Source organism: Notolepis coatsorum (assembly GCF_963971535.1).
Source record: "Notolepis coatsorum genome assembly, chromosome: 1".
In the NCBI taxonomy this organism is placed as follows: domain Eukaryota; kingdom Metazoa; phylum Chordata; class Actinopteri; order Aulopiformes; family Paralepididae; genus Notolepis; species Notolepis coatsorum.
The window spans coordinates 92,783,377-92,855,465 of NC_140165.1; the positions used below are offsets into that span (position 1 = coordinate 92,783,377).

The following is a 72,089-nucleotide window of genomic DNA, read 5'->3' on the forward strand; positions in this document are numbered from 1 at the left end:
CGGTATGATGGTCCACCATGAATGCATGAAAGGGGGGGGGGGGGTGGGGGGGGGACATTGTTTCTGATTATTGATTACCAATAAACCCGGTTAGCCTCATTAGCCTCATTCGCTGATCGGATGGATGGCTATCATAACAAGCCCTGATCAGCATGTAATTTACATGAAAAATATCTTACCGTGGGCCGGTTGGATCCCCCAAAGCATTTCCCAGTTATCGATCGCCATCTGGTAGATCCTTATGTCCATTGGCTGATGATATATTCCTTTACTGCATAGTGAATTCGGCGTCGCAAAAGGTATTCCAAACTACTAGGCTGCACATCCAGAATCCAGCTAACTGGAAACTACATTGAAAGTCAAAAAAAATAGTGCACCGTTCTGCCACAGGGCACACTGCATTATCGAGACAGCGCCCCTAAGAGGATCTGGCCGGTAATGCACTTTTCAGAATTCGAAGAGGAGGGTAGATCTGCAGTGCAGCTCGGTGACATTGAGTAGGTTATTACAATGGAATAAAAGCCAAAACAACCTTGCCACGGATGTCCGTGGTTGGTCCTCAACCGTTGGATTCGAAACACGGATTTATCTGTGGTTGGCCCCGAAACGGTTAACACAACAATGTATGAATGAAAAAATATAACGTTCCCACATCCTGAACGATAGATAATCGATGTTGAATGGGCCATAGTAATGTCAATATAGCAATCAAATTTAAAAAGTTATAGCCCTGCAAAGAAGGTAAACATCTCCATAGGCTTTCAACGGTGGCAGACTGGGTACTTTGATGGGCACAACCCCCGGCGCCCAATGTGTTAATGCACTCGGACATAAATAAACAAACATCCCTGACATTTTTCTTCTCTCCTCCTTCCAGAAACATTACCAGAAGCTTCAAGAACACACAGGAAGTTCCAGTCAGGGCTCCGCCTCCAAATTACCACTGACTCCGCCCACTCAGTCTTGTACTGGTGTCTTTATGTAACAGTTTGCAGGGGAAAAAACTAAACTTGGCACACATGAAATACTGTGAGGGATATCATGTATGGATGAGCTTTAGAGCTAATGCTGAGATTCATTTGATCAGGAATTGGAATTAGCACTAGCAAAACATTGAGTTTTGGTTATGTCTGGAAAGTCTGTCAATTCTACTACTAGCCACTTTGGCAGGTGATCGATTGAACCGGTGTTCAATCAATCTTTTCTGTTGTGAACAAGGACACAGTTTCATAGATGCAAAGTGCAGTTCCTGTGTCGCTCGGGGCAGAGCGGCTAACTATGGTTCTGTCAATATTCCAATGTACAGTTTTGCTTGTACAGTTGTACAGTGTCCCCCACCCACCCCTCCTACCCAACCACCTCCAATGTACAGTCCCCCCCCCACCCACCCAACCCCACCCCACCTACCCAACCTCCAATGTACAGTTTCTACGTCAAATGTATATACTCTCTTTTCTGGACTCTTTTTGTATCACAAACAGTACTGTATTTGCAAATCTGGTATGTCATAAATGTATAGATGTAGCAGTACTGTCTATCTGTATGTCATGTGTGTCATATATGTTATGATGAATTGAAAATGGGGGACCCTGATGTAAACAAGACGAAAGTCTTTCTCTGGTCTGCATCCCCTTAACAATTGTATGTATTGAGCTGTCCTGTACCCATTCTGCAATCTGTTAATAAAGTGTTCAATCAGTAACTGAGTGAGTTACTGATGAGTGTGTTAGTGACATCGGCGGTCAGGGCCATACATATTTGGACATCAACAACAATAAGGATATTTACATCCACATCAAGTGAACGGCGTAGGAATTAACGGTGTAGGAATACCAGGCAAACATGGGGGTGGAGGACGCCATCATCTATATGCTCCACAGAGTTTACGCGCACCTGGAGAAGCCGCGCAGCTCAGTGAGGATTATGTTCTTCGACTTCTCCAAGCTGGTGAGGAAAGATAGCTCCGTGGTGAGAGTCGAGCTGGTCAGACTAGAGGTGATGGCAGAGAGGGGGATGAGAAGGAAGCTGGCTGCTGTCCTGGAGAATCCCTCCCACCCCCTCAACGACGAGCTAGTCAAGATGAGAAGCACGTTCAGTCACAGACTCACAGACTCAACTAACCGCCTCGGCCAGTCCTTCATACCTGCTGCTAAGGGGATCAATAAAGGAATATTTTATCTTATCTTATTACAGCTTTCTACATGTGCCTCCTCCTTTTTAAGGGACCAAAAGTAATTGGGACAAATGGTTGCTCAGCTGTTCCATGACCAGGTGTGTGTTATTCCCTCATTATTTCATTTACAAGGAAAAGATAAAAGGTCTAGAGTTTATTTCAAGTGTGGTATTTGCATTTGGAATCCCAGTGTCTGGTGATGTCTATGGGTTCCAGACTTCAGGCTGTCATCGACTGCAAAGAATTAAAATGATTAAAAGTTTAGTTTGTCCAATTACTTTTGGTCCCTCTATAAAGGGGGTACACGTGTACTGTTGTAATCCCTACACTGTTCACTTATTTGGATGTACAGTAAATACCCTCAAATTAAAGCTGAAAGTCTGCACTTAAAGCACATCTTGATCTTGATTGATGTGTACAGAGCAAGAATTGTGTGATTGATTGATTGATTGAAAACTTTATTAACAGATTGCAGAATGGGTACAATACAGTACAGCTCAATACACACAATTGTTAAGGGGATGCAGACCAGAGAAAGACTTTCGTCTTGTTTACATCAGGGTCCCCCATTTTCAATTCATCAGGTGTCAATGTCCAAATATGACTGTAGATGCTGCTTTGCATCTAGAAATATGTTGGCTGTCGAGAGGTTATCCACCAGCCACTACAGAGGAATGAAATAAAGAATATAGAGCAACCAGCCAAAAAGCTGCAGGTCATCAGGTCCAGAGGAACAAGGTGAAATGTGTCCACATTATTCTCTGCTGCAGGTGACAAGATGTTACTGGACTATATGTTACCTCCAGTGTGTTTAGGCCTCCGTCAGGGGTGTGATGCTGGGTCAGATGTTTATGTCCTGAATGGAGGTCGTCAACCGTGACAGTCGGTATGGATAACATACATTAAGTATTATTGGTCAAAATCAGATGTGTGGAATAAATGTTCCCTCGTTTTTCTGCAATTAACCTGCTCACATCCCTAGTGGTATTGGCTTGGGGTGTCGGATGCCATTTTGTTTAAATGAACATTGACTGTTTATGTTGCTCAGTCTTGTTGAAATATTGAACTATGTTTATGATCTAATCTGTAATTATAGAGATAATGTACACAGAAATAAATTTGAGTTTTTATTCATGTACATGTGATTGTATTTTGGATGGATGGATGACTGGACTATTAACACATTCTGGGCCTTTCGATTTCAGCATCTAGCTATAGCATGGCCAGGTTTTCATTACATAGTTTCACTGTGCGTCACGTTGTTTGTAGAGCTAAATCTATATTTTATATTATAGCTGTGGATACAATACCATGGTCATTTGACAGTAACTATCTTCCGCTCAAGATGCAAAAAATAATAAATGTTTTCATGAATACGTTCATGTTTTATTCCGTGGTGAATATGAGTATAATTTCGGAATGATCCAGGCTAATTCCTGGGAGGCTGGCTATAGGGCGCAATGTGAATTCTACTAAATCCATTGGCGTTTCGTCCCTGTACACTACTATTTTCAAATCAAATGAATATGATAGGTATTATGTTTCATCATGAATGCATGAAAGGGGGGGGGGGGTCGTTTCTGATTAATTGATTGCCAATAACGGCATTCGTTATTACCACAACACACGCCGATCAGGTGGATGGGTATGAAAACCATGCACGATCAAGCTGAAATTGACGTCAGATTGTCCTTACCTGTGGTGGTATTCCAAAAATAATATTCCAATTATTTGATCGCCATCTGGTCCATCCTATGCCCATCTGGTCCATGACATAACCCACCACAACATATGGATCGGGAGTCCCGAAAACGATTCAATGCCCTGGACGCCACCTTGAGGACCAATGTTTTACATGACTGACACTGAGATTGTGAATTGCCCAAGGCATAGCTACACCTGAGCGGGGCAGAGTCTCGAATTTTAAGACAAATATGACTGTGTTGTCATAGTAACCAATTCAAATGGTTTCCCCTTATAGAGGGTGTATGTATGGTTGTAACTGACTGTAATTGCTCTCTCTACTGCCCTCATGACTGCATGTATATCTGTGTCCACTGGAGGGCGCTGTAGGCGGAGCGTCTACTGTCTACACCAGGTTGCGACTATATAAACCTTGGTTCCCTCCTACTGTTCCTTCTTCTCAATGTGCTGCTGTATTATGAGACTACATGATAAATAAATCGCTGGCAGCAGAGCAAGGCCAAAGATAGAATACCATGCCTCTTGTATACATTATTGTCGCCCCATTGCCAAATCTGTTAACAGGTTATGGGCCCAGATCTCGCAGGGGCGAAATAATAAAGGTAGTTAGCTTAGCTGACGTGTAGGCCAGAGCAGCACAGGGAGTAACGCGTGGCTAGATACTAGGCCAACGGAGCTTAAGCTACACCAACCACAACCACCTACCACCAAGAAAGAGGATGGCGACCAAGGGAAGAAGCAAGTGGCTGATAGATTAGTTCATTGATTCCTGGTAATATTTGATGTCTGTGCTTAGGCTGCACACTGCTCTCTGTGTCTCTCTCCCCCTGCATGTGGCGTGACCTGATGACCTCTGGCTGAAGGCCCCTTCCACACACAGGGCCGGCTCCCTCCTCACACACATGCACGCGCACATGCACACACATGCACGCGCACACGCACACTCACGTGCACACGCACACACACTCACGTACACACGCGCACACCCAGCTGTCGCCCATGAGGAGTTATGGAGATGTTGTTCAAGAATAGGGGTCTTCTACATCTGGAAGCAATTAGCCCCCCTTCTTCTGACCAAGCACACACACACAAGCACACACCACACAAACACCCATACATACACACACAGAGACATACACACACACCCCCCTCCCCTTTCTCAAGAGTGTATAAAGTGACATGTAATATGGACATTCTGCCTTCCTCCTTCTTCTGGTGATGTGCCCGCGCGGGGTGACTGTGACTGTCTTCTTCTCTGATGAATAAAAGCTCCGTTTGAGAAATACTCTGTCTTCCGCTTTGTCTTTCGGCCGACTGGTCCACAACTAAATCAATTAAGAACTCACGACCAGGGATAGGCTAATCCCTAACAAATGGAGGTTCCGGAGTGAGAATTGATGTGGGCCAGCCCCGAGGACGGAGGAATGGAGACACGCGGAGGAGGAGAAGACGATGCAGAAGATCCAGCCAGACATTCACTACCAGCTGTCTGCAGCGCGTCTGAACCAGGGGTGAGATACCAGCAGCCCCTCAGACGTCCGTGACCAGACCACCAGACGACCGGATGACAGGCAGGAGGAGACGAAGGACAGACGGGCCAGGATGAGAGGCGACCGGAGGAGATGGCAGCTGTGCGAGAGGCCGGAGATGACCACCGCAGCACCGGAGAGGAACACCGCAGCCAGGCACCGCGGAGACCGCAGATCAATCACCGCTGATCGTCGTCTACGACACGCAGTTCATCCACGACTAGAACGGGGGAAGCCACAGCAGGAGTGACACTGAGCTGAGTTGGAGTGATGGTGGGCCGGCCGGCGAGAGGTGGAGGGGACAGTCTGAGACACTGGGAAGGCGGCGGACCAGGGGAGACACGTTTGTCTAGGGGACCGCACCCTGGAACGGGAACCAGCTCAGGAGGAGACCCACATCCCCTAGAAGACGGGACCAGGGGTGCACTGTAAATAGAGGGGGGGTTCCTCTGGGTTAGGTGAATGAGTAAGGGGGGTCCAACGGGGTTACTGTATCTTCTGTTAGGTTGCCAGAATTGTGTTTCTCTCTTTCTTCTCTCTCTCTCTCCCGCTCTCCCCCCCTCCCTCTATCTCTCTCTGCTCTCCTGATGTTGATTATCCCATCTGGTATTGGATGTGATGCATGTAATGAGGTGACAATCGACGGATACAGATCAATGAACTGTGTGTTGACGTTTTAGTTAACGTCAAAAGGGGGAATTGATAGATTAGTTCATTGATTCCTGGTAATATTTGATGTCTGTGCTTAGGCTGCACACTGCTCTCTGTGTCTCTCTCCCCCTGCATGTGGCGTGACCTGATGACCTCTGGCTGAAGGCCCCTTCCACACACAGGGCCGGCTCCCTCCTCACACACATGCACGCGCACATGCACACACATGCACACGCACGCACACTCACGTGCACACGCACACACACTCACGTACACACGCGCACACCCAGCTGTCGCCCATGAGGAGTTATGGAGATGTTGTTCAAGAATAGGGGTCTTCTACATCTGGAAGCAATTAGCCCCCCTTCTTCTGACCAAGCACACACACACACAAGCACACACCACACAAACACCCATACATACACACACAGAGACATACACACACACCCCCCTCCCCTTTTTCAAGAGTGTATAAAGTGACATGTAATATGGACATTCTGCCTTCCTCCTTCCTGGTGATGTGCCCGCGCGGGGTGACTGTGACTGTCTTCTTCTCTGATGAATAAAAGCTCCGTTTGAGAAATACTCTGTCTTCCGCTTCGTCTTTCGGCCGACTGGTCCACAACTAAATCAATTAAGAACTCACGACCAGGGATAGGCTAATCCCTAACATGGCCCACATTTAACGGGAAAGCGGAAGGATATGAGCTCTGGGAAGAGCGCATGCTATGTTGCATGCACGGCGCGGACTCAAGGCGGTGATCCTGGCGGCCCCCGCGGGGCCACTGACGGCGGAGGACTAAGCACAAGACGACAAACAAATGCGGACGCATACTGTGAGTTGGCGCCGCTGCTCGACGATACGAGCTTGGGACTAATATTCCGCGACACGAAGGACAAAGGCCGAGAAACAGTCTGGGCGAAATTGGAACGAGATGCTCCACACATGCCTCATCGAGGATCACTTCCTACAGAATCCAGTAGACCCCTGTGTTTACTCAAGGGAGTCAAAAGAGTCAGGGAAAGTGACAATCGTCATTTGGGTGGATGATTTGATCATCGCAGCAGAAAACACCAGGAACCTAGATCAGGTGAAAGGTATGCTCTCCACCAGATTAAAAATGAAAGACCTTGGCAGTTTAAAGCATTTCCTAGGTATGGACTTTGAGCAGTCGGAAAATTGTGTAACAGTATCCCAGAAGACATATGTGGAAAAGATCCTGAAACGTTTTGACATGCAAGAATGTAGAACAAGGGAAACACCATGTGATCAGAAACTTGATTACCAAGAGGATGCTCAGAAACTGACAGATGTAAAAATGTACAGGGAAGCCGTGGGTAGCCTCATCTACTTAACAACATGTACCCGCCCTGACCTGTGTTTTGTAGTGAGTAAGTTGTCACAGCATTTCGCTGATCCCACAGAGGAACACTGGATCACAGTAAAACATGTTTTTCGTTATCTAAAAGGTACAGTAGATAAACTACTTTGTTTCAGAAAGAGCAGCGAAGGCCTAGGGCTTAAAGCCTACAGTGATGCAGATTGGGCTGCTGACACAACAGATAGAAGGAGTACAACTGGATACTGTGTTAGTTTAAACACAAACAGCTCACTGGTTTCATGGAAAACAAAGAAGCAGCCCACAGTAGCACTGTCAACTTGTGAAGCCGAGTACATGGCTCTGGCCATGACGATACAGGAGTGTATTTACCTAGAACAACTGCTCGGAGGGATGGATAACTATGTATATAAGAAAACTGTTGTTTATGAGGACAACCAAGGTACTATTGCCATTGCGAGAAACCCTGTGTGCCGACAGAGGTGTAAGCATATGGACATAAAGTACCATTTCATCAGATCTGTCATCAGAGAAGAAAGAATGACACTGATTTATTGTCCAACAGATGACATGGTAGCAGACACTATGACGAAACCTGCTTCCAAACTGAAATTGAAAAGATTTGCAGAGGTTATGTTTGGTGTGTAAATATTGAATGCCATACTCTTTTTGATGTTCTAAGACTGTGTTATTTCCTTTGTAAATTGTTTTGAAGAGTCCATACAGAATGTTAAGCAACCATAAGTGGGAGTGTTGAATATAGAGGGTGTATGTATGGTTGTAACTGACTGTAATTGCTCTCTCTACTGCCCTCATGACTGCATGTATATCTGTGTCCACTGGAGGGCACTGTAGGCGGAGCGTCTACTGTCTACACCAGGTTGGGACTATATAAACCTTGATTCCCTCCTACTGTTCCTTCTTCTCACTTCTGCCCCTCCCGGAGAGGAGATCATATGTGCTGCTGTATTATGAGACTACATGATAAATAAATCGCTGCCAGCAGAGCAAGGCCAAAGATAGAATACCATGCCTCTTGTATACATTATTGTCGCCCCATTGCCAAATCTGTTAACACAGATCACGCAGATCCCAGTGCTAAACTTTTGCCGTTAGAACGTTGTGGCTGCATCCCATCCTCATCGTATCATTCTAGGGTGGGGGCCCAGTGCGTGCTGTCTGATGAAGGATGGAGGAAGATGAACCCTGTGACTATGTGCAAGCGTCTGGTAGCAACACCTCAGCACATACTCATGAGGCAGATTACATGAGTGGTACACGCACACATGGGAACACACATACTCTCTCACACACACAGACACTCTCTCACACACACACACACACACACACACACACACACACACACACACACACACACACACACACACTCACACACACTCACACACACACATTCATACCCACACACACACATTCACCCCCCCCCCCCCACACACACACACAGACTCACAGGAATGGAACAAATTTCAGCTGTCACTCCTTTTATAAGAATCTCTCCATCAAACATCTGCTCTCATGTCTGTTTCACGCCTAATTTATTATTTATTATTTATAATTATTAGTGTGTAATTGGATGATTTATTGATTGTTTTAAGGACACATTTTTGTTAACTTTTCTATAACAGGAATGTCGATATTTTATACCGAGGAAGACGAGTATTTCGAAGCAAAAACGTGATAATTTTTGTACAAAAACATGGTTTCATATGAATGTGTAGAATGAATGTCATATCTCCCTTATTTCTACTGTCTTCAATAGGGGAATACGAGGTGCTGGTAGGGACTGGGGAGCTAGCAGTGAGGCGTTGAGGACAGTGTATGTAGCTTTGGTGAGGTCCATGATAGACTACGGGTGCATGGCTTATGGGTCGGCGGCCCAGTCGCATCTGAGTAAGGTGGATGTGCTTCAGGCTCGGGCTTTGAGGATATGTAGTGGGGCCGTCAAGTCTACTCCAGTGCAGGCACTTCAGGTGGCGATGGGGGAGATGCCCCTGGAGATAAGGAGAGGGCAGTTAACGGCTAATTACTGGGCGAGTCTGCAGGGACATGGTGACTCTCACCCGACTAAGGGGGTTCTTAGGGACTGCTGCGAGAATGGGAAGGGTAAAAAGAATAACTTTGGCCGGGTGGGGCAGGAAGTGGCGGTAGAGTTTGGAGTGGGGGGTCTAAGTATAAGCCCCTCGGTGGTGTATCCAGCCGTGGCTCCTTGGATCTTAGAGTGGCCTGTGGTGGATTGGCGGCTGCTGGAATTGAAGAGGTCAGAGGAGAGGGTGGATTTGGTGAGTGCCTGTGAGGGACCCATGCGTGAGTCTTATGGGGACTATACGGCGGTCTATACATGTAGATGGGTCGAAGGATCCGGAGACTAGGGTGACAGGGTTTGGAGTGGTGGTCCCAGGGAGGGGCGTGGCGGTCAGCAGGAGGACTACGAACGGTCTGGGTGTATACACTGTTGAGATGGTGGCTGTGCTGGTGGCGCTGAGGTGGAGCATGCTCGGGTGGGGAGGGTGGTGATTTGTTGTGACTCATCGTCAGTGTTGGCTAGCCTGAGGTCTTTTCGCTCCAGTAGCCGTCAGGATTTGCTGTATGAGGTCCTGATGAGTGTGACTAGGTGTGTGAGCCAGGCCAGCGAGGTGAGGTTTTCTTGGGTCCCGGCGCACGTATAGGAGTGAGGGGGAATGAGGTTGCGGATAACTTGGCTAAGGGGGCCTTGAGGAAGGGGACGGTGGAAATGCAGGTCAGGGTTAGTAAGGCCGAGGCGAAGGGGTTGATTTGGGAGAGGGCAGTTCAGGTGTGTCAGGAGAGGTGGGAGGGGGCTTTGAAAGGGTGTCACTTCCTGCAGCGTAGTGTTAGGGGTATAGGAAATAGTGTGGATGAGGTTGAGGCTGGGGCACTGTGGGTTTAATAAAACACTGAAGCTGGTGCGGAAACATCAGAGTGGGCTCTGTGAGGGGTGTGAGGAGGAGGAATCAGTGGGGCATGTAGGCCTACTGATGGAGTGTAGGGCTTATGCGGTGCAGAGGAGGGTGATGGAGGGAAGGTTGAGGGAGATGGGGGGTTAGGGGGTTGGCGATGAGGGAAATACTGAGTGGGGGAGGGGGAGATAAGGCGAAGGTGGTGATAGGGTTTTTGAGAAGTGTGGAGGTGTATGACAGGGTGTGAGGGACATGGGGGTTAGGGATGGAATCTAGGTAGAATAGCTGAAATACACGTGATGCATAGAGTGTGGGGTATATAGCATAGTGTAGATCAGGGGTAGGCAACCCTAGGCACGTGTGCCTGCATAGGCACAGGGGGCAGCAGTAAAAAATATATATATATAATATTTTTTTTCTTTTTTTTTTTGCTTTGAAATATTATAGTGAAATATTTTGCACTGTTGTCGCATTTATCTTGTTGAAATCCTCCCACAGGTTATTTTTACTAGCACATATTTAATTGAGACCCTTTATTTGTTTATTATTTCAATTTAGCTGGAAATACATTGCTACATCATTCAGTAACATTTGCAGAGCCTTATAACAAAAACATTATTACGGTCACCATTGTGACCAGTGGGATTAATCAACAAATTGTATTATTTATTTTTCTATTTCATTGAACATTGCACATGTTAAAAGCCATTTCTTTTACTCAAAATGTGAGTATTACCAAGTCAACTTGTGTTCTTAAAACAATGACAATAAACATAGTTTTATTAGGTTGAAATAATGTGGTTGTGTACTTATTTTTCTGTTAACTTATTATGGATTGAAAACTGAAAACCTTAATGCACAGTAACTGAACTCAATCTTTTTAAGTTCTGGTAACTTTTTACAGTGTAGTCTTGCGATCAATCAAAACTTATTTACACGATATACCTCATATTCACCCTCCATTCACATCCTGGTGTTCTCCTGGTGTTCTCCATTAGGCCTGTAGGTGGAGCTATGACAGCACACGTACAGTACACACACCGATGGTGTGTGATGTGTCCAAAAATGAATGGGCAAATTTGAGTGAAATGGTCGCACTGTATGCAGCTGTTTGTCTGCATTGCACTGCCCCCCCCCCCCCCCCAACTCAGATTTAGGGTTGATACAACCATCATAATAATATTGTTAATAATAACAATAATGATGTAATAATGTAAAAATTATCATTAAAAATACCTGATTATGAGAAGAAAGAAATTACGATGCATGGACTATTGTTGCGGCACACTAGTTACAACTATATTTCAAACAGGCACTCCATGTCAAAAAGGTTGCTGACCCCTGGTGTAGATGGAGGATGATGGGGATGGGGAATAGTGTGATTGTAGGAAGTTGTTTTGTAGGTTAGTTAGTTAGCTTCGGGGTTAGAGAGGGGAGCCTGGAGGCGTGAATATTAAAGAGAAACGCTGAACGAAAATCTGAACACAAGTTGGTTGCCTTTAATATTCAGTAAGGAATAGGCAGCCTGCGTCTGCGGCTCTGCAGATACCCCCTACTCGACAGGGGGAGTAGGGAAGTACATACACCGGAAATGCTACCCCACACACACTTCCGGCCGTAGTTCTTTACCAGGCTTTATCTCAAACTGGGAAGGGAACGAGGTTAGTATTTCTATCGTGTCTGTGACCCGTGTTCCTGCCTGGTGTGTAGTGTCAGTGAAGCCATTCGAAAGGCACGCCGAAACAACACATAACAGAAGGTATGTTGTGGGCAAACATATGTTCGAAACAATGTGTAGTTACTTATATTAATCTGATTGATTGATTGATTGATTGAAAAGTTTATTAACAGATTGCAGAATGGGTACAGTACAGTACAGCTCAATACATACAATTGTTAAGGGGATGCAGACCAGAGAAAGACTTTCGTCTTGTTTACATCAGGGTCCCCCATTTTCAATTCATCATAACATATATATATGACATACATGACATACAGATAGACAGTACTGCTACATCTATACATTTATGACATATCAGATTTCCAAATACAGTACTGTTTGTGATATAAAAGTGTCCAGAAAAGGAGTGTATATACATTTGGCGTAGACACTGTACATCTCTGTTTATGTTGATAAAGTATCCGTTCGCTAACTTGGCTATCATCACAAGCTGGTGCTCCCGCAGCATGAAACCCATAATGGGTTAGCTTGAGGTTTATAGCAGGTTTTACAGCATTGTTGTGATGGTGTGCCTGGACAGACAATCACTTGCAAATAAACAAACAGTGCGGACAGTTAATGGTCTGATTTGAGAAGATTTGCCTGGAGGCTCGACGGTCAAAACCAGATGTACAATAATAACATGACACCACGAGTCTTCTGTAAACCACAACACGTAGCCTGCAAGCTAAACCTGGTTTTGACCGTCTAGCCTCCAGGCAAATCTTCTCAAATCAGACCATTATTACTGTCCGCACTGTTTATTTGCAAGTGATTGTCTGTCCATACATCACTGCATGGGTTGCTGTGGTAACGTTAGCTACACTTAACGCTAGTTGACCCATATGACGATAGTCAACACTATGTAACGTTAGCCTACTTGTTGCCGAGTTTGTAACGTTATGTAACGAAAGCTTATTGTTACGTTGTCAGCTTGTGACTGCAACTTGTTCCTGTTCGCGGACGATTCAGTCCTGCTGGTCTCTGACAAGAACAAGTTGCAGGTTAAAAAAAACCTTAGCTCGGAACTCGGCAGAATCTGCACCTGGCTCGCTGATAACAAACTATCATTACACCTGGGTAAACAACAGAGTCCATTCTCTTTGGATCAAATAACAAACTCAGCCAGGCCAACGGCTTCTCTGTTACAGTGGGTGACAATATTGTCACAAGGAAAGATGGGTTCCATCCTAGAGGCAAATCTTTCCTGTGACAAAATGGCATCCAATGTAATAAAAAAGGTCAACAAACTAACTAGATTCCTGTACCGGATCTTCTCTCTGGTAAACAAGAATACCCTGAAGACTCTGGCAGGAGCACTCATTCAAGGGTACTACGACTATGCTTGCACCTCATGGTACCAAAGCACATCAAAGGCGCTAAAAACAAGATTACAAACATCACAAAACAAACTGGTCAGACTACTACTTGACCTTACTCCTAGAACCCACCTCACCCCTGCCCACTTTGACAACCTAGGATGGCTTAGAGTAGACGACAGAGTACAGCAACTTGCAATGGGCCTGGTCTACAAGATACACTACACCACTAAGGTACCCATGTACATGTCAAAATACTTCCCAAAGGTCAGTGAATACCACGACCATAACACCAGAGGGAGCTCCACAAATCATGTTAAACCCAGATTCGGCTCAAACAAGGGACTAAACACGTTTCGCAATTATGCCACATCAATGTGGAACGCCCTACCCACAGCTGTAAAGGAATGTGAATCACTACCCACCTTCAAAGAGCACCTACGGGAGACTGCAATTCGAAACTGTCTCCTATAAATGTCCAAACCCAACCCCCTCCAATGTACAGTTTCCATATAAACAGCGCGACTCCCAAGAGGAGTTATCACAGTCTATAGGGCAGGGCTGAAGAGCTGCCAAGCTGCTTCTAAACTGTAATGTGTGTGTATCAGCCAGGCTCAACCCCTCGCTTCCAGCTGGAGCGAAACATGGAAGTTATGTGACTGTCTAGTCATGGCTCTAGGCAGAATCACGAATAGTGGTCTAAGAAGTTAATTCTATTTTGAACGTGATTCACTGCGCATTAGTTAGATTACACATTGCGCTTGTTATGCCTTTGAACGTCTGCCACCGCAAAAGGTACTTGTCAACGAATTGTGACAGCCCTATTGTTTACTGTTATTGACCTTGTATGTATGATGGTGTCATTTTAAGTGTTGAGCTGGATATTTAATCTAATGTTTAACTCCCTTTGTTTTTAAAATGGTCTAAACTTAAATTGTGAAATGTGTGATGTTTTGAACCTGAACAGTTGAGATATATTTAATCTTGATTCTCAAAATCTTGTGTGTTGTTGTTATCATTCATTCTATCTTACTATTTGAAATAAATAAGATTGTGCCACAATGACCTTGTTTTCTCTCCCTGTATCTATGCTCTGTTGCTTTCGTCTGCTGTGTTTTCTCTTTCCCCAGTGAAAACTGCTGATGTAAAAGTGTGTGAATCTGGGGAGACCAGACCAATCTACCAGAGAACTCTGTAGATGATGATGGTGATAAAGGAAACTACTCCAGTTCAATAACCCCCTTTTTTCTTTTTCTTGTCTGCTAAATATTTCAGCTTTGCGTTGGTGTTGGAGTGTTGTGCCCCTGCCCCTGGGCCCCTAACAAGTCCCCTGATTGGAGGGCTTACAGGGAGCTCCCTTCTGATTGGCCAGCACGCTGCCTCCTTTCAGCTGGCTCAGATCAAAGCCCAGCTTGCCCTGACGCAAATAAGCAACACTATGGCAACCAAGGTGTTTCCTTGAAAACCAGCACCCCAACCCACCATCTCCCTACAAATCCCCATTCCCCTGCAGCTGCAGCCCTCAATCTCCTCAACCTTCTCAAGGCTGTTAACACCATGTCCAATCCCCTGTACAACCCCTATGCCCCTGGAGCTCAGAGATCCACACGGGGGCAGTATGGACTCACTGGTACCCAGGCAGGGATGGACCCTCTTGGGGCTTCTTCTCACCTGGACTCTGGGTCTGGCCTCGGATCCTCTGTGTCCTCTGGGCTTTCTACAAACCCTGGGGGGATGATCTCGTCGATGCATCCTCAGACTATGAGCTATGAAACAGGGCAGAGAACATCTGCTCACACGGCTGGCGAGGAGAGCACCATAGACAGGAATATCAGAGAAGCTAGAGAGGAGCTAAGGCTACTGGACCAGATGATGCAGCAGAAACCGCAGCAACCGCAACAGGCCACAGCCTGGGACCGAGAGCCTCCCCTGACCAAGAACCCCAGAGAGGAGATGCCTTCTATGGGTGCAGGTTTGACCAGTTACCCCTCATCTTCTTCCTCTGCATCATTTGGGCGATCTGTTGGACACTCAGACATGCAGCGCAGTGGTGGTAGCTCCATGGACAGGTTGTCTAACTACCAGATGCCCTCTGCTGCCTCCTCATCTAATTTCTACTCCTCCCCCTCCTCATACTCCTTTTCCATGGCTCAAAACGTACCTATATCCCACTCGCAGACCAGCAGCGGTGTTAGTGGATCAGACCACTTTGGAGCTTCTGGAGTGGGGCTGAGGCGGTCAGAGGAATTGACACCCATCCTCCGCCAGCCAAGTAAAGTGATTGACTGTGGACATTCCAGTAAATATACCGGAGGATTTGTTGATGAGATTGCTGGAGGAAGTAGTGGTCTCAGCAGTAGCAGTGGAGGGAGTGAAAGCATGTCGATGGACAGTTATCGTAGTAGCAGTCATCGTAGAGAACCTCCACCCAAAGATTTTGATACAGTGAAATATAGTGGTGCCAGTTCTTCCTGTGACCAGATTAGCTCTGTTTCTGGTTCCAGCTCTCCTTATGGATCAATGTGTGACTTTGTGACTCCACCAAACCTAGACCCTCCCAAACTATCCCAGAGGCCAGAGCAGACCAACCAGTCAACACTGAAGCTGAACCAGAGCCATGTTTCTCTTCCAAAGAAAGACATGAACGACAGGATCCCGGAGTTCAAAACTCCCAAACCCATCGCTAAAAGGCTGCCGACACCAACGATGATGAGGGACTACTCTGCGACCCTGCCCAGAATCTTTCCTCATACCTGTTCTCTATGTAACATAGAATGTATACAGATGAAGGTGAGTAGAGAGTCACACTGTGTCTCTCCAGGATTTACTGTTCCTGTAATAATCTGTAATTATATATATTTAAATTATATATTTGTCATCATCTGCTGTAAAAGTCCTGGATTATTTCTGTTTTAGAAATTGCAATTAGAGGACAAAGTTAGCTATGATTTGATTGTGATAAGTGTTCTGCTTAGACTAATCATGTACAATTGCAATGATTCAGGGAAATTGCAATACTTAATTTTAACAGTGGACATTTGTTATTTTGTAAAGTATTGCACTTGCAATATTTGTAGTTTAATAGATTTTTTTTGTCTCCTGGAGGGACTCTTATCTAAAGGTTTTATGTAACTCGGAAATCAGTTACATATTATATACTGGGAATGTTTGTATAAAGCCATTATCACATAATATTTCTGAAGAGTTCGAATTGATTAATTCCTGCCGCTAAGATGTCGGATTCATGTTGAAATCAGGAATTCGGATCAATCAGTTGCTCTAGATCAGCGGTTCCCAAACTTTTTTGGCCGTGCACCCCCTGTCACCTTCCGACCTAGCTCGCGCACCCCCCAATGGGTTTCTGTTAGAAAAAATTGTTGCTGGTCTCCGTGCACAGATTCAATTTTTTATTTTATCTCTTCCCACGGCGACTATGGATAGGGAATTTCTTTATTTAATTAAAATGTTCACGACAATACTCTGCCAGCATGTTTAATATCCATAATACTAAAGGTTTGACTAAGATTTGTATGACATTTTATTGTAAAAAATGTTTACCACCATTAGCCTTTTCATGTCACGCACCACCTAGAGGGCGCTCGCACACCACAAGGGGTGCGCGCACCACAGTTTGGGAACCACTGCTCTAGATGAGTGATGTGCTGAATATTAAATTGAATAAAAGGACAAAAAAGTTATACACTTGTGAAAGTGCCTCACAGATCCTGAAGACTGAAGATGATAAATATTGAAGAACAAAATATTGTTTTCAACTAAATATTGTTTTCAACTTTCTTTTCTTTAACTCATTGGACGCCACGTATTATCCTCATCCTGTAGTATCTACCGCCACCGCTGTAAACTGTGGGAGTCGCTCACCTTGTTTGCAGGGCTATAACTATTTAAATATTATAGCTATATATGCAATACTATGGCCCATTTTACATCGAGTATATATCGTTCAAGATGTGAAAAAGGAATATTTTTTCCATCCATACATTCTCGTTTTATACCGTGGTGAATATAAGTATCGTTTTAGAGTGGTCTAGGGTAATTCCTGGGAGGCTAGTAATAGCCTGTGACGCATATTATACTTAATCCATTGGCATTTCGTCCCTATACATGCTACAATTAAAAATTCAAATGCATATGATCGCTATATTATGTTCCATCATGCATGCATGAAAGGGGGGGGGGGTAGTTTCTGATTAATTGTCAATAACGGCATTCGTTAGTACAACAGCATACGCTGATCAGGGCGATGGCTATGAAAACAAACCTGTGGCCGATGAGACTCTAAAAAGAATATTCTAATTATTTGATTGCCATCTGCTAGATCGTATGTCCATTTGGCCCACGCCATAACCCCCAACAGCATTATGAATCTGGCGTCCCGAAAGCGATTCAATGCGATTGGGTATACCCCTCGGTCCACGTTACTCAAAAACTCCGCCCCGGAGGAATTTCAATGATACACTGAGTCATACACGGAGTCAGAAAGGAAGTGAGACATCGGCCGCAATATTTAAATGTATTGCCTTTTTTAAATGACTCCGAAGAGGAGAAGCTATGGATGCGGAAAAACATGCATTGTGTTTGTAACCTACTTGGTTTCAAACCTGGGTCCCCCACATGGGAAAACAAGCATCTACTATTCAGCCAAAGATGATCTCCTCTGGCCAAGGGAGATATTAGACTTCAGGCAGGGCCACTCTGCTACACCCCTCCCCTCTCTGACTAAGGAAGATATTGGGCTTACTAGGCTTCGGGAATGGCTACCCACTCTGGCCAAGGGATATATTAGGCTTATCCGAGGTCAGACAGGGTGTTACTACACAGACCTAGGGTTGGCCAATATACATATTCTGTGTTATTGTATGGTGTAGGGATGGGCATTTTAAAGAAAAATTCAGATCAATTGATCACATGCTATACTCGAGTGGTTGTGTATTACTCGTAAAGGGTAATCGTAAATATTTATTTACATTTTTTTTAACTTAATTTAGTTCATTCACATATATGTTTAAGGAAACCAACAAACAAGGGGCGGCTAAGTGGCGCAGTGGGCAAGGCGCTCGCCACTAATGCAGGAGATGCTGGGTTCGAGCCCAGCTCTCGGCATTGCTACCAGCTTGGCTGGTCGTTCATACTAACGCAAATGGCAGTGTTAGGGGTGGGAAGCTGGTGGGTGGGGATCGGACGTTGTGGACAGCGACTCCTACAGGTCGGTTGGTGCGCCTGCGCAGCAGAATCAGGAAGCAACGGGGCGGCGTGACCCTCCCTCGCCGCTGAGAGATCGCGCTGTGCAGGTGAAAAGATGCGACGGCTGCCTCCTCGTGTACCGGAGGGGACACGTGATGCAAGGCTTCGTCCACATTGCAGCCGGCCAGTGGGAGCCATGGCCTAACAGCGTTCGAGACAGGGGAGGGTAGAATTGGACAATACGAAATTGGGATGGGAGAAAAATAGAAAATGGGAGAAAAAGTTGAAAAAAAGGAAACCAACAAACAGTTATAATCTTACACATAGCCTACATGTGAAACAAATATGTAAATTTTTTAAATTTTCTTTCCATAAAAACTATTCATAATTTAAGAGATTTTTCTCATAGCTGCGAGTAATCGATTACTCACGCCCATCAGTATGGTGGGATGTTTTAATATCTGGAATCATGACACAATTTCGTTGTCTAAATCAATTAAGATTCATCTAACAAATTATTCAGTATGTCAAGTGAAAAGTATTGTAGTTTTATCTTGATAATAGTACAGTCGGGTCCATAAATATTTGGACATTGACACAACTTGCAAATGTTTGGCTCTGTACACCACCACAATGTACTTGAAATTAAACTTTCTTTAATTTGAGGGTATTTACATCCAAATCAGGTGAATCAGATCTTTAATCTTTCAAAATGTTCAGTTGCTATTGCATGCACTCATCTGTGTTTCACTTCACACTTGAGTGCATGCTTACCAACTGTAAGTCTGCAACACTACTATCACCGACATCTAAGAAGGGAGATCCCCCCTTGAATGGCCCTTCTAAGGTTTCTCTCCTCCACACTGCCTGTGGAGCATTTTTCCCTATTGTTAGGTTTTAGTGAGTTTTTCCTTACCTTCGCGTGGGGTATGTCTGGGAGTGCTTGCATTCTTTCTTTCATTTATTTGCATTTATCTAAAAATTTTTGGACCTTATGGTGTTCTTGTTCTGTTCTTGACTTATTGTTATGTTTTCTTCTTGACTTGTTTAAAGAAGACCTGTACGGCCCATGGGGACATTAACGTGTGTTGTCAGGCCTTATAAATAAATTTGATTTGATTTGATTTGAACAGTGTAGGAATTACAAAAGTTTCCTTTTTACAAGGGACCAAACGTCCAACGGACGAACTAACAGACCATAAATAAAATAGTCACTTTTAATACTTGGTTGCAAATCCTTTGCAGTCGATGACGGCCTGATGTCTGGAACCCATACACATCACCAGACACTGGGTTTCATCCTGCTTCTTCTTGGGGCATTTTTGTCTTCAGCAAGTGAAATGCATGCTCAATTGAATTCAGGTCAGGTGATTGACTTGGCCATTGCACAACATTCCTCTTCTTTGTCTTTGTTTTTTTGTCAAAAAACTTTTGTTGCTTTCGCAGTATACTTCAGGTCATTGGCCATCTGCATTGTGAAGTGCTTTCCAATGAGTTCTGACACATTTGGCTGAATATGAGCCGTCACAACATCAATAAATACAAGGGAACCAAGGCTTTTTTTTTTTTTTAAACGTTTTTCTATCAGGTCTGTTTTTGAGGCTCACCAATGGTTTACATATTGTAGTGAACTCTCTGTATTCACTCTGGTGAATTCTTCTCTTGATTGTTGACCTTGATACAGATATGCCTACCTCCTGGAGAGTGTTCTTGATCTGGCCAACTGTTGTGAAGGGGTTTTTCTTCACCAGGGAAAGAATTCTGTCATCCACCACAGTTGTTTTCCATGGTCTTCCGGGTCCTTTGGTTTTGCCGAGCTCACCAGTGCAGTTTATATTTTAAAGAATGTACCAGACAGTTTACTTGACCAGACTTAATGTTTTTGCCATCTCTCTGGTGGGTTTGATATTTTTTTTCAGCCTAATGATGGCTTGCTTCACTGATAGTGACAGCTCTTTGGACCTCATATTGAGAGTTGACAGCAACATATTCCAAATGCAAATACCACGCTCTAGTCTAGACCTCTTATCAGCTCCTTGTAAATTAAATAATGAGGGAATAACACGCACATGGCCATGGAACAGCTGATTATTATCGATATTGTTATAAGTATAAAAAAATCATTTTTTTATTTAATTTAAAATCTTTTTATTAAAATTTCTTTTAACAGATTTATGTTTATTTTGCAGCAATTCTTTGTCGTTACCACCATCTTTAGTGTTACAGCCTCTCACACTCCAGTTCTCAGGCTGCAGCTGGTTTGAAAGCGAAAGTAAACAGGCTTCTCTGCTGGCTGTGGCTCCAGGGGAGTTGAATAGTTCTGGCTCTGCTAGTGTCTTTTCTATCTTTTGGCTCTTTTTTGGTGGACAAACCACTGCACATGTGCACCGTGACTCGTAACTGGAGACTAGCTCTGCTAGCACACATAGCCTACTGTGTACAGACGGTTTCAAACTGTATTTTAAATTAGAAAGCAAACAAAATAAATGGACGAGAAAAATAAATCTCAATTTTGGTCAGTATTGTCATTTGGACAAGCAAAGCCATTACTTTATGTTGCAGACAAGAAATACAAGTCTGCCCTGTTGGAGGTCACAAAAAAAAAGTATATATATATTTTTTATTGATAAAAAAAAGATTATCTATAGATTATTAAAATATATCGCGATAGTTATAGTTTATCGCCCAGCCCACTCTTCCCTTTACCAGTGCAGTCTGATATGATCAACTGACATGATCCTGTAAAAACAAGATGGTGAAGCTTGAAGCTGTTTTGTAGTAGTGGTGAGGAGGATAACGGTTACATTGAAGGCTTGTCTAACTGCTGTTTTGTTGTGTTCTGTTTTGATCATCAGGATTGGATCGCTCACCAGAACTGCCTTCATCACATCGATAGCTGCAGACTACTACGCAACAAGTCAGTCTGTTTCTGTCTTTCCTTTTCATCTGATCTAAAGCCTGGACCTATTTATCAAACTAGGACTACGAATACTGACCTATGCTTCATGGGGTGAATGCACAAACCTTCTAGTAGAGCCATATGAAATCCGTTTTATTTTTTTCCAAATTCCATTTTATTTTTTTCCAAATTCCATTTTTTTCCGTTTTAATATTTCAGAATTCTGTATTTTGCTTTGTACGCTCATTTTACCATCAGAAATAGTGTCTAATAAGTGGGAATTAATAAATGTCCACAATTTAATAAGATATAACAGTCCATTTAATAGGGCTGTCTTAAATACTTCGAAGCTTCGAAGCTTCGCATGGGATTCGAATATGAAAATAAAATTGTATTATTAGAAAATATAAAAATATAAATGATATATATATTTTTTTTTGCAAAATCAACTCTGCCTCTCTTTGTTAATTACAACAAGCAATGCTGTTTGTTATTTAAGATGAGGTCGGACTCGGCACTGACAGATTTGTGTTCATTGTGCTGCTTTTATAAAGCCTCAAATGACGGCTTACAATATTTCATCAAAGCAAAGTGTTTTGTTTGTCTAAGATTTAAAAAGGTTTAAACTTTACAGCACTGACAAAGTTGAACAAAGTGCTGTACAAGTCCCACGATTTTTTTTTTTTTTTATTATTATTTACAGTTGATTCCATTTTTATTGCTCAATTCCGCGATTCCGTCCGCGATTCCGTGATCGCGGATTTCATATGGCTCTACCTTCTAGTAATGTTATTTAGACCAGTTGTTTTCAACCCAATAAACGCTGTGGCACACCTAAATAAGTTTCCAAGGAAAACACCATGAATTTGATCTTACAAGGGATATGCCGATATTGGTATCAGATATTGGGCCGATACTGGGCTAAAACGGGGTATCAGCATCTTGAGTTTACCCAATACTAAAATCTGATGCAAAGTGTAACATGAAAAAGTGACTTGATTTAATGCATTTCTTTTACTAATAGAGGCACGTTAGAGCTCCATAAATGAGAAAAGCTTCTTGGAATATATATATATTTTTTTAAACTTTATTTTTTAGCGTTTGTCGCTTTTCTGGTCAAGCATGACCGACAGAAACAGGTTGAAATGGGATGTAGAGCAGGGGAAGACATTCTGAGAAATGACGGCGGGTCCGGGAATCGAACTCGTGTCCCCCAGATCCGTGATGAGCACGGTTTTCCCCGACGCAGAAATAGCGCTGAGATATGCGGTGAGCTACGGGATCTCCCCTTGGAATATTTTTTTTGTCCAATTTTTTGTATTTATTTATTTTTTACCCAGGGACAGTGCACATTAATGAACATCTTCAGTTTCCACATCAATGTAAATGTACCAGATTTGAGCTAATTAGCTAGTTTCCATCTGTAGTCCCTGCCTACCATGCATGTCTTTTATGGTGTTGGAGGAAACTGGAGTACCCAGAGGATAATAGTTTGTTATCCGATGATATTGATGGTTTAGGACATAAGATAATCTGTATCGACAGTGAAAAGGTGTTATTTGTGCATCCCTATCTTATCCTACATCTCCCCCTTCCTTGTGCACCAGATAATGTCTTGTAGATTGTATTAACAGTTTGTAGAATATATTGTATTTAACCTGTTGTTTTCACCCAGGTACCCAGATTGGAAGGCTGAGACAGCAGCTACCGAGACTGGAAGGGAGAAACCGCACGTGAAGAAACCCAGGTAAGTTATTCTGTTTAGACAGCTGCCACCTTGGGCTGGGCAATGTCATTATTTATGAATGAATGAGTTATTCTGTTCAGACAGCTGCCACCTTGGGCTGGGCAATATGTCTTTATGAATCATTGAATGACATTTTAAGAACTCCGTTGCTAGGGGAAAATATTTGGTCCAAGTTTATTTCTTGGGACCAATGGCAATCTGGGAGCTACTGCAACAGGAAATAAACATGATGGACCCATTTTGAATGTTTATGTTAACTCATTGACTGCCGGGGATTAGCCTTGGCCCTGATTAGCCGCTGCCACGCTTTAAAAGATAGGAGTGAGTCACCTTCAGTGTTTCCCTTATATGCATTCAGCGCTGCGCCGCTGCTGAATCAGGACCGCCGCTGCTATGAACTAGACTATTAAAAAAAATATATATATATTATAATTTTATTTTTTTGTATTCCATTTGGGCTATGGGGGGTGCTTAACACTTTGGCTGCCTAAGGTTAAATTCATGATATACCATAGATTGCCAGCGCTATTTGTCTATGGAGAAAGTCCCCTTCTTTGCAGGGCTATAACTTTTTAAATTCTATTGCTACATTGCCATTATTAGGGCCCATTCAAAGTCCTATATGTATTGTTCATTGTGTAGCAACGTTAAACTTTTTCATTCACATATTCATAGTAAAGTATGGTCTAATGTATAAGTATGTTTTCATCTCTTTCTGCAGCTTTCTCCAGAACGTGATATATAGCCCCAAATGCATTATATTGATGATGAAATACAGTTTGATGGCAATCGGCGCGATATAAAAAATTCCAACTAGACGTACTTCTAGAAGTTACTACACGTCATCTGATGTTGACCGGATGGGCGAGGGGGCGTTTATAATTCCGTGGGCAGCGTTATACCAATCATCTAATGTGGGTCAAATGTTGATAATAGCAGTTAGTATCGAAGACGGTAACGTTACACGCTGAAACTCACCCCAGTCTCCGCGCGCCGTTGGGCGATCATCGTCGAGTAGAAATCTTATCATTATGGGATATATTTTTACCCGGTCCATCTCCAGCTTGTATAATGGTATATACGTCCAAATCATGTTGTTTATCGAGTTATTGCCAATCGATCACCGTGTAGCGTGCCGAGCCAGAGTCCCATGAACTATAGCGAGCGCCCGGAAGTACTACGGTCGTCATGACAACCTCTATTCAACATCCTGTTTGGCGATTGCGCCGATCGGCCACCAGATGGCGCTCCTGAACCGCCAGAGAGCTCAGTGGGTCCTGCTGGTGGATCTCAGGCCAGCGGAGGGGACATATGAATCCGATCGCAGATTTTTGAAATATTGATATAAGGACGACGTAACGCGTCCTCCGGCAACTTTAGCATGGCCAGCAAAGACGTCTAAAGACGGGTCCCGGCACTCAAAGTGTTAATGACTGAAGGAGTCGACTGAAGGCTTCTTGTCCCCTGCGAAAGCATGCAATTGGTCCACCAGATGGATACATCTTGATATTTGTCTAGTGTGTTCATTAGACACGTGAAATCCTCTGTGCAGGGATGTAGCACTACAGATGTTTGGAGGGAGTGAGTTCCAGAGGGTGGGTGCGGCAACAGAGAAGGCTCTGGGACCAACAGTCTGCATGTTGGTGGTGGGGATGGAGAGGAGACCGGAGTCAGGACCGCAGCCTCCGGGGCGGGATGTAGGGATGGAGGAGGTCAGCTAGGTACTGGGGGGCAAGGGAGTGAATGGCTTTGTAGGTGATGAGGAGGATCTTGAAATTGATGCGGTGATTGATTCCGTATTTACAGGTGAAGACTGACCTGAGGAACAGGCTGCAGGGAGACCATCTGGCAGCTTGTATGCGTCTCAGCATCAATGGGCCCCCTACCAGTGAATTCCCCTACCAAAGAGCCCTGGAGCTTTTCTTTAAAAAGCCCAGGAAAATGAAATGCTCTAAGGCAGAATGTAGCCTATGCCACTGAGACTTCTTAGGTGTAAAGTGCTGTTGTAGTGTTATGATTTGTGTATGTTAGACAGTTAGTATGTTCTATCTTACTATTTCTTTCACTATTTGGGCAATTTTACATAATTCCTGTGAGTCTTTAAAAAAAGAAAAAAAAAAAGGCTGGGCTCGGCACTGACAGATTTGTGTTCATTGTGCTGCTTTTATAAAGCCTCAAATGACCGCTTACAATATTTCATGAAAGCAAAGTGTTTCGTTTGTCTAAGATTTAAAAAGGTTTAAACTTTACAGCACTGACAAAGTGCTGTACAAGTCCCACAACATAAATAAAAAAATTTGAAGCTTCGAATTAAAATCGAATCTCGGCCCCGAAGCTTCGATTTCCAAAAAAAAAAAATCAAAGGTCAGCCCTAGAGAGAGGAGAGATTGCTCCGAGAGTGTGCGTGTGTGTGCTTCGAGTCGCGATGCAGGGGCACTCGGGGAGAGACGGAGGAGAGATCACTCCGTATGAGCCTCTCTCAAGTGTGTCTGTCTAAAACCGCTTCCGCATTATTTCCACTCGCTGCTCATATAAACGTATCACAGTTGATTGTGGGCTGGCGGTGGCAGATCAGCTCCTTGCTACGTAGGATAGCGAGTCAAATCAGAATGGCTTGGTTCAGTGGGGGAGGATCTTGTCTCATCTGAACTGGAGGAATGCACAAAAATGAGAATCTGAGACATAGACAGTTCCGCGATAACACAGACAATATTAATGACTACACTGAAACAGTGCTGGACTTTGTCTGTACTCTGGTAGAAGAAACAATCCCCTCTACCACAATTAGTTTAGTGGGATGCTCGATATTGGCTTTTTGACCTATACCGATATTGTCCAACTCTTAATTTCCGATACCGATATCAACCGATACCGATATATGCAAAAAAAAATATATATATATGCAATTTAAAAAAAAAAATCAAGTAATAATTAACATTACATATCTCTTGTTGTGGAATTAACACAACATTATGCATACTTTTGACAATAAATAAAATCAGAATTTGTTATTACTTGCTTGCCTGGGTAAATAAAGGTTATAGAAATGTTAAAAAAAATTATAAAAAAACCGATACCGATATTTTCCGATATCACATTTTAATGCCGATATTGGCGATAATATCGGTAGGCCGATAATATCGGACATCCCTAGAGTTTACCCAAACCAAAAGCCCTGGGTAGACAAATCCGTCCGTGAGGCTCTGAAAGCGTGCACCTCAGCCTACAACGCCGGGCTTGTGACGGGCAACATGAATGAACACAAGGCGGCGAGATACAACGTAAGGAGGACAGTAATAGAGGCAAAACGGTGTTACAGGGATAAAGTTGAACTTCAGTTTGAACAGGCTGACTCCAGAGGTATGTGGCAGGGCCTCAGAACGATGACAGATTACAAAGGCACCTGGATACACGGATTTGGGATGGGAGAAAAAGTGGATCAAAAAAGAAAAAGTGAATATCAGGAAGGCAGCAGGACCGGACGGCATTCCCGGCCACGTCCTGTGCCGACCGACTGGCCCCGGTATTCACTGACATATTTAACCTGTCCTTAGAACAGGCTGGCATCCCCACCTGTCTGGAGAAGTCCACCATTATCCCTGTACCAAAGAAATCTACGCCCGCTTGCCTCAACGACTACCACCCTGTAGCTCTCACCTCCATAGCCATGAAGTGCTTTGAGAAGCTAGTGAAGGGCTACATCTGTTCCTCCCTCCCCATCAACCTGGACCCCCTGCAATTTGCATATCGCCCCAACAGGTCCACGGAGGACGCCATAGCCCATGTGCTGCACACAGCAGCATCACACCTGGACAAGAGGCAGGGGAACTACCGGTATGTGAGAATGCTGTTCATCGACTACAGCTCAGCATTCAATACCATAGTCCCCTCCAAACTCATAGCCAAGCTCAGGGACCTGGGCTTGAACTATGACCTCTGCCAGTGGGTCTTGGACTTCCTGACGGGTAGACCCCAGGTGGTGAGAGCAGGCAACTGCACCTCCTCATCCATCACCCTCAACATAGCGGCTCCCCAGGGCTGTGTTCTGAGTCCCATCCTCTACTCCCTGTACACACACGACTGTGTGGCACAGTGGAACAACAACACAATCATCAAATTTGCTGACGACACAGTAGTGGTGGGCCTGATCTCTGCAAACGATGAGGGGGCCTACCTGGAAGAGGTAAAGAATCTGTCACGGTGGTGTCAGGAGAACTGTCTCTCCCTGAACGTCAGCAAAACAAAATAGATTATTGTGGACTTTAGGAGGTCGGGATAACAGGATAATTGAAACGGTGGTCCTTTCCATCCATCGTAGAAAAACAACTGCCAGGTAGAGCATAAACTGTTGATCTCATAGGGAATGTTTGGAAAAGTCCTGATAGATGCCAATCCTGTTGCCCTTTCAGCAAACATCACCTTTCTCTCTGGCTAGTTTCCTCACCAACTCCTTCTGTTGATATCCTGAGAATCTGACGACAAAAGGCCTCAGAGCTCCGACTGCTTTGCAAGCTGCCGATGTTCTGTGAGCCCTTTCCAGCAGCAGCTCCCCTGTGAATTTAATTGAATATAACTTTATTGTCCACCAAGGTGGCTCACCAAACAGAAAAATCAACACAAGAAGCCACAAACGAGCACAACATAAAACACAAACGGGCATAGACATGGTTACACATTAGGATCACATATGGTCACTTTGCAGAATTAAGGATGCTAATGGCACTTGGAATGAAGGACTTCTTGAATATATTCCTAGTTGCCAGGGGGACTCTATAGCGCCTCCCAGATTTCAAGAGCTCAAACTGACTGAATAAAGGATAGGAGCTGTCTGCCAAGATACTCCTCACATTCTTCGTTGTTCTTTCTGTGAGGAGTACAGTTCCTCGCCAAGAACATCGGGAACTGTTTTCTTCAGGAACCCGATAGGATATTTTCCTTCCACTTCCTCTGGGAAACTATGTATGAGCAAATTGATACGTCTGTCTCTGTCCTCATGCTCGGCCAACTTTGCAGTCGATCTCTCAATTTCTGTTGCTTTAGGCAGCGCTTCCACCTTCCGGCAGTTTCCAACACCGAAACTCTGAATTGTAAACTCTCGAGTCCCTTGTTCACAACGGCCATCTTTTCATCTAGAGTGGTTAGGTTATGAATCTTGTTTGCTCTTCAGGTTTGTTCCTCTGGCATCTTTTTCCGTTCACTGGCCAGTTTATCAAACATCTTCTCCTGTCTCTCTACCATTTTTGTAACCCAAAGAGGTTCACCGGCGCCGTCTTTTCTGCCAGAGTTGGACTAGTTTCTGCAGTTTTCACACCATGTCGCTCGAGACAAATTAATTCTTAGATTCTCGCGATGTTGTCATCTTTCTGTTCAATAAAATGTTTGCTCTTGACTTAAAAATAAATGGTGCTGTTGGTCGTAACTAAGAAGCAATGAAATTGTGAATATGTGCAAGCTACAAATTTAAGCTACCTGCTCCATTGAACGCTGACCATTTTATAATTTCACGTCTCTTTTCTCTTTTCCATTTTTCTCCTCAGCCGCTCCCACTCTGACTCCCGCTCCTCGTCCCGCTCTCCCAGCCCCCGTCGTTGCCATGGCAAAGCACAGAGGGAGGAGCACAGGGCCCGTTCCCGGTCCCCACGTAGCTCCAGACACACACACGGGTTTGTGGGATACATGTACATGCATGTACATACATGTTTTTAAACGTTCTCTATAAATAAAGTGGATTGGATTAATTAATTTAATTAAGGAGTCGGGAGCTGCGCTGCCTGGGCGGCTGCTCTCCGTTACACAGCCAACGACATTACATAACATAATTATGTTGCAACCTTAGTCTATGAAGCAAACAATTATATAAATATTTATATGTAGTTAATAGAGACAAAGGCAGAATTCGACTTAATTAAGCATGTTTTTATATGGCTTACATTATTTAGAACGTTTTTAAACTTTCTAAATAATGTAAGCCAATTAATAAAGGCATTTAAAAATTGTAGAGCTGCCTTGGATCACAACTTTTCTTCTATAACGTATCCTACCCCGGATTTAATCCAAAGAGCACTTACCGAAACAAAACAAGAACGCTGAAGCCCTCTCCATATCCTCTTTTTTGATGTTTTAAAAATACTATAGAGAATTGTCAGTGCTGTAAAGTTTAAACCTTTTTAAGCCTTATTAATGTGTTGTGTGGCGTCATGTACAACGATACTTTTTTCAATTGATTTGACAAACTCGTAGAGTTATGTGGCACTCTGCTTTTTGGGTGTTGTCTTTGCATATTTTAAAGTGTAACCACACGCCTGAGGACTTCTTAGACATGTCTGCTGCACATGTCCTTGTTGTATTCAACACAGAGAGGAGGAGTCAATGAGGAATCTCCACGTGCTTGTTGTAGTTAGCAAAGAGAGGCGGAGTAATTTATTTTTATTAAAAAAAAAAAAAAAAAAAATCTGTTAGAATCCCGTGCCCATAAGGCGGTCGGGTGGCGTAGCGGAGATTGCGCTCGTCACCAATGCAAGAGGCTGCGGTCTCGACTCCCGGAGTCAGCGTTGCCCTTCGGCTTGGGCCGGTCGTCATACTAACTCGTTTGGCTGAGTTAGGGGGAGGGAAGTCGTGGGTGGTAATCTGGCGTTGTGGACAGCGACGCCTACAGGTCAGGTCTGGGTGCCTGCTCAGCGAAAGGCAGGAAATGGTGAAGGCAGCGTGACCTCCCACGCGTTACGCTTCACCAATGAGAGTCCTCGCTGCCAGGTGAAAAAATTGCCACTGGCTGTCTCCACATGTGTCGGAGGAAGCATGTGGTGGACTTCAGGGTTCCCTTGTACCGACCAGTAGGAGGAATATGCGCACAACAACCAGGTAGGGGAGGGGGGGAATTGGCATAACGACTAAATTGGGATGAAAAAAATTTAAATAGAAAATCAGGCGGAGATAGAGGATACAAAAAAAAGAATCCCGTGCCCATTGAACTAAGCTTTGAAGTATTTAAGACAGCCCTAATGTACACTTAAATCACCTGTCGCACACTCGCACACACACACACACACACACACACACACACACTTATACCTGGGCTCAACATGGTCTGAATCCCAGTGTCTGGACTTGTGGCTCACAGAAGCTCATTCTCGTTAAGTTCTGTAGGGCAGAGGGCTGTCCCATGTTAAAACCAGCAAGTCCATGAGGGTTCTGATGCAGACTATTTAAAAGCCATCTATGTGGTCATTCAGCAAGTCTGTAGCTTTGCGACTTTCACCCAAGGGAGTTGCCCACAATCCAAAGTGAAAGTGGTGATTGAAGTGTGAATCTCCTGCATTGAATACAATCACGTCTCACACAGACGACGTGTTCTTGAATTCCTTTTTGAGAGGTAGCAAATCACTATCCTCGCTAAACATTACATCTCTATATAGCTACCTTACTAGAGTGGTCGACCAAGTGTCCCTTGGCTGTCTACATAGGACATGCTGCTCATTGCCATCTTGGGTGTACCAAAGGAAATTACCACAAGACACAAGTAAAGGCACTTTTTTATTCTATCCACTAAAATGTTGTCTCTCATACCACCAGGTCTTTTGCCCGCTCCCCTCGCCGCTCCCCTCACCGTTCCCCTCCCTCCTCCTCCTCTCACCGCCGACGCTCGCGGTCAAGGAGCTACAAGAGACGGTCATCCCCAAAGTCCTCCAGCCGTCAACAGAAAGAGGGCAGCGCTGAGAGACTGGCCATGAGACTATCCGAGTCATCAGGTTAGAGAAAGAGAGAGAGAGATGTGTGACGCATCTTTCCTCATGCGTTTTGGGTTTAGGAAACAGGGAAACTCTAAACTTTTGGGATATCTGCTGTCCGATTTGCACAAACCGTATCCACTAGGGCAGGGGTGGCCAACCGTCAATGTGTGGCTCTTCCATCCATAAAAAAAATATATAATAATTATAATATATTTTTTTTATGTCACTCATTCCATAAGGACGTAGAATAAACATTTACAGATTTTTTTTAAAATGGTCCATTTGCATGTTCTTGGTATCTGAATCTAGGGACATCTATGGATCTCAGGGAATGTATTCCCAGTGTCAGAAATAGTGTGTCTGTTACTAGGCTTGAGTAAATTGTAATGAACCAAAGGAGAATATCAATTATATATATAAAAAAAAAAAAAAAAATCTTTGACTGTGAATAACACCATGCTAAAATTGACCAGACCTGAAAAATCTAAGCAAATGAATAAAGGGAAGATAATTAAACAGAAGGTTTTGTAGATACAGTACTGAATTCTGCCATCTTTTTTATAATGTACATTTCTCCACCATTTTTCATCATATTGCAACACCGTTTTTTGCTAGATGTTCACAGAAAGGTAGATAAACTAACTGTTCTGTTTTATGGCAATAACGTTCAGGTTTGTGGGAGATAATCCCAAAAAATAAGAGAAATAAAAAAGTTAATCCAGAAGTCAGATGATTGACAGGGGCTGGCGTGAGCTGGGTAGGGTAGTTTTTCGAAATTAGAAAGCCCCGAGTCTCTTCCTTCAAAAGACTACACTCACTTTTGGCTGCTCCACTTCCTCCTGTCAATATGCGCCGGTTTCTGACTCAATGCCCTGAGATTTCTATAATCGTACTAATAAGTTAAAAAAGTATTGGTAAACAAACGTAATGCTGAAAATATACACTTTTACTGTATATCTCGGGCTTAACACTTTAACTGCCGGGAACGTGTTTAGGCGTCTTTCCTAGCCATGCGCAAGTTGCCGAGGACGCTGTAAATCGTCTTTATCAATATTTCAAAAATCTGTGATCGGAATCATATTTCCCCTCTGCAGCCTTGAGACACACTGCTGATCTCCTCTCAACCCTCTAGCGGTTCAAGAGCGCCATCTGGTGGCCGATCGGCAGATCGAAACCGGATCTCAACCTTTGAACCGGCAGGACTCACTCCATATGTGGTCCGGGCACTCGCTAATGTTAGAGAGACTCCGTCTTCACACAGTGAACATCGATCGGTGGAAATAACTCGAAAAAACAACATGATTTGGACGTATATACTATTATACAACCTGGAAATAGATCTGGCATTTCAACATCCCATAATTGAAAACTGTCTACTCCACGCTGATCGCCCAACGGCCAGAGGAGACTGGGGTGAGTTTTAGCGTGTAGTATTACCGTGTTCGATATAAACTGCTATGATGAACATATGACCCACATTAGATGAATGGTATAACGTTGCCCACGGAATTATAAACGCCCCCTCGCCCATCCGGTCAACATCAGATGACGTGTAGTAACTTCCAGAACCACATCCAGTTGAAATGTATTATCTGGCACAGATCGCTATCAAACTGTATTTCATCATCAATATAATGCATTTGGGGCTATAAATCACGTTCTGGAGAAAGCTGCAGAAAGAGATGAAAACATACTTATACTTTAGACCATATTTTAGTATGAATATGTGAATGAAAAAGATTAACGTTGCTACACCATGAACAATACATATAGGACATTGAATGGGCCCTAATAATGGCAATCTAGCAATAGAATTTAAAAAGTTATAGCCCTGCAAAGAAGGGGAACTTCTCCATGTTAAATAGAGCTGGCAAGGGATGGTATATCATGAATTTAACCTTGGGCAGTTAAAGTAAGAGTTTTTTTTTTCTTTTTTTTTTTTTTTATTATTGTCTTTTCCCCCCTCCCTTTTTCCGATTTTTCTTCCATCCCACTGTTAGTCGTTATGCCAATTCCCAACCCCCTTCCTGGTTGTTGCGCACCCCCCCCTACTGTTGGTCCGGGAGGCCGGAGACTGTCACATGTTTTCCTCCGACACACGTGCAGCCAGCCGGCAGCCAGCCTGGCAGTGCAGATTCTCACCGGGAGAGTGTAACGTGTGGAAGGTCACACTACCTTTCTCAAGATCCTACCCTCGCTGTGCAGGCGCCCCGACCGAACTGTAGGGGTCGCTGTCCACAACGCCCAGGACCCACCCACGGCTTCCCTCCCCCTAACTCAGCCAAACGAGTTAGTATAGCGATCAGCCCAAGCCAAGGCAATGCTGACTCTCCGGGAGTCGAGACCGCAGCCTCTTGCATTGGTGACGAGCACAATCTCTGCTACGCCACCTGACCGCCAATGTTCCATCTAATTTTTTTTCTGTCTGAGCAAACACTCAAACCTCCTGAGCAGACATCAGCAACTACTGAGCAACATACATCACCTGCCGATTAACCGGTTAGTTGATAAGCGGCGGTTCGTAAAAAATCTGAGAATCTTAATTTCCCTCAATGTCTAACATAAAAATATATAAATTTTGCTGATACACCGAGAAATAATACAAAAAGACATATTATATTCCTTAATCAAATATTTATTTGACCATTGATTGACGATACAGAGCAAAGTCCTTACTTTGGCGGTGGCGGTGTGAGTCGTGTCACTAACTTTTGTCTTTTTAGGAGGCTGACTCGTCATTATTTTATTAAGTGAATTATAATGCGACTTCAAGGGTGACCATATTGTGATTTTTTTTAAAAGAGGACACTGCCTTCAGCCTCAAGATACTTAATGATACTCAAAGTTTACTCAAAGATGCCTTATCATTATAATATATTTAAAGTATGCTTCCTCTGTATGGATATAAAATTATTGTTTATATTATTTTATATAACAAAATAATATCTCTCTATAACCAAAGTTACTCAACATGCTGTATTATGCCTAAAGTAATCTATCTGACAAATCTCAAGAAAATAACTAAATCAACCTATGACAAAATAATATATATTTTCAAGTCTTACTGGACAAAATAAATAACAAGAAAAATATGAAGTAATGTTCTAAATAATACCTCTTCTGTATTAGAAAATTCAGCTTAAAAAATATATCTATCTTTTCAATGTAATGTAAATTATAAAACAGTAACCTCACAAAGATACTAATTTAAAAGTGCACTATGCAGTTTCAAATTTGTTGCAATTAGTGTACTAAACTAATTTATTACACACATAATCCTTAGAATGATTGTATCATAACAATTATCTCAAACCAAAACATCATTTTGAGGCATCAAAATAGTTTTCAATTATTTTCTTTCTCTCTCTGTATAGCTGCATACTTCAATCAATTCGGTCAACTTTTCCATCAAACTCTCGCCTCGCACTGCTTTGTTTGTAATGTTTTTCTGTGTCCATGTGAGCTTTGAGATCGCCACCACTTTTATTAGACACAGAAACATATGGTCAAGCTTTGCACGCGTTGCACTCCGCTTCCAATTAGTCTCGACCGGGACGATAAATTGGGAATTTTCTCTGCAGTTAATCTGTAATGTACATTTTTGCGTTGGCATTGTGAGGAGCCAGCGATGCTGGTCGGATCTGTCCGCTTCCTGCTCTGTTGTGTGTGTCTGTGTGAGCGCACAGTAGCAACGCCCACAAAGCACTGAAAGCGAGGCTTCTCTTGGTAACGTCACACGCAACAGGTTACCGTAGTATTCGGTGCAACGCGCCAGTCAATTTAACTACATGCATATTTTACACAAACGTTTCTGTGCGCGACAGATTTCAGATGTGCGCGGGAGCGTTTTGCCATGTGTGCGCACCTTAGGGGGAACATTGCTGACCGCCCTGGGCTTAAGAGGTTAACCCTGTGAGGCCCAAATAAAAAAGACATTAGCAACTTCAGAGGCCAGCGGGTGAGACCTATAAACGCATGAAGGGTGCCGTGACTGAAAAAAAGGTTGAGAAACGCTGGTATATGGTGTGGCTCTTTGTGGTACCACAGTAATTTTTGTGGCTCTTAGTCTCTGACTGGTTGGCCACCCCTGCACTAGGGGTATAACGGTAAAATATAACTGTATAAAATCCAGTATATGCCCCATCGGCTTCCCACCTGCGGACACAGTGAAGATAGGCTATGGAAAGCTGGCACATTAGCTACAGGGATGAGGGTAATGGCTGGTGCTGAAAGTGTTAAGAGAACAATAAGAAAAGCCACCGCCACATTCATCAAGCCGTTCTTAACCTCTTCCATCCGTGATATCACAAATAACCAGCAATTCAGCTTGTCTGTACATTTATGAATTATGCAGTGATGTAGTTATCAGGAGAGTGTATTTTAAGAGGAATTAACACAACATGTACATGAAATAACATGTCATTTGGTGTAGTATTAGCATGGCTCACAGTGGCACTCGAACCTCTAACTTTGGTAGCATCAGTCATACAAGATAGATCCATGGACACCAGAGAGAATCAAGATGGATCCATGGACACCAGAGATAATCAAGATAGATCCATGGACACCAGAGAGAATCATGTTTGAATCCATTTTGTCTAATTTAATCTTCCTCTCTTCCTTCCTCTTTCCATTCTTCATCAGTGAGGCAGTCGACTAGAGGAAAACGTGGGACCATGAAGGAGGAAGAGCCTCCCACAAAACAAGCCCATCCCACAAAACAAGCCCATCCCACAAAACAAGCCCCTCCCATAAAACAAGCCCCTCCCATAAAACAACAAGCCCCTCTCACAAAACAAGCCCCTCTCACAAAACAAGCACCTCCCACAAAACAAGCCCATCCCACAAAAAAAGCCCATCTCACAAATCAACAAGCCACTCCCACAAAACAACGAGCCCCTCTGACAAAACAACAACCCCCTCTCACAAAACAAGCCACTCCCACAAAACAACAACCCCCTCTCACAAAACAAGCCCCTCTGACAAAACAACAAGCCCCTCTCACAAAACAACAAGCCCCTCTGACAAAACAGCAAGCCCCTCTGACAAAACAACAAGCCCCTCTGACAAAACAACAAGCTCCTCTCACAAAACAACAAGCCCCTCTGACAAAACAACAAGCCCCTCTCACAAAACAACAAGCCTCTCTCACAGAAATACAAGCCCCTCCCAAAGAACAAGCCCATTCCACGTTACCAGACGCCACCTCTTCATTGGTCAAAGATGCATCTGCGTCGTTGATTGACGATCACCCAGAGCTCCAGATCAAAGAGGCTGAGGTGGGAGAGAACAGACCCAGCATCGATGCCGCCTCTACTGGGCAGGACCAGCAGCCTCAACCCCCTGAGAACCAGACCTCGGATGGAGGGATGGAGACAGAAGACCAGGCTAGAGCTGCTCTCAAAGGTAGAGCGATTCAATACATGATGAAGTGTCATTTTCTCTTTCTAAGTAATTCTTATTCTTATTCTTTTTTTTTTTTTTTTTGCGTTTTATCGCTTTATTTCTACCGGGCAGTCCAGTAGGGAGAGACAGAGGAGGAATGGGAGACAGAGTGGGGGGAAGACATTCTGCAAATAACGACGGGTTCGGGAGTCGAACCCGGGTCGGCCGTGTCGCGGCTGAGTGCGCTATGTGGTTCGCCACTGGGGCGCCCCATTCTTAACCTCTTAATTAAGAAATGCTTCACCATTTCTCAATGCTGGCTTGATGTCCGACATCTCCACAGAGCCTCGCGGCTGATCGAATATGATTGGGCATTTAGAGGCATGGTTTTGCGAAAGGTCAATTCTGAATCGCAACATTTTCGGGCATTTATGAAAAAACCTTTTGGAGCCTATTGTTGTCCCGCCGATGGGAGCTTCGACCTCAGATGGATAACATAACCTTTTAGAGGTCAATGGATCAAGGATCGAATGTTCCTACGCACTGGAATACACAAACAAGTAGAATCCATACCTTTACTTTAGATACTTAAGTACATTCAATAGCAAATACTTCTCTACTTTTACTTAAGTAGAATTTGAATGTAGGACTTTTACCAGAGTACTCATTTATCTGGGTATTTCTACTTTTACAAGGAACTGTGTACTTCTTCCACCACTGATTTATACACCATTTTCAGTATGATCCGTTAGCATGGAAATCCAGTATATGCCCCATCGGCTTCCCACCTGCGGACACTGCCAATTGTGTTCGTAGCAGTGTTGTAGTACTGATTTTCAGGACTCGTGACTCCACTTGGACTTGAGCACTGATGACTTGGACTTGGACTTGTTCATTGATAAATACTAACCTGTTAACATGGTCACTGTGTAGCTGCTCTAACCTGTTAACATGGTCACTGTGTAGCTGCTCTAACCTGTTAACATGGTCACTGTGTAGCTGCTCTAACCTGTTAACATGGTCACTGTGTAGCTGCTCTAACCTATTAACACTTTGAGTGCCACTCACGGCTTTTTTCGGGTTTATGACCCGACCGTTGAATGCCACGCCCGAGTATTCTCTGGTATTTTTTAAAACGTTTTTTAAAACGTTTTTTATTAGCGATCTGAAATCATATTTCATCACGCGAGCCTACCGTTGGAGATCCAGGGACCGCCGGCGCTCAGATGTGAAAAAAGCGCCCCCTATCGTCTCCCAGATGGTAAATCACCCTTTTGGAATGGACTCAATGAAAGTGAATGGGAGAATGGATTTCTGACTCCACATTTTACTTCTCACTGATGCAGCCGGGGTCTACCAGAGTTCATGCTGGAGCCTCTGAGCCACGTGGATCATGTGTTTTATACTGTACACACGATGGATCAATAAATGTATCGATTTTTTCCAATGGCGATCGGAAATTGGAATAAACCATTTGGATACCATCTGACCTCAGGTAAGGAATCTATGTTATCAGTGTTAGGATAATCAGACTCGTTTTCACTGATATATAAGCGTTTATGTGATATGTGATATGGCTGTTTTGACTGTAAAAGCCATGAGGAAATAAGAGCAGCGATTATCAGCGCACAGCACGAGCGTGCGTGCGTGCGCACACATATACTATCGATCATCTAGCGTTTATTTGAAAACGATTCATAAATAAGCCGACAAATGACAACGTTCTGGAATATTCCAGTAAAAGGCGATTATCATAGGCATGGGTTGTTTTTCCCGGGAAAACGGGTGATTTTCAAAATGCTATCAAACGGAAATGAAGCGATAAAAATACAATCTGCCTTGCCAATGTTGACTGGAAAATGAGTCTTTGATAAGCGACGGGCAGATTAGACACATAGCCATAATTTAAAACATAGATTAGGCGATATTAATGTTAACATTGGCCGTGGATGGTGGCATTCAACAGGGTAAAAAGGAAAACACGGCCCGGCACTGAAAGTGTTAACATGGTCACTGTGTAGTAGCTGCTCTAACCTGTTAACATGGTCACTGTGTAGCTGCTCTAACCTGTTAACATGGTCACTGTGTAGCTGCTCTAACCTGTTAACATGGTCACTGTGTAGCTGCTCTAACCTGTTAACATGGTCACTGTGTAGCTGGTACATCATGAATCAGCACATGGTTATATATGATGCATCAGTCTATCAGAGAGATGCAATGCATGTGTGTATTGTTCGATTCAGGGGATGCGCAAAAAAAAAGAGAAATTTCTTCATTTGGCACAGAGGTGGTGCACCAGCTGCTGGCTGCTTGTGCTCCTGCTTGTGACGCTACAAGTACAACGCACGTTGGTAGCCAGCCAGCTCCAATACAGCCAGTGAAATCATTATCAGACGGACATCAATGAAATGTTACCGTAGCTAGCAGAGGAGTCTGAGGCGGGATGTCGAAAGACAATGGGCCTCATTCAACAATACTCTCATTATTTTTCTTATATAGTTTCTTACCCGTCTGTTAACTCATTCATGGCCAATCACGTAATATGTGTTTGCTCGCCAACCGTTGGGCGCCAAAAACGTTTTACGTTAATATTAAGTTTTTAGATTGTTTTTTCTTTTCTTTGATTTTAATATATTACACTCACGGACCTATAGTTACCGCTGAAAGCCATACTGGTACGCCAAAAGTGCAGTACCAGCCAGATCCTGCTAGGTGGCAGTATCGCTCACCCTTTGAAACCCTGTTCCAGACTGTGTGTCACATCTAATGTCCTCCGGGCGGAAGATTTTGGTCCAGGCAAGTCTAACGCTTCACCCAAGCAACTTGAAACGCATCTTGCTCACTCGATCCATAAATTGTGCCAAATTATGTCCGGGACCAGATGGACATCAATACTGGAAATCGCGATCAGACAATTGAAATATTCTTTTTGGAATAACCCTGATCAAAGGTAAGGACTATCTGACGTCAATTCCACCTTGATCCTACAATGATTTCATATTGATCCAGCTGATCAGCGTGTGTGGTGTTCAAAACGAATGCCGTTACTGGCGATCAGAGCATAAACCCCCCCCCCCCCCCCCCCCTTGATGCATTCATGATGAAACATAATACCCATTATACACATTCTATTTGGAAATAGTCCAGGTGAGAAACGCCAACGACTTTAGCAAAATTCACATAGCGCCCTATAACTAAGCTTTTCAGGAATTAGCCCGGATCACTCCGAAACTATACAATATTCACCACTGGATAATGTGCGAACGTATACATGAAAAAATTAACTCTCTTATGCATGTTCCACGGCTGTCAAATGACCATAGTATTGTCTCCATAGCTATAATATAGAATATAGATATAGCTCTGCAAACATAGTGACGCACAGTGAAGATAGGCTATGGAAAGCTGGCGCATTAGCTACAGGGATGAGGGTAATGGCTGGTGCTGAAAGTGTTAAGAGAACAATAAGAAAAGCCACCGCCACATTCATCAAGCCGTTCTTAACCTCTTCCATCCGTGATATCACAAATAACCAGCAATTCAGCTTGTCTGTACATTTATGAATTATGCAATTATGATGTAGTTATCAGGAGTGTGTATTTTAAGAGGAATTAACACAACATGTACATGAAATAACATGTCATTTGGTGTAGTATTAGCATGGCTCACAGTGGCACTCGAACCTCTAACTTTGGTAGCATCAGTCATACAAGATAGATCCATGGACACCAGAGAGAATCAAGATGGATCCATGGACACCAGAGATAATCAAGTTAGATCCATGGACACCAGAGAGAATCATGTTTGAATCCATTTTGTCTAATTTAATCTTCCTCTCTTCCTTCCTCTTTCCATTCTTCATCAGTGAGGCAGTCGACTAAAGGAAAACGTGGGACCATGAAGGAGGAAGAGCCTCCCACAAAACAAGCCCATCCCACAAAACAAGCCCCTCCCACAAAACAACAAGCCCCTCCCATAAAACAACAAGCCCCTCTCACAAAACAAGCCCCTCTCACAAAACAAGCCCCTCTCACAAAACAAGCCCATCCCACAAAACAAGCCCATCTCACAAATCAACAAGCCACTCCCACAAAACAACAAGCCCCTCTGACAAAACAAGCCCCTCTGACAAAACAACAAGCCCCTCTCACAAAACAACAAGCCTCTCTCACAAAACAACAAGCTCCTCTCACAAAACAACAAGCCCCTCTGACAAAACAACAAGCCCCTCTCACAAAACAACAAGCCTCTCTCACAGAAATACAAGCCCCTCCCAAAGAACAAGCCCATTCCACGTTACCAGACGCCACCTCTTCATTGGTCAAAGATGCATCTGCGTCGTTGATTGACGATCACCCAGAGCTCCAGATCAAAGAGGCTGAGGTGGGAGAGAACAGACCCAGTGTCGATGCCGCCTCTACTGGGCAGGACCAGCAGCCTCAACCCCCTGAGAACCACACCTCGGATGGAGGGATGGAGACAGAAGACCAGGCTAGAGCTGCTCTCAAAGGTAGAGCGATTCAATACATGATACAAGTGTCATTTTATCTTTCTTTTTATAAGTAATTCATTCTTTAACCTCTTCCACCCGTGCGGTCCATCGGCGGACCGCAAATGACATCACGTCAAATCAATCTGTCTAGACTGTCTGACAAAAGTATCGTTTTATTTTTCAAACATATTCAAGTATAAACATCATAACGATGTCACATTGTCACAATAGCAGTATATTATCATCAATACGTTAGTTTACCAATAGGTTAAAGTGTTATTAGATAGATTTTCATTTTCGTTTTGGTGTTTTATATTTTGCGAAAGTCGACCATTTTGGAAAGTTTTAACGTCAGGAATTGTATTTTCTTTTCTGCCATTTTGTAGAGGACACGGAGAGATTTTTCTTTCGAATTTTTCCGAACGACACTTCCCAAAAGCCTCTATGGTCTTTCAAGCTAATTACTTCTGTATGAATTATTTTAATAGCTCCTATTCAGGGCTCTACGCTAACCTTTTTCCCAAGGAGCACATGTTCCGTACCGTTGCAATCGTTCGGTGCACAGCGCGTACTGTACCGGAGGACCACATTGGGTCGGTACAGTACGTATTCGCGTACCGTTACACCCCTAATCGATATGAACCGAATGCCTAGTAGCACATGTGCTACTGAAGTAAATCCATTCATCGCACAGACCGATGTTGCTGTAGCACGTGCAACATATATCTCGCACTGTTCAGCCCTGGTTAATCATCTTCATTTCCTTAGATTTTTTGTACACACAATCTCAAGAAGGTACTGAACGAGATCAGTGGCAGTTTTTCATGTCTGGTCATTGTTAGCATGGTGTTATTCACTGTCAAAGATGCAAAGAAAAATCATAATTCATATTCTCCTTTGTTTCATCACAATTTAAGCAAGCCTAGTAATAGACACAATATTTCTGACACTGGAATACATTCACTGAGGTCCATAGATGTCCCTAGATACCAAGAATATGCAAATAACCCTTGTAGAAGTGGAGCAATATTCCATTTACTTAGGTATGTATTTTAGGGCTCCGGGCTTAACTCATTGGACGCCAGAGGTCGCTGTGGGCGTATGGCCGTGTGGGGCTGCAACACCCCCACTTGGCAGGGAGTTGTAACTGCAAGGTTGTTTTGGCTTTTATTCCATTGTAATATCCTACTCAATGTCACCGGCACTGCAGATTTACCCTACTCTTGTGCATTACCGGCCAGATCCTCATATGGGCGCTGTCTCGATAATGCAGTGTTCCCTGTTATACAGGCCGGTGTTTAAACAAAGTAATTTAGAAGCTGTACCGGGCGCGTGTCGGTTTTTACCAACCCACTTTCAGTTCCCCGTACACGTGTACCGGGCTGCACCGGGCAGAAAAGATCATTTGATGCCAAGACGAAACGTTGCATTCTGCTGCATTAAGGTAAGACAATGGTTAATCTATTATTATTGGATGCCTTCATTTGAACACTTAATTTGCACTATATTAAAAGAGTCGGTCTCGCCTCGCATAGCCTAGTGGGTGACGTGTGTATATTGACAAAAAAGCAAAAAATGTGCATGCTGCGCGGTCATTGCCTCCCCTTCAGCGCACCCGCCGCCTATGACGTTATTATATCACTTATCTCCGCACCCCCAATGCCCCTATTATTGTCCAACATTTTATTTGAATTTTTATCTTTCATATGATAGTACAGTTCCAGAGCTCCCGGTCAGGTCTCCGAATGTGTTTCCCCATGTTCCCCGTCGTCTTAGTTGTGCGTCATGTGTGTTAGTGTCTACAGTTTAGTCTAGTACGCGTTATTTATATTATATGTCCCGAATCAAGACCCAATTTTCCGAACTAATGTGTTTACCTTGTCTGTATTCCCAGTGGTCTGTGTGTTATCTGCAGTGTGTCTCGAGTCATAACATCCATTCACTATCAAATAATATGCATATGTGGTATTGAATCTTGGTCGGTGTGTGTGTCCTCAATGCTCGAGTCCTGTTTCTTTTGAATTAGCCTCCATGCTCCTCTGAATATTCTGTATTGCATCGAGTCCAGTCTGCGTGTTGTTTTGCATGTTAGCATCGTTGGCGTTCTGTATTGCTTCTAGCCTGATCCGAATGCTAGCTTGCATATTCATCGTGTTAGCTTCCATGTTAGCTTGTAGCTCCGTCTCCAGCCACGCCTCGCTGTGGTCTAATGTTATGTTAGCTTGTTTTACTTTCTGCGTCATCCCCTCGTGTTGTACCTTTCCCTTCGTTGTATTTTCTTTGTCGGGGGTCATTCTTCTCTCACTTCTCCTCGAGTTTTGTGCACTGGGTCTTGTCATCGTTCTTTTATCTTCGAGTTGTTACTTTTTATCGTGTTTTATAACTTTTTATTACCTTTCTTGAATTTTGGACCGGGAGCTCTGTTCTGCAGCTGCTCACCTGCTCCTCGCCAAACCGGAAGTCTCGTCATACACTTTTAATATCATGTAGACTATTCTGCTTTGTGTTTTTGTGTTTACATGTGATGTATTGTATATTGTATACATGCACTTTTATTATGTTCTTGTGTGATGTATCGCACATTTTATTGCTGTGTGATGTATTGCAAATGTTATTGCTGTCATCTTGGCCAGGTCTCCCTTGCAAAGGAGATCTTGTATCTCAATGGGACTTCCTGGTAAAAAAGAAATGTATTGCATGCTTTGCGATTTTTGCTAATTGCATAATTTAAAACCTGGAGCGTTTACCCCCTATTTTGGTTCGTTTGGGCATATGTGAACACGGCAATCGCATTCTGTTGTGGAACAAAACAAGCGGGCCGAGACCGCCTAGAGAGGGTGGTCTTGGCGCACTTCCAACTGTTAGATTTCGATCAATCAGCCAGTATCACCTCTTCATCGGTTGGCTTGTGTAGTTCTGCATTGTGTTTATCTCTTTGACGTCTTCTCATACTGACTGTACAATCTTTGTCATTCCCCTTTATGCAATCCGTAAACCTAAGAATTCTACACTGGACAGCGTAGTACCTTTCTTGGAATCGTTGTTTATTACATAAACAAAAGCCTCAGATGTTACCCATTTCGTATTGTCCTTGAAAAGTCTTTGATGGAACACTAAATTCATTATTCTATCGTCACTTCTGCTAGCTGCTTCTGTTACTCCAATGGTGGTTGAGGCCTTGTCGTTAGCCAAAACCCTTCTGGTGGCCCCTCCCACCACCCTCCCACCACCACCACCCTCTAGTCTCTCTCTCCACGTCTGCTCGTATCACGGTGTCCTGTTCTAACTCGCACGCGGAAGAAAACTCACATTATAATAATCATCATCATTATCATCAATGACAGGCCCGCCCCTCTCCTCGTTCCTATGTGACGCGCTGTCTTTGGCCACAGCTATTTGACCCAGATCACTATAGCAACGGCAATGTTGATATTAACTTAACCCAAACAAACGCTGTGGCTATCAGCACAGCCTCATCTGCAGATTGTTAATCAGCTCCTACCACACACTAAACGTCCAAAGCCTGTTTGCACTTTCAAGCCTTATCTAACACACTCTCTCTCTCTGCCTGTGTTGCTCTCCGATGGCTATAAGCAGTGCTGTCATTATATAAATTTTGTTTACATTATATACACTGAAAAACCTCGATCCTTCACAACCGAACCCGGAGCGACTCGTACGCTGTGAGAATGCAATCGACTTAACAAACCGACACAACTCACTTGCCGTACTGTATACGCATTGCATGATGACGCTTTCGCATTGAATTGTGGGCGGGATCAGTTTGTAGTTTTCTTTGTTAGGCAGCGGTAGCTGGTCAACATTGCAAATAATAATAATGAGTCGTGGGTCAAGTCAACGTGGAGCAGCGATGAGGTACACTGCCTCGTTGATATTTGGGCAGACGATCACATTCGTCAGATGCTGGAGAACATGCACAAGAACACTGAAGTGTACAAAAAGTTTAGTGACTGAATGAGGGAAAGGGGCTTTGAACGGTCTGTCGAACAGCAAAAAACGTCGACAACAATATGTCTGTGGCTAAAGTGTTACATCCACTGTCTATTTCTTGCTAATGTTAGCTACAATGTTGTAACAATGGTAACAGGTTTTGGAAACATAACCATTTTAACTAGGGATGTCCTGATCCGATCACGTGATCGGGATCGGGGCCGATCACGTGATTTTCCGAAGATTGGGATCAGAAAAAAATAAAGAAATCTGGATTTTTTTAAATTTGTTTACTTTTTTAAACTTTAATTTTTTTATTCAACAAACATGACCATGTTCACGTCTTAAACTGAGGCCTTAGTTTTGGTTTTAAATTGCATATCATCATTCATTTATTTATTGTCACACAGAGCAGAAGAATTTTGCCAAAACAAACCAATAGTATCCAGCTGCAGAACAGCAGACCAGCCACACTCAGACCCAAACGCATTTCCTTTGATTTAATTATACATCAAATGATTTATGTCAAGGATTGCAATGCCTTGCTTGAATGAAGTTAACTTTTCACCTGGATAACGTCAACATTCAGGGTGAATGTAATGTGAGAAATTGGGGATTTTTTTTTTTTTTATTAAAAATTTAAATATTATATATATTTTTTGATCGGATCGGGAAAGATCGGTATCGGTAGATACTCAAAATCACATGATCGGGATCGGATCGGGAGCAAAAAAATTTGATCGGGACATCCCTAATTTTAACCTAACCAGATAATAGTAGCCTGTGGCCAGCATATATGCATCATATGCATATAACCCATATACTGTATATATCTATCCACATATTTATGTCTGTACATAGCTGCATGTAATAATTTCCCACATTTTGATATCTATATCTGTACATATCCCCTACCTACTTTAATTGCATCAGTTTAATCACATGTACATTGTATATTGATTTGATTTGAAATATTTAATTCGAACATGTAAATAAATACAAACAATATAAAATCAAAACAAATCATTGATCTCAAGGAATTGAATTGTTCAGACCTATTGTTATGTTTTATGTTATATTGTTATATGTATACTATGTGTTGAAGCAGATTGAAACATTGCTGAGACTGTTTGTAGAGTTGAGAACCTGCCTGAACCCTGTTAACACATTGCCCGCCGGGGGTATTGCCAGGGGTGCAGTCGTGCACACACGCGGTTACACGCCGTGTTATTAGATCACTGAGGCAGAACTAAGTATGCGCGATCGCGCACGGATGTGTACTCGCGTGTACGTGCACACAAAAATGCGCTGTATCCATTCGTTGTGAATAAGTACCCGGCCGGCGGCCACCGTTTTACATAACAAAAAGCGCAGGTAGACTAGGTGTCTGGGTGTTGGCTATCTGAATGCATCTCCCCCTTCATTCTGTGTGACGGCAGTGGAGGTGAATACTAATGTGGCTCGGAATTCGTGATGGGGGTCTACCTGCTTATGATTGAATCAAGCGTCTGCCGTGCTGCGCGCCAGCTTTCCAATTGCTCTCGCGCGCGCACATTGACACAAATAGAGAGCAAGAAGAGCGTGTATGATAGAAAGATTGCACTTGCGTATATGCGCTTGTGTGTGTGTGTATAACTGCGCGCGCGAGTGGGTGTGAGCGCACCACAAGGTTCATCACCAAACCTCCCTTGCTGTGCACTAGGAGTCATGCACACACAAACTTCAAGTAAACACAAGTTGTCTGATTATTTTAAGTTTGCTTTTGTGTTTGTGTGTAAAACAATTTCTTTAATTGAATTAACTTAAACTAGTAAATACAAACTAAATTAACAATGTAACTTACATTGTTAATTTAGTTTGTATTTACTTTTCTAGTTTAAGTTGATTCAATTAAAGAAATTGTAACTATTACATTTAAAACATTGTTTGTTTTTCAACCATATCTGTTGACAATATAATTTCTTTATATATTGAAGGCTACATCCTGCTACCTTTTTCAGCTTCTCTATTTAAAAAAAAAAAAAAATCTGTTCTGTGCGCATGCACGTACCCGTGCGTGCACGTGGCGTGGCGTGTTACCAGTTCCCATATTACGACTGCACCACTGGGTATTGCCCATCTCATGCCCCTCTCTGCCAGCGCTGTAAGCCTATGGAGATGTTTACCTTCTTTGCAGGGCTATAACTTTTTAAATGTTATTGCTATATTGACATTACTATGGCCCATTCAACATCGATTATCTATCGTTCAGGATGTGGGAACGTTATACTTTTTCATTCATACATTGTTGTGTTAATACCTTCTAGAATATAAGTATGTTTTTAATCTTTTCTGCTGTAATTGCAAAAACGCTAGTTATAGGCCCAAACGCATTAGATTATCCATTGCCGTTTCCCCCCCATACACGCAACACCAAAAAACTCAAATGTATATGATCGGTATACATTATGCCTCATCATGCGCGGAGGAAAGGGGGGGGGGGTCGTTTATAATCCCCCCATCATCAGTAACTGCTTTATGTAGGTTGGGTGGATATATTGATCCGATGGTTTGCAAACAAGGAAATGCACAATCGGGTTGAAAATAACGTTATATTCCTCTTACCGTGGGCCAATGAGACTGGCGGTGAAAGATCGCAATTATACGATGCCGATCGCCTAGGTCCATTTCCGGTTTGTATGGCGCAATAAGCGCCGATATCATATCGATTATTAAGTTTAGAAAGCGATCCATTATGTACATAGTGTCTGTCAGGAGTCGCGTAACGAGATGTGACTGCCGGATGGTTTTCATCGATGCGCTGATGGCACATCCTGTCTGCGAGTGTAACTCGCCCGACCATCCACCAGGCGGCGGTATTGAGCCGTCGTTGCAGTCACATCTAAGGTCCAGCTGCAGGACCGGGGGTGGGTATATGAATTATGAATGCCATGGCGAAAAAATGAAATATTGATCTAAAAAACGCTGTACATCGATCCTGGCGCATGGCGGCCAACGACAGCGTTTTTGGCGCTGGATGTGTTAAGATTGTTGGGATTGTTCTGGCCTGTTGTTTTTAATCATCCTTTGTATGATGTAAGTGAAGAGAGGTTTTAAAAAATATATATTTAAGCACTTTAGTTTGCATTTTATAAGAAAATAGTTTACAATTGTATAATCTGTATAAACACTGTAACACTTTGGGTGCCATGGGTTAAATTCATGATATACCATAGATTGCCAGCTCTATTTGTCTATGGAGAAGTACCCCTTCTTTGCATGGCTATAACTTTTTAAATTCTATTGCTACATTGCCATTATTAGGGCCCATTCAAAGTCCTATATGTATTGTTCATTGTGTAGCAACGTTAAACTTTTTCATTCACATATTCATAGTAAAGTATGGTCTAATGTATAAGTATGTTTTCATCTCTTTCTGCAGCTTTCTCCAGAACGTGATCTATAGCCCCAAATGCATTATATTGATGATGAAATACAGTTTGATGGCAATCGGGGCGATATAAAAAATTTCAATTGGACGTACTTCTAGAATGATCTACGTATGATCTGATGATGACCGGATGGGCGGGGGATCGTTTATAATTCCGTGGGCAGCGTTATATCATTCATCTAGTGTGGGTCATATGTTCATCATAACAGTTTATATGGAACACGTTCAAAAATAACGCTGAATCTTACCGGATCTTCCTCGCGCCGTTGGACGATCAGCGTGGTGTAGACAGTTTTCGATTATGGGATGTTTATCCTGATGAACCATTTCCAGCTTGTATAATACTATATACGTCCAAATCATGTTGTTTATCGAGTTATTGGCAATGGATCGCTATATATTGTGACGAGCCAGAGTGCCGGGAGCCAAACCGAGTGCCCGGAAGTAATATGGCCGACCAGCACAACCTCCACAGCACTTCCTGTTTGGCGATTGCGCCGATCGGCCACCAGATGGCGCTCCTGAACCGCCAGAGAGCTCAGTGGGTCCTCCTGGTGGATCTCAGGCCAGCGGAGGGGAAATATGAATCCGATCACAGATTTTTGAAATATTGATATTAAAGACGCTGTAAAGCGTCCTTCGGCAACTTGAGCATGGCCGGGAATGACGCTGTAAAGCGTTTTCCGGCACCCAAAGTGTTTATCTTGTTATTGTTTTTTTTAAAGTAACATTGTATTTTTAAATAGTTAAACCATATATAAAATGGCATAACATTACAAAAAACAGCTTGCCTCCTAGGGCTGACCTTCGATTTATTTTTGGAGTTGGGGGGGCAACTGATTGATTGATTGATTGTACATATTCAAAGTAAGCTCACACACAAAATCCAAACTCAATGACCGAAAAAAGGAATAGGCTGAAACACATGCTTATTTTTGCCTATCCTTTACAATTCTTAAAAACTAAATATACTTTAACCCATTCTCTGCCACGCACTTTGATCATCCTAAACCATCCTCTGCCAGCGCTATTTGTCTATGGAGATGTTCACCTTCTTTGCAGGGCTATAACTTTTTAAATTGTATTGCTAAATTGACATTACTATGGCCCATTCAACATCAATTATCTATCGTTCAGGATGTAGGAACGTTTTACTTTTTCATTCACACATTCATACTATAATACCGTCTAGAGTATAAATATGTTTTTATCGTTTTCTGCAGTATTTCATAGAACGTGAGATATAGGCATAAATGCATATATTAGATTATCAAATGCAGTTTGATACCGATCCATGCTATATTAAAAATTTCAACTGTACATGGTCCTAAACGTCATGACTGATCATCTGCGGGTGAACAGAGGGGGGGGGGTCTTTATAATTCAATGACCGACGTAAAATTATTTATGTAGTATGGGTGATATATTGATCAGAGCAGTTTGTATCTAAAATGATAAAGAAAAACGCTGAAACTCACGTCAGTCTCCTCGTAGCGTTGGGCGATGAGAGTGGAGCAAACCGATCCCAATTATGGGATGTTGATCGATGCGATCCATTTCCGGTTTGTATATTACTAATACACGTCCAAATCATGTTGATTATTGAGTTATGGCAAAGATCCATATCCACGGTGTCTGTATTGAGCCCCGGGACGATAAACGAGTGGCCGGACGAAAATAGGGGACGGACCGAGCTCCAATGGGCACTTCCGGTTTGGCAACTCGACGATCGGCCACCAGGTGGCGGTATTGAAGCGTTGCAGAGTTGTGATGGCTCAGACAGTATCAGCCAAGACTCCGTGGGTGAAATATGAATACCATGACGAAAATATGAAATATTGATCTCAAACACGCCTTACGGCGTGATTGGCAGACAACGCATGGCGGAGAAACCCGCCTTAACACGTGATTGGCGGAGAATGGGTTAATGTAAGAAAGAACATTTTTAAATATGCTGCAAGATATAAAATTAAATAAATGTTTGATGTTTTACTCAAAACTGTACTCCTGAATTATTTTATCCTTCAGGGCCTTTTTAAATCTCCCCCGAGAGGTACACAACTTCAACCCGTCACTAAGACTATTCCACAATTGTCTCCATCAAGGAACTGTTCATTGTTAACTTCACAGAAGTTGTGTAGTACACAACATGCTGCGATGATTTGGCTGACCAGGGTAATGTGGGCATCACATTCCTTTAGGAGACATCTCCAGCGGCCTTTGAGACGCCCAAAGACACGCTCTACAGTCATGCGTGCTTGACTAAGGCGATGGTTGAAACCTATCTGTACTGGTGTTACTCCTCTACCCTCACGGTAAGGTTTCATAACCCAAGACGGCAGAGGGCAGGCCGAATCACCTAAAATGACAAGTGGCACATCAACTCCCTCAAATGTTTCAGTCACTCTTGTTACCAGTGTGCCTCTGTCACCACGCTCATACAGTCTCGACAGGGCGAAAACACGAGCATCGTGTATCCTACCTGGCTGCCCAACATTTATGTCCCAAAACTTGAGCTTGTTGTCTACACCTCACCCTGTAAAATAGTGGACTTATGGCCTTTTCTATTGAAGTAATCCGCCGGAGTGTCAGGTGGAGCTCTGATGTTAATATGGGTTCCATCAATAGCACCAGCTACTTGGGGAAATCTTGATTTATCGCGAAAGCCTTGTGCTATTGATCTGAACTGGGCAGCAAGAGGGTGTTTTTATATACTGTGGCTTCATTATAACATTCATGGCAGTGACAACTTGTTGAGTTATAACACGGCATGTGGACAAGCCAACGCCAAACAAATGAGAAAGAGAGCGGTATTCAAGGTTTGTTGCCAATCTCCAGACACAGATTGCCACTCGAACCTCTACAGGAACTGGCTTTCTAAATCTGGTGGTGTGATGGGTCAACCAGGGCCGGAGGGTATCACACAAGTGTATCAAAGTCCCTCTTCGCATCCTGAAGTTTAGCAGCCATTCGTGGTCAGTCCAAGTACTGTAGATGTGTGGCCACCAAGCATGGGTACGTGGATATACCCATATCTAATATGCCCCTGCAGTAAAGGCAGAGAGATAGAAAATTGTATTCCAATGCATCATTAACATTATGGTTTACAACCAGCAAATACAGATCAGGTCAACATGGCAGGTAAGCATAACCTATTGAGCTTACTACCCACCATTCAAATACAACCAATTTGACCAAAAATAGGTATACTTCATGAAAAGTGAAGATTGGGGTTAGGCTGATTGATTGATTGATTGAAAATGGTATTAACAGATTGCAGAATGGGTACAATACAGTACAGCTCAATACAAGCAGGCACGGTACGTTTATTTATATAGCAGGGAATTGGGGGGCAACTGATTGATTGATTGATTGAAAACTTTATTAACAGATTGCAGAATGGGGGGGGGGGGGCAGGTGGCGCACGGAGATTACGTTCGTCACCAACACCGGGAGACACTGGATTCGCCTGTTCGAATCCAGCTCCCGGCGTTGCTATCAGCTTGGCTGGCCTCTCACACTGATACAATTGGCTGTATCAGGGGGTGGGAAAGCTGAAGGGTGGGTCCTGGGCGTTGTGGACAGCGACCCCTACAGTTCGGTCGGGGCGCCTGCTCAGCAAGGGTTGGAACTAAGGAGAGATAGTGTGGCCTCCCACACGCTACACTCTCCCCGGTGAGAACCTGCGCGGCCAGGTTGGCCTGCCCCAGGCTGCACATGCGTCGGAGGAAAGCATGTGACAGTCTCCGGTCTCCCGGACCAACAGTAGGGGAAAGTACGCAACAACCAGGAAGGGTGGGATGGGAGAAAAATCGGGGAAAAGGAGGGGAAGACATTTTAATAACAAAAAACACGACATGATCAAAGGAAGACACACATACATGCTATGCTATGCACAGCTAGCTAGCTAACGTTAGGCTAACGTTATTTGGAATTGTCCGATGGCTGGATGAAAATGAAAAATGAAAAATAGCTTACCTGATTCGTCTTTGGAAGATAAATTGTTGGTTGAATATGTTGTTGTATGCGTCCATCAGAGCGCATCTTCTCCTACGGTGTCGCCGTGAGGCAGCACGTCTTCTTATCATATGCATCATAACATTATTTTCGAGTCGTAGCCTTGATGCTCGCTGAAATTGAATGTTTTCTTCACAGGCTGAACAGTAGTCATCCAGAGAATGCCAATTAAAACAAGCAACCAAACACGTTGCTGATGCTCCATTTTCGATTATCTCTTTAGCGTATTCTGTATTTTTGAGTTAAGAAAAATCCGAGCGAAGACTGTCAACTGTAAAAAATCGGACCAATGAGTGACAGTTTTGCTGCATGTGCCGTTTGTTTACAAGTTTTGGTCCGCTGTTAACACAGCCGTGTGAACACAAACGAACTAAGGGACAAGTGCAACATTGTACCATTATATTCCCTGAATCGGAACAAAGAAAACAAACTACAAGTGTGAAAACGCCCTTAGAGAACATGTGGATTAGATTAGAGAACATGTGTATTAGATTAGAGAACATGTGTATTAGAGAATATGTGTATTAGATTAGAGAACATGTGTATTAGATTAGAGAACATGTGTATTAGATTAGAGAACATGTTCTTGCGTCCCTAATCAGGATGATTTTATTCTTCTAGGTATTACTCCAAGAGGTCCTCTGGATGTGACACCTGGAGAGCAGGCCGGGGAGCCTGCTCCACCCCCACGCAGGCTTGGTGCCTTGGAGGTTCCAGGGGCTGCTCCACCATTTTGGACGACAAACTCTGAAAATCTGATTATCCCTACTAATTGTCCTGGGTTCAGGGTCCCAGGTAAGAAAGACTTAACAAGTGTCAACAACTATACCATGAAACTCCAATGATGGGCCACATATAGAGCAAATAAATCAACTTGAAATGCAAACGATTTTAATCCCAAAATGGTTGAACTCATCTAGCAGGCTATCATTTAACATTATGAGGCTTGTATTTTGTACCAAAATTCTAAATATTAAGATCTAGTTTTTTTTTTAGTTTTTCTTTTTACTTTCTCTTTTTCCATCTTTCTCCCATCCCAATGTTAGTCGTTATGCCAATTCCCAATCCCCTACCTGGTCATTGCGTGCTCTGTCTCCTACTGTTCTCGGTCTGGGAGGGCGGAGACTATGGGGGCTTTCTCATTAGGAATGGGTGTTCCGCTCCGTCCTCGCTCCGTCTTTGAGTGCGAACTCCCCCCCTCCCTCTCCCCACTCTGGTTTGTGTACACACTGCAGTCTTGGTTTGCTCCGGGTTTTGTTTACGGTTTGCGTTTTGAGCGTGTAAGCTGCCGTAGGCGATGATGTCACACTCGAACGTCAACACATGGAACAGTTGAACATACAGAGATGGAAACTGGATGCCCGATATAAAGAAACGAATAACCAATAAATATGAAGTTATCTTTGAACCTCTGTTGTCAAGCCTTGTCAATATAACTCACCCCCTTTTCTCACGAATGGAACTGGTGTTGTGGAGTCCGCTTTGAGCGTTTTCCAGGGTTAGCGGCTAACGCTAGTGAGCTTAGCCTAGTTATTGGATAACTAGTTAGCAGCTAACGTTAGCCCATTGCTCGCATCAATTATATTGCATGTCATTGAAGGTCCGCGCTGGTCTGTGTCTATAATGAAATGAGAGGAAAGCTCTGCGCTAAAGCAAGTCTCATCTCAGCGGCGACGTGACAACATACTCGATGTTATATAAAAATTATCTTGCGGTCTACTTGAAAATCAGCCTGCAATCTACCGGTCGATCACAGCCGACTGGTTGGGCACCACTGGTCTATAGAAATAAATGCATTCGAACAAGAAACCAATGTATAGACATAGCAATGGCAAAAAAATTGCCAGGCCTAATGCGAGCCAGGGAAGTCTTGGGCTTGTAACGTGGCTTCATCTAGAAGTTTTCATCCACTGAGCCGTGAGGCTCAACATGCTTGTTTGGTTGAGGTCTGAACTCTCCAAATTGCCCATAAATATAGTTTTTGTGGGTATTGTCCAGTTGTTGCTGTATGTTTTTATCTGCCCAAAATTCAAGCAAGCATGAAAGCATTACAGTAAGCTTGCACACCACGCCCCGCTCCGTCGTCTGGGACGCTGGTTCGCACCCGAGACCACCTATTCCAGCGGTCCAGGTTTGGAGCGAATCAGCGTCCCCGGGGACACGAGGGAGCGTACTCATCACACCCTTCTTTTCACCTGGCAGCGCGGACTCTCACTGGGAGAGTCGTAGAGCCATATGAAATCCGTTTTATTTTTTTCCAAATTCCATTTTATTTTTTTCCAAATTCCGTTTTTTTTCGTTTTAATATTTCAGAATTCTGTATTTTGCTTTGTACGCTCATTTTACCATCAGAAATAGTGTCTAATAAGTGGGAATGAATAAATGTCCACAATTTAATAAGATATAACAGTCCATTTAATAGGGCTGTCTTAAATACTTCGAAGCTTCATTCATTTATTTCATTCGAATATGAAAATAAAATTCGATTATTAAAAAAAATTAAAATAAAAAGGTATATATATTTTTGCAAAATCAACTCTGCCTCTCTTTGTTAACTACAACAAGCAATGCCGTTTGTTATTTAAGATGAGGTCGGACTCGGCACTGACAGATTTGTGTTCATTGTGCTGCTTTTATGAAGCCTCAAATGACTGCTTACAATATTTCATGAAAGCAAAGTGTTTTGTTTGTCTAAGATTTAAAAAGGTTTAAACTTTACAGCACTGACAAAGTTGAACAAAGTGCTGTACAAGTCCCACAACATAAAAAAAAAAGTAAAAAAAAAAGAAAAATTTAATTAATTTTTTTTTTATAGTTGATTCCATTTTTATTGCTCAATTCCGCGATTCCGTGATCGCGGATTCCATATGGCTCTAGGAGAGTGTAACGTGTGGAAGGAGCACACTACCTCTCCCAGGACCCCACCTTGCTGTGCAGGCGCCCCGACCGATCTGTACGATGTTTTACAACGACCAGGACCCACCCACGCCGGCTTCCCACCCGCTAACACTGCCAATTGTGTTAGTATGGACGGTCGGCCAAGCCGGAGGCACCACAGCCGGATTCGATCCCACTGGCTCTGTAGTGGTAGACAGACGCTTAGTCCGCTGCGCTACCCGGCCACCATTAAGATCTAGTTTTAACATGTAAAATCCCAGCGTGGGTTACAACCCTAGTAATTTCAAATGACAGCCTGCCAGATGAGTACAACCACCTTGAGATTCAGGTTTGGTTTACATTTGACACAATATTGTTACGCACCCCAGTAAGAGGACGCAACACTAGGCCACATACAGGGTAGGTGAGGGTACAGTGACACAACCATGGAAACCGTTTGCAAAATAATAGTATTTATTTATAAACACAGCAACACAGAGATCAAGGAGGACTACCAGTGGCACCAAATGAAATATAAAAGGAAATCAAATCCCACCCCCCTTACAGGCACTGACGCCCAAAAGTACAGGTGGCGGTGCTCACTCTAAGGCTGGTGTCTTTAACATCAGGTCACCTACGTGATGCAAAATGTAGACCCCAGGGTATCTTCCTGTCCTCAATTGTCCCTGTGTGCGAAACAAAAGATTAATATACAGGAAAAAAATTATCACCATTGGCTGGGTGATAAGGGAACAAACAAATACACAAACAGGTTATGGGATAAACAGAAATGTGCTACAAACATCAAAAGATACAAGGATTCCACTAAACAATAGCACACCTAACCAGAGCTTTAGGTACCAGCTCTACACCAACCGAAATGCCTAAAAGGCCACAGCTCTACAGAACACACAACACTAAAGATACAGCTTTACAATAAAGAACAACACTAAAGCTATTTCCTACAAACTAACAGCACAAAGTGCCAGAGCCTTCACCAGCTCTACAAAAGACCCACTCTCCCACAAAGACACAGAATGGTTACCACAACCAAATGAACCAGGGAGCCCCCTAACACTGCACACAATGTGGTATATATGAAGGGATGTGGAGCTTGATTGACTGACGAGCCTCAGCTGCTGCTGCTGCTGTTTGGAGTGAGATGGTGATTGACCCTGAGAGATGGATATGTTACACAGGAGAGAGACAAAAACAACAAAACAACCTGCCTACATGCATAACACATAATAATTAATAATTCCCTATACCAGCGGTTCCCAAACTTTTTTGGCCGTGCACCCCCTGTCACCTCCCGACCTAGCTGACGCACCCCCCAATGGGTTTCTGTTAGAAAAAATTGTTGCTGGTCTCCGTGCACAGATTTAATTTTTTATTTTATCTCTTCCCACAGTGACTATGGATAGGGAATTTCTTTATTTAATTAAAATGTTCACGACAACATGGATGCATGTACTCTGCCAGCATGTTTAATATCCATAATACTAAAGGTTTGACTAAGATTTTTATGAAATGTTATTGTAAATATTTATTTTTTATTTATTTTTTATTAGCCTTTTCATGTCACGCACCACCTAGAGAGCGCTCGGGCACCACAAGGGGTGTGCGCACTAGTGGTCTGCAAGGGCCTTGAAATAAAGCCCGAGCCCTGCCCGAGCCCGTGAACTTCAGGCCCTGCCCGAAAATAAGCCAGACTGTAAATAATATTTTAAGCCCTAGCCCGCGTGAAAACCAGAAAAAAAATATTATTATTATTATTAAAATATAATTTTTTTTGTAAAAAGCCCTACCCAGCCCGAACCCGCCGGGCCGGGCCGGGCCCCGTCGGGCCTGGGCAAGGTTGCAGTGCACTAGTGCGCACCACAGTTTGGGAACCACTGCCCTATACAATACAATATAATATACAAGGATACATACAAGGGAAATAATGATACAAGGACAGAGTCCGTAACAAATATGCTTAACACTTTCCGTGCCAGCCATGCGTCGCCTAGGAACCCCGTTGCGTGCCACCACCCACTTCAATGACAGAGCTCTCATATTTGGCGAACGCATAAACTACATCTTAAATTATGGCTATTATGTGTCTAATATGGCCGTCGCTTACTGGAATACACTGGAATACACAAAACACGTTGTTATTTTTTCGGCCTATTTATGAATAGTTTTCAAATAAACGCTAGATTATCGATAGTATATGTGTACTTATGCACGCTATAGAAGCGGGCTGAAAAAATAGCTCTGATTATCCCAAGACTGGTAAAATAGATTCCTTACCTCAGATCAGATGTTCTCCAAAAAGATTATTCCAATTCCTGATCGCCATTCCAAATATCGATCGCGTTTATTGATCCAACGCTGGGTACTGGAAACACATATTCTCTGCTCTTCTGGTGGTGGGCAATGGCTTGGATCGTCTCCGGTTACTTGTCTGACAAGTAAAATGTTCATGTTGGCATGAACTAACGAGAAATCTCGTCGTTGGCACTGAAAGTGTTAAGGTATAATGCTACCAGTAATATCTTCAGGCTCTAAATAGGATAAATAATTGTATCGATAATATATGCTGTGCTTTTATGCTTCATGTCACCATAGTTACGTTTAGGAACACTCTGATTTTCTTACAGACTATTTCACGGCCAAAGGACTGCAACCAACTGAGGTGAGTTACTTCTCTGTACACTTCTCTACAAGCCTCTCTACATCTATCTCTTTCTATTTGTATCTCTCTACATCTATCTCTTTCCATCTCTATCTCTCTACCTCTATCTAAATGGCTGCATTTTTATAGCGCTTTCATCCAAAGCGCTTTACAATTTGTTCCTCACATTTTACCCATTCACTCACATTCATACACCGATGGCAGAGGCAACCATGCCAGTGGCGTAGCGTGGGTAAAATGACAGAAGATGCCAAGTCAGATATATTTTTTCTAAGGCTGTCAAAGTTAACGCGATATTAACGCATTATCGCCCGATTCTATTAATGCCACTATTTTTTTTAACTCACGATTAACTTAAATTTTTTTTTATCACTCGGGTGTATTATTGATGCTCTCATTGATACTATGTTTGTTTCTGAAGTGTGTGTGTGTGTGAGATATAAAGAGAGAGAGGGGGGTGAGAGAGATGAGGAAGGGGCAAGAGAGAAAGAGAGCTGGGAGAGTGTGTGAGAGAGGGGTGTGTGTGTGATTACTCAGCCCTTGTGTGGGTGAATGTAACAAGTTCCTAACGTTTTCTTTCCCCTATTATTTCATGCACACTTTATTCATTGTTTTATATATTATATTGATCAGAGCAGCGAAAATGGTCAAGAAAAACGCTGAAACTCACCCCAGTCTCCTCGTAGCGTTGGGCGATGAGAGTGGAGCAAAAAGATCGCTATTATGGGATGTTGATCTATGCGATCCATTTCCAGGTTGTATAATACTATATACGTCCAAATAATGTTGTTTATTGAGTTATGGCAACGGATCGATTATCCAGTGTGTCAAGATGGAGTCTTGCGAGCGATAGCGAGTGAATAGGGAGACACACCGGCGTCACAATTATCAACATCCGGTTGTAACTCGCCGATCGGCCACCAGGTGGCGGTGTTGAAGCGTTGGAGAGTTGAGCGGAGTCCTACAGCACCAGTCAAGGATCCGTGGGTGAAATATGAATACCATGACAGAAATTTGAAATATTGATCTCAAAGACGCTGTAAAACATCATTGGCAGATTACGCATGGCGAGGAATGACGTCTTAACACGTCATTGGCGAGAAAAGGGTTAAAGTGCTTGCTTTTTTACAAAAAAAAGTCCAGGCCTGGAATTCCTTGAAAACAGCCAATTTTTTAAAAGGTGCTTAAAAATTGCTTGAAATTCAAATCAACCATTCGCATTGAATGTTTTGTTAATCCATGATCAAATTGTTCTGAATCAAGAAATCTTTTTTTTGTTCCGTTTTATCTAACAAGTCGCTGTCATGCACGCTCCAACTGCTTTTCCTCATTTCTTCGTGTGTGGTGCTCTAGCTTGCTCTAGCTGGCAAGCAGGCCAAGCAAATTGAAAATGTAAAATAGTGTTTGGAAAAGCACTTAAAAGTCCTTGAATTTCATTTTGCAATGTCTGTGGGAACCCTGTATGTAGTTAACTTTCTCTCCCTCAATTCTAGGTCGTCAATCGTCTTATGACTCACCATACAGTTGCTATGGTTACCGGTCTCCCTACAGACGGGTGCAGTGTGGAGGACCTTGTCAACCTGGCCCGTCCCTGGGGCTATGTCTCGGGATACTTCAATGTCTTCATCCTGCCCTTTCAGAGGAGGGTAAGACACACACAGTAGGGCTGTCCTCCACTAAAGACTGATGTCCACTAGCAGTCATTGGACTTTGTCCTCCACTAAAGACTGTGATGTCCACTAGCAGTCATTGGACTTTGTCCACTAAGCAATTTGTTGATCTAATCAACAAATCATCACTGTTACTTAAAAAATGGTCCGTAGTGCGGTCAGGTGGCGTAGCGGAGATTGCGCTCGTCACCAACGCAGGAGACGCTGGGTTCGAGTTCAGCTCTCGGCGTTGCTACCAGCTTGGCTGGTCGTTCATACTAATACAATTGGCAGTATTAGGGGGTGGGAAAGCTGGCGGGTGGGAATCTGGCGTTGTGGTCAGGTCTCGGCGCTTGCTCAGCGGGGCAGGACTTGGTGGAGATAGCGTGCCCTCCCACGCGTTACACTTCACCAATGAGAGTCCTTGCTGCCAAGTGGAAAGAGCGTCACTGGCTTGACGGCGCACGTCTCGGAGGAAGCGTGCGTTCGACATCAGGACACCCTTGTACCGACTCGTGGGAGAACATGCGAAACAACAACCATTGGCACAACGACTAATTGGGACGGGGAGAAAATCAGAGAAAAATTTGGAGAAAGAGAAGGCTAAAAAAAAGTTAAAAATTAAAATTAAAAATGGTCCGTAGTGACAAACCAATATATCAGTCAAACCCTTTTCTCTTCCTCTCCTGAGGTACAATGAATACAGTCTGTAAGTCGGAGGCTCTTCCCCTAACGTCCTACTGCCCCAAATCACTATTTAAAGATGGCTCCTTTCAGTGGCCTGAAAAGGGTATTCGGTATCTAGGGATTCTTTTCCCCAAGCAAGTAAATGACATTGTTAGTGTCAACTTTGACCCACTACTAGGCAAAATCTCAGCGGATGTGGAGAGATGGGCTCCCCTTTTCTTGTCACTATGGGGAAAGGTTAATGTTCTTAAGATGAACTGCATTCCCAGAGTAAACTACCTCCTCCAGTCACTGCCGATAGCAATACCTAGCAAGTATTTTAAACAATTTGATAGAATATGCAACACATTCCTGTGGAACGGTAAAAGACCCAGGATGCGTATTGGTAAACTACAACAACCTGTGGACAGAGGTGGCCTGGGTCTCCCCAAATTATTACTATATCATTATGCTTACAGTTTCAGACATATGACACAGTGGGCCCTGCCCCCTGAGAGAGCGCCTCCATGGTACATAATGGAGCAGTCGGTATACACACGGCTGCCCCCACTGTCGTATATTACAGCTAAATTACCACCAACTGCCCGAACTCACCCTATCATCTCTCACATACAGGCCGTGTTGTGAAGGATCAGATTAAACCGAATATATATATTTATTTATGGATATATATTTAATAGTATTTGTATATCGTTTGATATCCCTTGTATATTCCTTGTACATATACACTGAATATCCCTTTGGTCTACTAACAGCCCATAATAGTTTCATTCTCTCATTGGACAAGAACTTGGCGCCAGCAGCCAAGCCCCTTGGTTCAAGTTCAATCGTGCCGACGAACATGTCGTTACTAGCCCCGGTTCCGCGTAGGAATACGTCTGCCGAAATACGAATGGTACTATTTGTTCACAGCGCATATATATATGGCGCAAGTAAAGTAGAACTTCCCTTAGCCCTTAGTTCTTTACCCTCCAACCTAGTGGCAAGACGTTAAGCCTCACCCACGATACACGTGTGGTGCAGTATGGTCAACTTGGCCTCAGAATGGCATTGAGACATCGTGTGGATTAATAGTTGAATTGTCATAGTTTGGCACTATACCGTCGAGTGGGACGTATTTCTATTAAGTTAATAATAGTCTATTATGTATGGTGCATCGTTCGGTTAGAGTTATAAAGTGAGCAGTACCCCCATCGTTTTCCTCGCGTTATCTAGAGTCTTAACCAGGCTGGGCAGACCACGTGTGGTGCTTTCATCCGAGGAGTTCTGGGCAAGGACGAGTGGACCTGCACATTGGATTACCTTACCCGGGCGACGGCGAGCCCTACACGGCTTGGATTATCTACTTGCTTTGGGTGCTTTGATTATGCCATGGATAACAGCCAACACTGGTAAGTGTTGGAACTACCCCCGAGAGGAGTCCAGGTGAGACGGCGCTCTAACCCGAGTGAGGTCGCCTCACGTCTCTTCGTTGTGGACCGGCAGCTACCGTCTACAAGAGGGCCCAACTGTATTCATCTGTGGACCAAGGTTCTGTGGGCACCGTGTTCAGCACTCTGAATTCTCCCAAGAAATCGTTGGCCAGATGGGATATCGCCAGCGGCTCTCCTAACCCCCCCCCCCCTACTGACTTACAACCAGCGGGACCCCCCTTTAGTATATCCAGCTATAATCATTAAGTACCATCGCTATAGTTCCCTAAAGAACCAGGTTGTATACTTGCTTCCTGCGTAACCAGAGATTGGACATTCAATGTTGATTTGCCTACGAATACTAATTTGCCTTACAAGTGCATTCAAATCATAAATGTCATTACGTGAACGTTGTATATACCCTTTGCTATATATTAAAGATTCGACGGATACATTTGTGTGGACTTGGTTTCATCAGGTGGGAAAGTGTTCATCATATCTATATCATGTACTGTGTGGCCAGTAGTTAAAGTACATAAAGCGGTAGTGGTTTAATGATACCATACTTATCAATGCAGTCAGGGAATTGTACCCCTCAGTTACAATTGGTCCTTCGAGCCGGATGGTAACTAGTGTAATATTAATATAGTGTTATTAATATTGAAATGGCCTATGATGAACACTCCACGAAACGGTCCTCCTAACGTAGAACGCCCGCGGCGCAGACGACAGCCACCTCCGTACTTAGAGGATTACGCTGTCAGTCAACTACCTAGCCTTCTACAAGCGGTAAACGCGGTAAAAGTAGAAAGTAAAATTATGTCTGACCTTAACGACCAGGTTACCCCGACCACAGAGGCCCTAGTGGGTTCCAATGTAACTGACCAAGCTCACGTGGGGACCAGGAGGGAGCTGACATGCCTTTACCCCCCGCCAATACCGAAGAAGTAGTCCCCGACCAGCCCCGGGAGGAAGACAACCCTACAGAGAGAGAACTCTGCACGGAAGAAGAGGAGGAGAGCGCCGAGGAAATAGAGCTCCAGGACTCCCCAACGAGTACCGCCAGGAGCGGCTCACCTCTACAACCGTCTTCCCCCAGCGAAGCGGAGAGGATGCTATCACAGGCGTTCCTCGTCAGCCTGACAGCCTCTACCGAACGCGATCGACTCCAGGGTGAACGCGATCGACTTCAGGGTGAACGCGATCGACTCCAGACACAGCAACGGAGCGAAGAAGAGCGCATACGCCTGGAGATGAGACGCCTTCAGACGGAAGAGAATATGGCAAGAGACCGAGCAGACACCCAGCGTGCCGCTGCCGGTGCCCAAAGAGAAGCAGAGCGCGACCTCGCTCTCATCCAGCGCGAAACCGAGCGCGACAGACTACAAGCCGAGCGCGACAAGCTACAAGCGCAACTAATGGAGCAGCTGATCCTCAAGGCAACACCCTCTCCCTCCGCCAGGGGTTCAAGGAACTCGTCGAGACAACAGTCAAGGGCAGCGTCTCCTAACCGAGCAAGCGACCCTGAACTTGACCAACAGACCAAGCCTATACCCCCCGCAGACCCCCTTTCCCGACCGGTCCAAGCGAGACCCAGCTACAAGGAAGGAGCAGCATACACTGCGGAGAAGCTAAATAAACGACTACAGGATCTAGAGGACCTGATAGAAGAAGAAGAGGGAGAGGAGGAGAACCAAGCCCGACGACAGCACAGTACTCCACCGGACCAGGAGGTCCAGTACAGCCCAGGCTATACCCTCGCGGCGCTGCGCTACAGACCCCCGACTCTATTCACGGGTGAGCACGACGCACGACCAGCCCCGAGGAATAGCACCTGGACCAGCGGGCCATGGTACCCTGCCGGTACCAGCCCACAGAGAGGCGCAAGAGGAGACTCGCCTAGGAGGCCTCTCCCCCAACGCTCGCCGATGTATCAGCCATCCACGGCGTCATACATTGCCACACCGACCATCCCAGACTTCGCCCATGAGAATCGGGCACAGTACACGGAGCTCCGAATGTGCTTAGAGACAATGATGGTGGATGTCGTTGATGAACGTCACAAGTATGCAATATTACTGAAGCACCTGAAAGTACCCCGAGCGCACAATATAGCGCTAGCCTATGCCACCTCTACGACCCCATACACCGCGGCTCTAGCAGCGCTGGACCAGAGATATGGACGTATATGGGATTACGTAATCCAAGAGATAAGGCATATTGACCGCCTACCCCCAGCAACAGACAATCGCTCATTAGACGACCTGTCTATAAAAGTGCAGTCCCTGGTAGGGATGCTGGGAGCGCAACGAGAAAAGGGTATGCACGAGCTATACGCCAACTCTAACGTCGAGAGGATTTTAGAGAAGCTGCCACCCGCCAGACGAGCGCTTTAGGCGGCAGAGAGACCACCGTGATCCTAACGGTCCCGAACCATCCCTCCTCGATCTAGCCGACTTCCTGGCGAGAGAAGTCAGCAGCTTACGACTGGATACGTTCGTGCGGAGCACACCAAGCTCCAGAGAGGGACCCAGGAGAATAAACGATGGAAGAAGATCGGTGACTGTCATGCACCAATCAGAATCAGTACCGAGCAGTAAGAACCACAGTACCCCCTCGAGAAAAGAGAAGTGGAAGATGGTGTGCCCGTACTGCGAGAAGGAACACTGGCTGTCACAATGTGACCTGTTCACAAAGATGAATGCAGAAGAAGTGAGTCAATGGATAAAGTCCAACAGGCGCTGTTACCGATGTGCGCGCAGTCACATGGCAGCCGAGTGCCGCCTAAAGAAGAGGTGCAGTCGGTGTGACGGAGCCCACCTAGATGTCCTACACGACAGTAACAGAAGAAAGCCTGCACCTGCACCATCGAGCAGCACCAAGGCAAGTGTCATGTACATTGACCCCGCCAGCAGCAGCGGCGCCCAAGTGCTCTTAAAGGTAGTCCGTGTAACATTGAGCTACCAAGATAAAGTCATGGACACTTACGCCGTCCTTGATGACGGGTCAGAGAAGACCCTTCTGCTCGCGTCCGCTGCGGCCCAGCTGGGACTGCGGGGGAGCGAGAACCAAATGACGATTCGGACAATAAGAAGAGATTTAAAGACGATAAAAGGCGAGAATGTCTCCTTCACTATCGCAGCAAGCGGGCAGCCAGAGCGACGGTATAGGATTACAAATGCTTTCACCAGCCAAGAAATAGGACTATCACAGTACACCTACCCCATCGCCAAGCTGATGGATAAATATGTGCACCTGCGTCAACTACCTATCCCGCTCATAGACGGCGCCACCCCGACCCTGCTGATAGGCTCCGACCATGCAGACCTCATAGTCCCGATAGACCGGGTCCATACAGGACCCAGAGGCTGTCCTGCAGCAGTCGAGACCCGCCTAGGATGGACACTACAAGGCCCCCTCGCTAAATCTCTCAACCGAACAGCAGCCACTAGCTGCCTCCACTCCAGAGCGACAGAAGGAGACACCACTCTCCTGCAGCATGTCGAGAGGCTATGGACACTAGAGACAATGCCCTTTAAGAACGAAAAGAAAGACATTCGTTCTAAAGAAGACATTTACGCCATAAACCTCCTCGAGCAAGGGACAAAGAGAGTCACAGTCGGCGGAGTGATGAGATACGCAACTCCACTCCTGAGGCGAGAGGGAATGCCCACCTTTCACGCCACGAAAGAAGCTACGGAGCGGTATCTATTGAACACAGAGCGGCGCCTAGCCAAAGACCCCGCTCAAGAGAGTGTGTACCGCGTTGAGATTGAGAAGCTAATCACAGCGAGACACGTAATGAAGATTGACATTAAAGAGGCCGATCAGACGACCGAATCATGGTACGTGCCGCACCACAAGGTCCACCACAACGGCAAGGATCGCATTGTGTTTAACTGCAGCTACCAGATCGGATCCCAGAATCTGAATAAAGAGCTCTTGCCCGGCCCCACACTCGGCCCCTCTCTACTAGGCGTGCTACTACGCTTCCGCCAGGACAAGGTGGCTATCAGCGGGGATATCAAAGGGATGTTCCTGCAGGTGAGACTAGTGGAGGAGGATAAGCCCCTGCTGCGGTTCCTATGGAGAGAGAGGACCGGAGATGAGCACCCAGCCATCTACCAGTGGGAAGTCCTCCCCTTCGGAACCACATGCAGCCCGTGCTGTGCTACATTTGCACTGCAGAAACACGTCGCAGAGGACCCAGCAGCAGATGAAGAGGTCCGACACAGTGTGAAGAACAGTTTCTACGTGGACAACTGTTTACAAAGCGTTTCGACCCAAGAAGAAGCCGAGGCTCTCCTACTCAAGCTACGCGCCTCCCTGATCAAAGGCGGCTTTGATCTCAGGCAGTGGGCCAGCAGCGACCCGCACGTATTGCGCAGCCTCTCCCCCGCGGACAAGGCTGCCAGCAGCGAGACCTGGATGGCGACAATCCCAGGAGAAGCCCAAGAAATGACACTAGGACTAGTCTGGCGCTTCAAAACAGACTCGCTCCACTATAGACACAAACCCCTGACCACGGAGCAGGGAAGGTCGACGGCGATACCGACCACCAGACGGAGTGTGTACAGAACACTCGCCAGACAATATGACCCGTTGGGATGTATTCTACCTTACACCACCAGGGCAAAGATGATTGTACGAGCACTATGGGACAAGGACCAGGGCTGGGACGACCCAATACCCGCACCCCTTGCCTCCACATGGAGAGAGTGGGAGACGGAGCTCCGCTCACTCCCAGGCGTCAATATACGCCGCAGCTACTTCCCACCCACAGTGAGGCCAGAGACATGCAAGATGGATCTACACGTCTTCAGTGACGCCTCCGAAGTAGCCTATGGATCGGTGGCCTACTTGCGTGCCCAAGAGAAGGGAGGAGAGATACACACTGCTTTCATCCTGGCTCGCTCAAGAATAGCCCCACGAAAGCAACAATCTATCCCGCGTCTAGAGCTCTGCGCAGCCCTAGCAGGAGCGCATCTAGCCACGTTAATCCAACGTGAACTCACCATTCCGGTGCACAGAACAATCTTGTGGTCAGATTCCACGACAGTACTCACATGGATCAAGTCTGATTCATGCAGATACAAAGTCTTCGTGGGAGTCAGAGTCACCGAGATTCAAGAGTTAACAGAAGCAGCGAGCTGGCGGTATGTGGACACCAAACACAACCCAGCTGACGTCATCACCCGGGGAATGTCCCTAGATGACCTCACCCGTCACAACATCTACAGTGACGGACCAGAGTTCCTCAAGCTCCCGGAAGGAGAGTGGCCTACGCCCACCCCACGGGAGGCGAGTAAAGAGGAGGCTGAGAACAAGAAACCTATGTTCTGTGGACTGAGCACAGTCGCCTCCACAGACCCCAACATAGATGACTGCCTCACCCTACAGAGTGCGCAACTAAAGACATTTCTGAGGCACCACCCAGAGATTCAGCCCACTGCCGACATTTCAGCAGCTGACTACGAAGAAGCAGAACTTCTTCTACTACAACGAGCCCAGAGAGACTCGTTCCCCGACGAGCTAGACTGTCTACAGCAGGGGTGGCCAACCAGTCAGAGACTAAGAGCCACAAAAAAATGACTGTGGTACCACAAAGAGCCACACCATATACCAGCGTTTCTCAACCTTTTTTTTCAGTCACGGCACCCTTCATGTGTTTATAGGTCTCACCCTCTGGCCTCTGAAGTTGCTAATGTCTTTTTTATTTGGGCCTCACAGGGTTAAAAGTACCCTGTGAGACCCACGGTTGCAAAATTACAAAATCACTTTTAGCCATTTAAAAAAATAATGTTTATTTAAAAAATGTTAAAGGGGAACTATTTTACTATTTCTTTCACTATTTGGGCACTTTTACACAATTCCTGCGAGTCTATGGAACACCTAGGTTTTTTTCAAAAAAAATGCATTGTTTTGTATTTCTAATCAAGTACTAAAAACCGCATTTTTCTACCTCAAGATCTTAAGCCGTTTTGAGGCTGGGCTCCAACCACTGTGTGGCCTGGTGCCAACTGCCACATCAACTGCCACATTATTATGCAGCTGAGAAATCTCTGACATCACAGATATGCACATTTTCAGATGACTCAGTTCAGTGAGGGTGAATATTGTGAGAGGAGAATTGGAAGAATTCGCCAATATGAGAATTAGAGACATATATCCTATTAATATAAGTCCACATAGCTAAGAAACGATGGTAAACACTGAAAAAAGCCATTTATAAGTTCCCCTTTAAGCACATGTATAGTCAATTGGTCCTGTTGTTCAGCCTCACAATGCTATTTGATAGTAAATGTGTTTATATGTCCCACCCTCTGGCCTCTGAAGTTGCTAATTTCTTTTTAATTTGGGCCTCACAGGGTTAACCTCTTAAGCCCGAGATATACAGTAAAAGTGTATATTTTCAGCATTATGTTTGTTTACCAATTATTTTAACTGTTATTAGTGAAATATAAGATTATAGAAATCTCAGGGCATTGCGTCGGAAACCGGCGCATATTGACAGGAGGAAGTGGCACAGCCAAAAGTGAGTGTAGTCTTTTGAAGGAAGAGACTCAGGGCTTTCAAATTTCGAAAAACTACCCTACCCAGCTCACACCAGCCCCTGTCAATCATCTGACTTCTGGATTTACTTTTTAATTTCTCTTATTTTTTGGGATTATCTCCCACAAACCTGAACGTTATTGCCATAAAACAGAACGCAGTTAGTTTCTCTACCTTTCTGTGAGCGTCTTGCAAAAAACGGTGTTGCAATATGATGAAAAATGGTGGAGAAATTTACATTATAAAAAAGATGGCAGAATTCAGTACTGTATGTACAAAACCTTCTGTTTAATCATCTTCCCTTTATTCATTTGCTTAGATTTTTCAGGTCTGGTCAATTTTAGCATGGTGTTATTTACAGTCAAAGATAATTTTTTTTTAAAATAGAATTGATATTCTCCTTTGGTTCATTACAATTTACTCAAGCCTAGTAACAGACACACTATTTCTGACACTGATCCATATATGTCCCTAGATTCAGATACCAAGAACATGCAAATGGACCATTTAAAAAAAAAATGTAAATGTTTATTCTACGTCCTTATGGAATGAGTGACATAAAAAAAAATATATATATTTTTTTTTTTTTTTTTTTTATGGATGGAAGAGCCGCACATTGACGGGCAAAGAGCCGCATGCGGCTCGCGAGCCGCGGGTTGGCCACCCCTGGTCTACAGGGAGGAAAGCCCGTCCCATCAGACAGCAGATTGCTCCACCTGGCACCCGAGAGCGACGCCCATAATCTCATCAGAGTGGGTGGTCGTCTGCGGAGAGCCCCCGATCTACCGGATGACGTTAAGTACCCGATAGTCTTGAACAGCCGACACATGGTCACAGAGCTGATCATAAAGAAATACGACGAGGATGTACACCACGCCGGAGCAGAGAGAGTCTTCGCGGAGATCAGACGTCGCTATTGGATACTTCAAGGGAGAGAAGCAGTGCGACGCTTCCAGCGAACCTGTCTAGACTGCCGAAAGTGGCGCGCGCAGCCCAGCATACCCCGGATGGCTGACCTACCTCCCTGTCGCCTCCGACTCGGCGACAAGCCATTCCACTCCACAGGCATGGACTGTTTTGGCCCGTTATATATAAAGAAAGGAAGAGGAACCGAGAAGCGGTGGGGTATTGTATTCAAATGCATGACCACCAGAGCGATACATATCGAACTCCTTCCAACCATGAGCACAGACTCATTCCTTATGGCCTTCCGAAGATTCACATCACGGAAAGGAAAACCGTCTACATTGTTGTCTGATCACGGGACAAACTTCAAAGGCGGAGAAAGAGAGCTGAGAGAGAGCTTCCAAGCTATGGGCCCAGAACTTAAGACCCACCTCGCTCCATCCCAGATTGACTTCCAGTTTAATCCCCTGAACGCACCCCACTTCGGTGGAACCTGGGAACGAGAAGTACGTTCTATAAAGACAGCCCTGTACGCCGTGCTTGGGGCCCAGACTGTAGCGGAAGAAGTCCTAATGACAGTCCTCACGGAGATCGAGGGAGTATTGAACTCCAAGCCCCTCGGCTACGTCTCCAGTGATATAGCAGATGTCGACCCAGTCACCCCCAACACACTCTTGATGGGGCGGCTGGACCACGCGCTACCCCAGACAATGTACAGGCCTGAAGAAGCGAACGGCCGAAGAATGTGGAGGTACAGTCAAGTACTAGCTGACAAGTTTTGGAACAGCTTTCTACTCCACTACCTACCGTCTCTACAGACACGCCAGAAGTGGGTAAAAGAGAGAGACAATTTGACAGAAGGAACAGTCGTCATGATTATCGACCAGTCACTACCCAGAGCTATGTGGCCGGCTGGCCGCGTAAGCAAAGTGATCACCGGTGGCGATGGCAAGGTCCGAGCAGCTGAGGTGCTCGTCCAAGGGCGAACTTACACACGACCCGTGGCGAGGCTAATAGAACTGCCCAGACTCCCAGACACTATCGATGACGACCATGACCCCATGACTTTGTGAGTTGACTGACCCTTACAGCGGACCTTGAGTGGTAGACAGTGCGGTCAATCTGTCTCTGCTTAGCTAATTAGGTGGGACTAATTAGGGGGCGGCTGTTGTGAAGGATCAGATTAAACCGAATATATATATTTATTTATGGATATATATTTAATAGTATTTGTATATCGTTTGATATCCCTTGTATATTCCTTGTACATATACACTGAATATCCCTTTGGTCTACTAACAGCCCATAATAGTTTCATTCTCTCATTGGACAAGAACTTGGCGCCAGCAGCCAAGCCCCTTGGTTCAAGTTCAATCGTGCCGACGAACATGTCGTTACTAGCCCCGGTTCCGCGTAGGAATACATCTGCCGAAATACGAATGGTACTATTTGTTCACAGCGCATATATATATGGCGCAAGTAAAGTAGAACTTCCCTTAGCCCTTAGTTCTTTACCCTCCAACCTAGTGGCAAGACGTTAAGCCTCACCCACGATACACGTGTGGTGCAGTATGGTCAACTTGGCCTCAGAATGGCATTGAGACATCGTGTGGATTAATAGTTGAATTGTCATAGTTTGGCACTATACCGTCGAGTGGGACGTATTTCTATTAAGTTAATAATAGTCTATTATGTATTGTGCATCGTTCGGTTAGAGTTATAAAGTGAGCAGTACCCCCATCGTTTTCCTCGCGTTATCTAGAGTCTTAACCAGGCTGGGCAGACCACGTGTGGTGCTTTCATCCGAGGAGTTCTGGGCAAGGACGAGTGGACCTGCACATTGGATTACCTTACCCGGGCGACGGCGAGCCCTACACGGCTTGGATTATCTACTTGCTTTGGGTGCTTTGATTATGCCATGGATAACAGCCAACACTGGTAAGTGTTGGAACTACCCCCGAGAGGAGTCCAGGTGAGACGGCGCTCTAACCCGAGTGAGGTCGCCTCACGTCTCTTCGTTGTGGACCGGCAGCTACCGTCTACAAGAGGGCCCAACTGTATTCATCTGTGGACCAAGGTTCTGTGGGCACCGTGTTCAGCACTCTGAATTCTCCCAAGAAATCGTTGGCCAGATGGGATATCGCCAGCGGCTCTCCTAACCCCCCCCCCCTACTGACTTACAACCAGCTATTTAGTATATCCAGCTATAATCATTAAGTACCATCGCTATAGTTCCCTAAAGAACCAGGTTGTATACTTGCTTCCTGCGTAACCAGAGATTGGACATTCAATGTTGATTTGCCTACGAATACTCATTTGCCTTACAAGTGCATTCAAATCATAAATGTCTTTACGTGAACGTTGTATATACCCTTTGCTATATATTAAAGATTCGACGGATACATTTGTGTGGACTTGGTTTCATCAGGTGGGAAAGTGTTCATCATATCTATATCATGTACTGTGTGGCCAGTAGTTAAAGTACATAAAGCGGTAGTGGTTTAATGATACCATACTTATCAATACAGTCAGGGAATTGTACCCCTCAGTTACAGGCCGTATGGAAGAAGGTGTCTCGTATCTTTCATATCAACCCACATTTAAGCCTGTCGGCAGGCTTATGGGCCAACCCAAAATTGTGCAGATCCCCCTTTATGTGGAAGGAATGGATAGACAAAGGCATCCTCACCCTGGGGGACCTCTATGAAGACGATGCATTAAAATCTTTTGAAAAACTGATTCAACAATATCAGCTGGCCAACAATCAATTTTGGAGATATTTACAATTGAGGCATCTTCTCATAGGCACATTTGGCTCGCCACAGACCCTCCCCCAGGGTACAGACCTGCTGAAAAAGATTTTGGCTATTTCTGGGTTGGGACATGAGGCCTCGGTCTACTATTCCATGTTTATCGACAGGGAGGGCAGTGGGATATCCTCTGCTCTCAAAATAGTCTGGGAAAAGGATCTAGGGGTCACATTTGAGCAAGAGGACTGGGATATAATCTCGGGGATCCCCAAACAGGTGTCCAGGGATATTAGAACAAGGCTAATACAATTCAAGATCTTCCACCGCATTTATTGGACCCCCTCTAAAATGTAT

At 44.3% G+C, this 72,089-nt stretch overlaps 2 protein-coding genes across 2 annotated transcripts in view; both read left to right on the top strand.

The window, feature by feature from the left end:
• Positions 1 to 9,271: 9,271 nt before the first annotated feature.
• LOC311242685 (uncharacterized protein) lies at positions 9,272 to 30,970 on the top strand (the record flags this gene model as incomplete). Its single annotated transcript, XM_084331686.1, has 6 exons — positions 9,272 to 9,719; positions 14,883 to 16,159; positions 21,427 to 21,488; positions 23,146 to 23,217; positions 28,755 to 28,880; positions 30,790 to 30,970. The coding sequence occupies 6 exons, from the start codon at positions 9,272 to 9,274 to the stop codon at positions 30,968 to 30,970; spliced, it is 2,166 nt and encodes a 721-aa protein (XP_084187812.1).
• A 4,704-nt stretch (positions 30,971 to 35,674) lies between these two features.
• The window catches only part of LOC311245121 (uncharacterized protein), a 226,948-nt gene continuing 190,533 nt past the window's right edge, over positions 35,675 to 72,089 (top strand). Inside the window, exons 1-5 of the mRNA XM_084334913.1 lie at positions 35,675 to 36,353; positions 40,198 to 40,842; positions 52,844 to 53,017; positions 57,745 to 57,779; positions 59,273 to 59,425. Coding sequence (XP_084191039.1) covers positions 36,317 to 36,353; positions 40,198 to 40,842; positions 52,844 to 53,017; positions 57,745 to 57,779; positions 59,273 to 59,425 — 1,044 coding nt within the window. The 5' untranslated portion in view covers positions 35,675 to 36,316. The remainder of the gene's footprint in view (positions 36,354 to 40,197; positions 40,843 to 52,843; positions 53,018 to 57,744; positions 57,780 to 59,272; positions 59,426 to 72,089) is intronic.